The 54,000-nt window shown below is 41.4% G+C and overlaps 1 protein-coding gene across 1 annotated transcript; it reads left to right on the top strand.

The window, feature by feature from the left end:
• The first annotated feature begins 18,893 nt into the window (after window positions 1-18,893).
• Window positions 18,894-51,229, top strand: TTK (TTK protein kinase). Its single transcript, XM_054398334.1, is given in 21 exon segments — window positions 18,894-19,038; window positions 19,299-19,524; window positions 22,704-22,810; window positions 27,972-28,115; window positions 30,970-31,078; window positions 31,166-31,241; window positions 31,327-31,439; window positions 32,682-32,781; window positions 33,494-33,617; window positions 37,120-37,301; window positions 37,424-37,560; window positions 39,558-39,681; window positions 41,241-41,333; window positions 43,384-43,541; window positions 43,629-43,780; window positions 45,692-45,816; window positions 46,097-46,177; window positions 47,110-47,286; window positions 47,963-48,053; window positions 48,704-48,801; window positions 51,140-51,229. Coding segments are annotated over 21 exon segments (2,652 nt in total).
• Window positions 51,230-54,000: the final 2,771 nt, after the last annotated feature.

Below are 54,000 nucleotides of genomic sequence, written 5' to 3' on the forward strand. Positions count from 1 at the left end.
GAGTATTGGTGACCAGACTTTTGTCCTTCAGCTTCAATTTTTAACTTCGTGCTTTACAGAAACAGCATTTCAACCAATTTTCTGTCTATTCTGTAATTTCACTTTGCTTCTCTTTGGCTGGAGTTTACAATCCATTTTCTAATTCCAGCAATAGTAACAATCCCTGATCAGATGGCACCACAAGGATCCATCATGTGGGTGCCTTGCTGTAGGTGCCAAATCAGATCAGCCTCTGCTTCTAACCAAGACTGACTCTCCAGGTACTTCATAAGCTGCTCACTCTCTCCATTTTTAGCTGAAAGAGATCTAATTTCACAGAGTCACAGAATTACAGAATTGTTGAGGCTGGAAAAGACCTCTGAGATCATCCAGTCCAGCCTATGACCCAACACCACCTCATCAGCTAAACCATGCCACCAAGTGCCACATCCAAGCTTTTCTTCAAGACCTCCAGGGATGGTGACTCCACCACCTCCCTGGGCAGTTCATCCCAGTGTCCAAATCCCCTTTCCATGAAGAATTGCTTTCTAACATCCAACCTAAACCTCCCCTGGAGCAGCTTCAGGCCATGCCCTCTAGTCCTGTCACAAGTTGCCTGGGAGAAGAGCCTGAGCCCCACCTGACTACAACTTCCTTTTAAGTAATATTAGAGAGTGCTAAGGTCCCCTCTAAGTCTCCTCTTCTCCAGGCTGAACACCCCCAGCTCCCTCAGCCTCTCCTCATGCAGGGTATTTCTTACCATGCTTCACTGTTTATATGGTAAAAATAAAACCTCCTCTTCATTTCTAGTTACTGGGAGATATCCCAGAACAAAAGCCAAAGAAACATTCACAGTTTCTTTAAATGATTATTCTTTAGTTGACCAAAGTAAAGATGTTGGAAAATAAGCTTTAATTTAATATCTATCACACTTTAAAAAATGGAGGGAAAAAGAGAAAGTATTAATTTTCTCGAAACATTAAAAATGACACCATGAACTTCAAGGCAACTACTGACTGTATGGAAGAAAATAAACTGAGAGAAATAATTTAACAGCAGAGAAAATGACAGAAGACAGTTTCCACACCCTGTGTTTTTTGTGGAGAGTATTGGTGGGATTAGCGTGTCCAGCAGAGCCAGGGAGGTTCTCCTCCCCCTCTACTGTGCCCTGTGGAGGCCACACCTGGAATATTGCATCCAGTTCTGGGCTCCCCAGTTCAAGAGGGACAGGGATCTGCTGGAGAGAGTCCAATGGAGAGCTACAAGGATGCTGAAGGGACTGGAGCACTGCACTCTGAGGAGAGGCTGAGAGCCCTGGGACTGGTTAGTCTGGAGAGGAGAAGACTGAGAGGGGATTTAATAAATGTCTATAAATACCTGAGGGCTGGGAGTCAAGAGGGAGGGGACAGGCTCTGCTCACTTGCACCCTGGGATTGGACAAGGAGCAATGGATATAAACCCCAGCACAGGAGGTTCCACCTCAACGTGAGAAGGAACTTCTTCACTGTGAGGGTCACAGAGCACTGGAACAGGCTGCCCAGAGAGGTTGTGGAGTCTCCTGCTCTGGAGACTTTCAGGACTGATCTGGATGTGTTCCGGTGTGACCTGTGCTGGATTCTATGGTCCTGCTCTGGCAGGGGAGTTGGACTCAAAGAGCTTCGAAGGTCCTTTCCAACCCCTAACATCCTGTGATCCTGTTATTATTTGGCTGTATTGGTAATTAAAAAGCTATCTGTACAACTGAAGCAGTAGCCACAAACAGCTATTTCTCTGAGACTGCAACAAACAGTTTGTATCTCCTCCATCTTCCTGTCTGGCAATGTCTGATGAATCCCTGTTTCCTATATGATTAGAAATAGCAGGGTCCACTTTCTCAACAGTACTGATGAACATTAATTACAATGTACCTCCAAAGTGTGCTCAAGACATTAACATTAAGATGATGCAACACAAAGTTGACCTATCTGTTCAGTGGATAAGGAATGGGTTGGATGGTTGCATCCAGAGGGTGGTGCTCAGTGGCTCGAAGTCCAGATGGAGACCAGTGACAGTGGTGTCCCTCAGGGGTCCGTACTGGGACCTGTGCTGTTTAATATTTTTATCACTGCTATAGACAGTGAGATTGGATGCACCATCAGGAGGTGTTCAGATGACACCAAGCTGAGTGGTGCTGTTGATACCCCAGAGGGACAGGATGGCATCCACAGGGACCTGGACAAGCTGGAGAGGTGGGGCCAGGTGATCCATATGAGGTTCAACAAAAGCAAGTGCAAGGTTCTACACCTGGATTGGAACAATCCTCACTATCAATACAGACTGGGGAGGAGGTGATAGAAAGCAGCCCTGTGGAAAAGGACTTGGGGGTGCTGATGGGTGAGAAGCTGGACAGGAGCAGGCAGTGTGAGCTTGCAGCACAGAAGGCAAACCACAGCCTGCATCAAAAGCTGCATTGCCTGCAGAACCAGAGAGGTGATTCTGCTCTGGTGAGACCTCACCTGGAGTACTGAGTCTAGGTCTATAGCCCTTAATAAAGGAAGGACTTGGACCTGATGGAGAAAGTCCAGAGGAGGGCCACAAAAATGCTCAGGAGATTGGAGCACCTGTGCTACGAGGACAGGCTGAGGGAGCTGGGGGTGTTCAGCCTGGAGATGAGGAGGCTCCTGAGAGACCTAATAGCAGCCTGCCAGGACCTGAAGAGGACTACAGGAAGGATGGGGAGAGACTGTTTGCAAAGGGCTGCAGGGACAGGACTAGGAGCAATGGCTTCAAACTAGAGCAGAGCAGATTTAGATTGGATGTCAGGAACAGCTTCTTTAGCAGGAGGGTGGTGGAACACTGGAACAGGTTGCCCAGGGAGGTGATTGAGGCTCCATGCCTGGAGATATTCAATGTGAGGCTCAATGAGGCTCTGGGCAGCCTGATCTAGTTGGGGATGTCCCTGCTGACTGCAGAGGGGGTTCAACTGGATAACCTGTGGAGGTCCCTTCACATTCAGACCATTCTATCATTCTCTGATCCTACGATTCTATGATTCTATGATTCTATGCAAGGGAAAGTTTAGGCTTGATCTTAGAAAGAAGTTCTTCCCAGAAAGAGAGATTGGCCTTTAGGATGGGCTGCCCAGGGAGGTGTTGGGGTCAACATCCCTGGAGGTGTTTAAGAGCAGCCTGGAGGAGGCACTTAGTGCCATGGTCTAGTTGAGTAGTTAGGATTGGCTGATCAGTTGGACTTGATGATCTTGGAGGTCTCTTCCAATCTGGTTGATTCTGTGATTCTATCTGCATGGTACTAGAATCTGTTGCTTCTGCAGGTAACTTTAATTACTGGTCCAATTAAATATTATAGTGTGGTGCATTGTTACTCTTTGCTGGTTTCAGAAATAAATTGCATTTAATTTTGTCCTCATGTTGTTTTTTACCAGCTGCCTGAATTTTTAAATGCTTTTCCAAACTCTTTCCAATAACTCTGTGATAATATGGTAATCAGGAGCCACAGTGATGCTTTTGATGCAGTCTGTCTTCAGGCTGTTAAGAAGACAGAAAAGTCTGAGTCAGATCTCTCTACTAATTCTGGCAGCAAAGGGATCTGAATTCATGTCCCTGCCATCCTGGCTGAAATGACAGGTTTCTTTGTTAGCAGATCTGTAATTTTTGGCATAGTTGTGGTTGGTGCATGCTCACAGATCATTTAGCACATGAAAATCTCCTGTTGAAATAAGCAGATGAATGCTTTGTGTCACTGGAGCCTCACACTAATGCCAGGTGTGAGAAAAATGTGAAATGCTGAATGTTGTTAACAGTCACAGAATCACAGAAACAATCAGGTTGGAAGAGACCCTCAGGATCACCAAGTCCAACCCACAACCCTACTCTACAAGGGTCACCCCTAAACCATATCCCCAAGCATCACATCCAAACCACCTTGGAACACATCCAGGCTTGGGTACTCCACCACCTCCCAGGGCAGCACATTCCAATGCCTGACCATGATGAGTTGATTTCTCATTATTATTGGGAAAACTGAAGAGAACTTTCAAGGTGGAAATGAATGTATTGATTTCCAGGGGCAGGAGAGGATTTGACAGTAATTGGCCTGAATGTTTTGATCATACTGCTGAGAAAAGAGGTTAACCAGTTTGAGAGACTCCCTTTACCCCACTGTCTGAGGATACCTTCCCTGTAGCAGAGTACATCAAATGGAAGTTGTGTGGGATATCACAGTATCACAGTATCACCACAATATGGTTATGTGGTCTTGCTCTGGCAGGGGAGTTGGACTTGATGATCTCTGGAGGTCCCCTCCAACCTCTAATGTTCTGTGATTCTATCATGCTGTGATACTGTGGGCAGACAGGAACTGGATTCTGGAGCTCGTGGACTGGGACCGAGAGCAAAGTGGACAGAGTTCTCCTTGGTCCCTTCCAATCCCTAATATCCTGTGATCCTGTGTTTGGGCTGCAACACATTCTGCTTTCATGGGGATTAAAGAAGTACACTGCAATCTTTACCTGTGTTCTGGAAGCAGTGACTTCCAACTATTCCTTCCCAAAAGAAGGAGAAAACAGGTAAAGGTGAAAAGCAAGCTACATGAGAATTGTGGTAGAGCCCTTAATTGCTGAAATGGCAATTGCTTCTGGAGGCCATCCTTATGTCCCTGTGTAACATCAGCTATATTGACATCAGGGGAGGTTTAGATTTGATATTAGGAAATTTGGATATTAGGAAAGTTTTCTTTATGGGAAGAGTGGTTTCCGGAATAGGTTTCCCAGGGAGGTGGTGGAGTCACCATCCCTGGAAATGTTCAAGGAGCATGTGGACATGGCACTTTGGGACATGGCTTAGTGGCCATGGTGGTCTTATGTTGACAACTGGACTGAAGCCCCTATTACAGGAAGCATCTGGAGGTGATGGAACATGTCCAGAGAAGGACCACGAGGATGAGCAGAGGGCTGCAGCTTCTCTCCTATGGAGACAGACTGAGAGAGTTGGGGTTGTTCAGTCTGGAGAAGAGAAGGCTCCGAGGAGACCTTCTTGTGGCCTTCCAGTATCTGAAGGGGGCTGCGAGAAGGCTGGGAAGGGATTATTTTAGGGTGTCAGGTAGTGATAGGACAGGGGGTGAATGGAACAAAAATGGAAATGGGTAGATTCAGATTGGATGTTAGGAAGAAATTTTTTCCCAGGAGAGTGGTGAGACACTGGCACAGGTTGCCCAGGGAGGTGGTGGAAGCCTCATCCCTGGAGGTTTTTGCAGCCAGGCTGGATGTGGCTGTGAGCAACCTGCTGTGGTGTGAAGTGTCCCTGCCCATGGCAGGGTGGTTGGAACTGGATGATCCTTGAGGTCCTTTCCCAACCTAACAATTCCATGATTCTATGATTGTATGAAAGATCTTAGAGGTCATTTCCAACAGAAACAATTCTATGATTCCATACTTGCCTTGCCCACTTAGTCATCCTTTTTTAATTCTTGCAGGGTTGTTTTTTATAATTTTATTTTCTGTTCTGGTTCTATGTGGTATCCTAATGTTGTTACATGTTACTCACTTCTATTCCAACTCCTCCCATTCACTTATCAGTTTCAGTAATATTTTATTTACTTCCTTTTTAAGGTACTTAATACAGATAGGTCAGAAGTGCAATCTCTGTAGCATAATAATACATTGTCTGGTAATTCAGAGGGTGGGGTATTAATGATTGGCTTCTTAAATAAATGTGAACCCTACTTTTTCTAGTCATAATGGGACACTTCATTCCAGTAGAAATATATTATTAGTTATGCAATAATGACAATAACTGCATGTACGTACCGAGGAACTGCAATGATTACAAATCCATTATTATCATCACCACTTTTCATAGATAAGGAAGAAGGGAGGGGGAAAGAAGGCAACAAATCCCTAAGCCTTAGCTAAATGTCAGGAAAATAGTGGAAGTCTTGTGATGGAAACACAGATCTGGTAGCTTGTCATCAGCCCAGGGTTTATATAATTGTTGAAGGGGGATGCTGGGAAAAGAAGCAGCTGGAAAGTAACAGGTGTTGTAGGTATGGGGTCCTGCTTGCTCCTGAGGGGCAGAGGAAGTGTTCCCTGTTGCTTTTAGTGTCTGAAGGCTTGACCCTGTCTAGACTTGTTGGACCTTGATTTTACCTTCTTGGATGCTAACATCTTCCAAGCCTTTCTACCTCTACTCCTTTTCTCAGCAGATGATTTCTGGAAAAATCAACTCATTGATTTTATTTTTTTCTTTTCTGTTACTAAGCTTATAGAAGCTGCATATGAAAGTGTGTATATATATATATATATATATATATATATATATATATACACATATACACAAAGTAAGTTTCTTCTATTCATTTTACATGGACATGCATGGACCGGAGCTCGTCTCCTATGAGGACAGGCTGAGAGAGTTGGGATTATTCAGTCTGCAGAAGAGAAGGGTCTGAGGAGACCTTCTTGTGGCCTTCCAGTATCTGAAGGGGGCTACAGAAAAGCTGGGGAGCGACTTTTTAGGGTGTCAAGTAATGATAGGACTAGGGGGAACGGAACAAAAGTAGAGATGGGTAGATTCAGATTGGATGTTAGGAAGAAATTCTTCACCATGAGAGCGGTGAGACACTGGAACAGGTTGCCCAGGGAGGTGGTGGAAGCCTCATCCCTGGAGGTTTTGAAGGCCAGGCTGGATGTGGCTGTGAGCAACCTGCTGTAGTGTGAGGTGTCCCTGCCCGTGGCAGAGGGGTTGGAACTGGACGACCCTTGAGGTCCCCTCCAACCCTGACAATTCTATGACTCTATGCAACACAACTTACAGATCCAGCATGATCCAAAGATGTGAACCTGCACAACATGCTGTTCACATGATTTCTCAACTCTTGTTCTTTTCTAGTTATTTCCAGCCCACGTGAATCTGGAACTCAGTTTGGCCATCTATGAAGTAAGCTGCTGAACAGCACCAGCTGGATCTGATGAAATCGAAATGTACAGCAGGGTATTATCTTCCTACTGAAGGTACCACAACTCTCCTATCATCACAGATTTCCTTTGTGGACTCACACATGCATTGTACTGGCCAGATAAGAGAACAAAACACAGAGGAACTCCAGTTCAAAAGCCATCTATGGCAGATAACTGATTATCCAGTCTGCAGGTGAGCAACCACCTAAGTAGGTTGTATTCAGTGCCAATCTGTAGAGGCCGACACTGTAATAGGTCTACCATTGGACATGGCAATGTACTTTTCCTCAAAGATTAGTGCATCTATTGACTTGCCAAAGAAATCCTCAAATGAGGAAGTTCTTACTGTGCTGGAATTATCTAGACATCAACTCCAGAGATCCCAATATATTTTGGGTATCCTGTATTACTTAAGGTATGCCACTCACTTTCCCATGCCTTAGTTTTCCGGTATGGGATCTGAATAATACTTTTTAGTCTTGCATAGGTGCTGAAAACAAAACTCCCAGATACTTTCAAGGTCTTCCATGGGATGGCAATACACAGAAAAGCATCACAAAATGCGAAGGTACTGACAGGATGAAAAGGGATGTTTGGACCATGGAGCTGTCCCGGTTTGAGCCAGAACAGAACTAATTCTGTTCAGTGATTTTACCTTTCAGCTCAGACTCTAAGTGGCTGCACTTTGTGCAATTCCCAGCGTGCTTTCACAGGCAGTGTCTGCTTCTAGCAGTGATAACACTCAGTGTTTACAGTTAGTATGAAGGACTGGTGTGCAGACCAAGGTCACTGCTGAATCTTCTGTTCTGTGTTGGGACTGCAGAGTAAAAGGCTGCACATGCAGGGAGAAGTGGACAGAACAGGTGACCCTACACTGACCAGAGAGGTATTCCAGTCCATATACATCACATTCAGTATAAAGCCAAGAGATCACCAGAGTCAAGCTCTCTTCTTCAATGGACAATATGCAAGGAAGACTGTCCATTCTGCCCTCAATCCCAGTCTACGAGTTCCTGAATCCATCTTGAGAATCTAGTTCCTGTCTGCCCACAGCATCATACCATGACAGAATAACAGAACATTAGAGATAGGAGGAGACCTCCAGAGATCGAGTCCAACCGCCCTGCCAAAGCAGGAACACCAAGGGTGGTCCACACAGGAACGCATCCAGGTGGGTTTTGAACGTCTCCAGAGAAGGAGACACAAAATCTCTGGGCAGCCTGTTCCAGGGCTCTGTCACCCTCACTGGAAAGTTTCTCTTTATGTTGAGGTGAAACCTTCTATGTTCAAGCTTGTACCTGTTCTTCCTTGTCTTATTCCTGTGCACCACCCAAAAGAGCTTAGACCCCTTCATTTGACACCCACTCCTCAGATATTGATAGACATGGATCAGATATCCTCTCAGTCTTCCCAAGACTAAACAGATCCAGCGCTCTCAGTCTCTTCATAGGGGAGATGCTCAACTTTCTTCTCCTTTGACACCACCAAAATTCATGCAAATAAAATAATCACTTGTTATATCCTTATGTAGCTGTAGAGCAGGATTCATACAATTTGTGCTGCCTCTTTAAATTTTTATTAGATTTAGATTCTGCTGTAACACTGAAGGCTCCAGCGTGACAAAATATCAAACCCACCAAAAAATGTATGTATGCAAGGAGTAAGGCAACATAGAAAAAATATCATCTCACTTAATCTTGGTTGAGAGTTAGAATTGCTCTATATTTCATAGAGAATCATAGAATTGTCAGGGTTGGAAGGGACCTAAAGTATCATCTAGTTCCAAGCCCACTGACATGGGCAGGGACACCTCACACTACAGCAAGTTGCTCACAGCCACATCCAGCCTGGCTTAAAAGCCTCCAGGGATGAGGCTTGCACCACCTCCCCGGGCAACCTGTTCCAGTGTCTCACCACCCTCATGGGGAAGAATTTCTTCCTAACATCCAATCTGAATCTACCCACTTCCAATTTTGTTCCTCCCCCCCTAGTCCTATCACTACCTGACACCCTAGAAAAGTCCCTCTCCAACTTTCTTGTAGCCCCCTTCAGATGCTGGAAGGCCACAAGAAGGTCACCTTGGAGCCTTCTCTTCTCCAGACTGAACAGCCCCAACTCCCTCAGTCTGTCTCCATAGCAGAGGAGCTCCAGCACTCTGATCATCCTCATTGCCCTTCTCTGGACATGTCCCAGCACTTCCAGATCTTGTTGTAATAGGGGCTCCAGAACTGGACACAGAACTCCAGGTGGGGTCTTACCAGAGTGAAGTAGAGGGGAAGAAACACAGGCACCTCCACAGAATCATCCGTTTTAAACTGGGTGTTTGGACTGAATTTCTCTCTTGAAATGTCACTTTCCTTGACTGTAGTATGAGCTTACGTTACTAAATTAGATGAGATACTTAAATTCTAGATGAATAAAGGCAAGATGAAGGGAGACCTCATTGCTCTCAACAACTACCTGAAAGGATGTTGTAGAATTTGGTGGTGGTCTCTTCACACAGGTAATTAGTGATAGAACAAGGAATGGCCTCAACCTGCAACAGGATAGGTTGACTGGACTTTTTTTCACAGCAAGAGTGGTCAGGCCTTGGAATGGGCTGCCCTGGGAGATGGTGGAGTGACCATTCCTGGGTGTGTTTCTAAGGTCATTTGGATGTGGTGCGTGGGGATATGGTTTAGGGTTGAACTTTGCAGAGTAGGGTCAATGGTTGGAGATGATGACCAATCTTTTCCAAGCTGAATGATTCTATGAAGATAAATTTCAACGAAGGACCAACGTATGTAATATTAATAAGTCATATATGGCACCTACACAAAGCTAATAATTAGTACTTTACCAAATTAAAAAGTCATATATATATATATACACATATATACATGTTGCACTGCTTTTACCAGTGTTAGCAATCTTCAAAATATTACAAGCATCAGAACCTCACCACTGTAAAGAACACAGTAATGAATATGTACAGTCAGAATGCAGACTGAGAGGGTGCACTATTCTTAATGTATTTGTATTACTATAACCTTAACTCCTGAGACTAAAGGGACAGTTCACAGAAAGAGCTACTTTTAGCAGCCTCAGGTACAATGCAGAGATGATCAGGTGATAAAGACTCCATCTGAACAAAAGGTAGAGAAAAGACCTGATCCTAAGGAGTTGCTCACGCCACTGAGTCTCGCTGTTCTGTGACAGCTACACGAAGCTTCAAAACCTGATTATTGCTTAAAGAAGACGTATTTTCAGATACATTCGCATTATGTCTTTTCTGTGCTCCGCACTTCGCAATCAAGAAGCGAACCGCAGCAGCTCACATTTCCCTTTCCTTCCCTGACTGGAGCCATGCCGGAACACCCCAGGGCGGCGGTGAGCCACACGCTGCTCCGGATGGCTCTGACCAGCGCTCTGGTGGGAGCTCCCGCTCCCCATAAAGACCATCAGTCCCGCGGCAAGCCAGCCCGCCGGGAAACACCCGTCACCGGCGCTGAGGGAAGTTCTTCCCAAGTTTCTGTCACTCCAGCTGAACAGCGAGGCACCACTTTCGTCCTGCAGCGCAGCGCAGAGCGGCGCGGCAGCACTCTCCCGTCCCTGCCGGGCGGGAGTGCGGGAGCCCCAGAGGCTCCTCAACAGTTAGGGCGAGCAACGAGCCCTGCGATGCTCACCGCTCGCTCCCCTCCCGGACGCGCCGGCAGCACCGAAGACTCCCATCAGGCGCTGGCAGGAACGGGGCGGGGAAGAGCCCCGACTGTTATCGATGGCACTGCCGCCACAAATTCCCTCCAATAGGCTAGCAGGCTCAGCTGTTGTTCCCTCCTCCGGCTAATCAGCGCCTGCTTCCTTCCTCTCCCCGTGAGCGTTCGGACCAATGAGAGGCGGGCTCTTTGGGTGTCGGTGATATTCAAACCGAGGGCGGCGCGCGCGTTTGTTCGACCCGCAGCCGCGTCCCGGACCCTGGGGCAGCAGCAGGAGAAGGAGGTAGCGGCGGCTTGAGGCTAAACGTGAGTATGGCCGGGCCAGAAGCGAGGCGTGGGGGGGGCGGCAGCGACGCACGTCTAGCGGTGAGGCGGCGGTACCACCCCCCCTACCTGCTCCCCCCCCTCCCCCCGCCTTCCGTGCCCGGGTCCGCTTGTGGCGGAGGAGCCCGCGGGGTTCATCTTCTCCCGGCCCCGCCCTCCCCTCCCTGCTGCGGGCGGGAGGCCGGCGCTGCCTCGCGCACGCCTGAGGGTGACGGTGGTGCACGCGCGGTCTCTTCGGCTCTTCTGGGCCCTGAGGGTGGGCTGCGGCGTGGCTCTTGGTGGAGAACGAGGTCGTGCGCCCCCGAAGGGTGCTGCGGCTGTGGAAATGGGGCGGCTGTTTCTTCCTTCATGACCTGTTCTCATCGCCTTCCTCTTCTCGGGATTTATTTCTATTTTTCTAACCACATCTCTGCACCTTTGAAACATCTCCAGGTGTTGGGGGGTCAGCCACTTCCCTGGGGAGCCTCTTCCAGTGTTCGAGAACCCTTTAGTGAAGAAGTTTCTTCTAATTTCTAGTTTCCTCAACACAGGAGGTTCCACCTCAACATAAGGAGGAACTTCGCTGTGAGGCTCACAGAGCACTGGAACAGGCTGCCCAGAGAGGTTGTGGAGTCTCCTCTGGAGACTTTCAAGACCCATCTGGATGTGTTCCTGTGCTGTATTCTGTGGCCCTGCTCTGGCAGGGGGGTTGGACTCGATGGTCTTCAAAGGTCCCTTCCAACCCCTATCATCCTCTGATCCTGTGATAATATCTAACCCTGCCGTGGTGCAGTTTGAGGCCATTTCCTCTCATTCTATCACTATTTACTAAGGAGAAGCGACCGACACCCACCTGGCTCCAACCTTTTTTCAGATATTTGTAGAGAGTGAGGTCCCTGCTCAGCCTCCTTTTCTTTAGGCTTAAAACAGCTCCATTTCCCTCAGCTGCTCCTCTCGAGAAATTTGGAGTAATAGAATCATTAAGGCATATAAAGACCTCTGTGGTCTTTGAGTTTGGTGAGGGGTTTTGAGATTGGTAGTGGTAGTTTTCTTACTCAAGTTTGATATGTTATGAAATTAAACGATAAAGTCATTCTGGATAATCCAGCTGTCTGCAGACTTGGCAACATACATGAAGATAGAGCCGGGTGATGACATCAATCCATTGTGCACGTTATCCTCAATTAGGCTGAGGTATATCACTGGCTAGAAATAGACGTAAAGCAGAAACGTGCTTGATGTTAATTTATGGAAATTGTTTTGGAGATAGGAAGGTGCACGTGGACACGGAGAGGGGAAAAAACTTTGAACGTGTGCCCGTTGAGTTCTGCCTAGCGCAGGTGATACAGCAATAGATATACCTGAAACGATATTCTGAATTTAAAACGACTTTCAGTTGTGTCTTTTAGTTAGATCCTTAAGCCTTTAGAACTGTGCCTCAATGGTTTTGTGCTGCTCTGTTCTCTGTTGCCTCTTGGTAACTCTAACCTTGCCATACAGCTTCTGTTAATGCTGCAGCAGCTCACTTGCTTCTCTGCTGTAGACTCTTATTTGCAAGCCTTATTTTGTGTCTTTAAGTCTTTGTAGCTAATACTAGATTAAAAAAAATATTATTTTTAATGTTGCTGATATTTTTAAATGATCCGTTTTATTGTATGCTTTGCTTTCCCTTTAAAAAAAATTCTCATTTACTCTTTAAGACTTGTAAACGCCATGAAGGAAGGATGATGCACAGGTATACACTTTGAAAAGTTAGGATAGAGGCTTCAAAACCATCACATTTCTATGTTTTTAGGAAGTAGTGGCTGGATAAAGTGGTGACTTCTGCTAGTGGCTGCAGTAGGGAACAAGTTAGGTGTTACCAACTCTAGGTAAAAGCAATGCAACTCAGTCTTGTTATATGGCATACGAAGGGCACTGAAGCGGGAGAGGGTTTGGAGTGCTTTGTCACTCATCTGAACTTAGGTTTTGGTGACTGCTTATGTTACCCGAGTGAAACAGAGTAAATGCCTAGGTTACAGTGACAGTGTTGAAGTTAGGGTTAGCTATACTGTGTTTGTTTTCTGTCCTTAAAAGGACCATTGATGGGGGCTTTATGGTATAAAGCAGCTCACTTTCAGTATAAAATGCATGCCTTGTTAGCAACTTTGTCTTTGAAGACTTCAGACTGATGATGCCTACCTAACCTGTGCTGGAAATTCCCGTTAAACAGAAGGCCACACACTTAAAGAAACAAGAACCTATTGTTAAAAGATGAAACTTTTATCACCAAACCCTGAAGATGTAAAGTTGTTGCAATATATGTTCCTAATGAGTGAATTTCACTCATTAACAGATCGTTGTAATGCTAAAATACATACAACCTTGAGCTGAGAAGCCCCTTACCTAGGAGACCAACCCTCTCAGAGCATGGGCTATCAGTTTTGTAGGTATTGTTGCTTTGATTGAAGGCAAGAAGCTGTAAACTAACTAGCTTCTGCTTGTATCATTTTCAGAATGTTAATTGATAACTGAATGAGCAGCAGTTTCTGAAGAGAGTTTTATGTTATTGTCTCCGGTTTCTGTTCTTACTTGCCTTGAACCAAGGTGACAAGATCTGAGAGTAGGAAATTTTAAGTGCTTAAATGCCCGTGTAATAGATCCTAATGTGCAGGAAGGGTCTGGGTCTGTTCCTGTGTGACCTTCTCTAGGTGACCCAGCCTTGGCAGGTGAGGTGGACTAGATTCCCAGAGGTCTCTCTCAACTCCTACCATTTTGTGATTTTGTGAAGGGTCTTTGGTAGTACTGAAGTGTGGTAAAGCAATATTGATATAACTATATTTGAAGGTAGCTCTACTTGTATCAACAAAATAAATATTCAAATACTGTGGAAGGTGGCAGCTACAATTAGTTTCCCCAGTTTGTGTGATGCTCTTGCTCTAGGAAGGGAATGATAGCTTAAATGTGGGAGGGGTGATGAGGAGGAAAATGTGTCAGTTAACATGTGTGTAGGTAAAGTTCCTGATTTAGAGCGACCCCAAAATCACACACACGGAATGCTGGGGGCTGGAAGGGACCTCAAAAGATCATCCAGTCCAACCCCCCCTGCCAGAGCAGGATCACCTATATCAGCTGACACAGGAATGCATTGAGGCAGGTCTGAATATCTCCAGAAAGGGAGACTCCACAACGCCCCTGGGCAGCCTATTCCTATGTTCTGTCACCCTCACAGGGAAAACATTTTTCCTCATGTTTCCATGGAACTTCCTATGCCTCAACTTCCACCCATTGCCCCTTGTCCTGTGATTGGGCATCACCAAGCAGAGCCTGATTCCATCGTCTTGGCACTCACCCTTTACATATTTATAAACATGAATGAGCTCACCTCTCAGTCTCCTCCAAGCTGAAGAGCCCTGAGCTCCCTCAGTCTCTCCTTGTAATGCATAGCTGGCATAGGTAGAGACAGGGACTCTGCACAGAGTAGAGGACTTAACTCCAAGTTCTTCAGCATATCTTGGCAAGAGTAGATGCTTTATTCAAGCCACAGGAACAGAGATAAACAAATACTTAAGGTGTTGGCCACAACGGTGTGAGGGTATAAGAAAATATAGGTAATAGGATAATGCTAATTTCTTTTACTAGGCTGATCAATTCACTTGGAGAAAAAAAGCCCACCAATCTCTGAGTCTTGCTTAAATTTTGCAGCTCTCTACACTTCCTTGGATGCAAATTATCAGTAAATTCCAGGGGTCGGAAAAGCGTTTAGTTTTTTTCCCTTTTGTTCAAGGATTGAGAAGTATTTTCATACTTTCTCAAAAGTTTGCATTTGAGGGAAAAACTGCCTCTGGCTCCATTCAGAAACTGCATTAATTTTTTTTTCAGTAAATCCTGTATTTCAAGATTGGATTTTTTTATTTCTCTTTGTAAGTATTTTGAAATAGTAGACGTGAAATCCAATAGCTTCATCTACTTGTAACACTGCTCTTTTGTCACTGTCCTTTGGCTCTTATTTTGTGAGTCTGTATGAGAAAATTAAGTTACTTTAACTTGTTACATTTTTTTTTTAAGAGGTAGTTCTATATTTTCCTGATGTCTGCATATGTGTTCTCCCAGTTTCTTGGTTCCCTGTCCCTAACCTCCTTTTCTGTATGGATTTCTAGACTTGGCTGTGCTGCCGTGTAGCTGTTCAGAGGCTCAGTTCCTATTGAGTGCCTACGTAACAGCCTGTGGCTGTTTTAGGTCTTTGCTGTCTTGTCAGATTTTGAATGTGCTTTTTTTAAAAGTAATCATTCAGCAGATTAAGCCAAAAAGAGTCTATGAATATGTGCTTTTGGTTGAACTTTGGAATGAGTAGAAAGATGAGTTACAAATCATAACAATACACAGGTGGATATACCCTTAGTGTACTTTTTAAATCTGTAAATGTCATAACAAGCTGACACATTTGGAAATGCTTGCCCTCAGTCCAAAAGTAATCTGAGCTTTTTTTGTTCTGTTGTTATTAAGAACGGTTTTGTTGGTTTAGTGAAAACTGTTTCAGGGATGTCATGAAGATTAGGCAAGCTCACAGGACATGATCATACTCATTTACTTTTCAACATCTAACCATTCCATTTTTGATACACAGGAACTTTTTCAGGATGAAGAGCTACATGTCTTGCCCTTGTTGGGTTCTTGGAATCATCTGAGATCGCCTGACCCTCATCCATTCTTTTTGATAAGACATTTACATTCTGCAGGAGAGGTTTTATCCATATAGTACACTTTGAACCCTGAACAGCTAAGCTGCACACCAGAAATGTAAGTTTGATGTGTAGTGATGACAATTAAGGTCAAATTTGTGCAGAAAATGTTTTTGTGTTTTTTTTCCAGTTTGTTTTTGTTTGTGGGTTTTTTGTTATTGTTGTGTATGGGTTTTTTGTTTGTTTGGGTATTTTTCTGTGTAGGTTTCTTCGGTTTGTTGGTTTTGTTTTTTTAATTTACATTTGGCAAGCTTTCACTACAAAAAAAAAAATGAAGCTTTTATGTTGAGGAAAATATAAATGTGCTTTGAAAAAGAAAATCCACTTGGGCATTTTTAACAATTGCAGTTCTTATGGTAGGCCATCATATTATTAAACATGAAGTAATTTTCTTTTGACATTCTTGGTGCTTCAGATTCTGGAGAAGCTGACTGCATCCATACTTAGAGAGAATGAGTACCGTTCAAGTATAGATCTTAAACTATATTGTCATAAAGAGGAGATTCAATAGTGGTCATGTAGATGGTGCTTTTGCCAGACTAAATCTTGGAGTTAACACCACAAAACCCCTGCTTTGAACCTACTAAGCCAGCATTTCTCTAGAGACAAGTGTAGATTTGATATTCTTGGTGGGCCATTTCTAGTACAGAAGAAAGTGAAATATGCCTACTTCTGCTGTATAAGCAAGGTCTGTAAACATGACAATCTTTCTGGTTTATAGTCTGTGGAAAGCTGGGAGTCTGCTGCTGTTAAAGAAATGCAAACTAGGGATGATTGATGCTTGAAAAAATTAATTGGCACTTTTGAAAGTGGTGCCAGGTTTGGGTTTTTAGGTAGTGGAATGAGAAGTGGATGAATTTACTTTATCCCATTTAATTATCTCTATTAGCAATTAATCTAAACCAGATTTAATCTCTCTGGGGCTTCTAGCAAATTTGCATTGATTTGTTTATACCAGAAGAAAAAATACCAAAGATTCACTGTAAAAACAAACTTAGTCTTTGTTTGAAGCTATTTAATCTGTCCAGGGTGTGTTACATTCCCTGTTTCTGGGCCTTACTTCACAATAATCAGGAATCTGGGTTCCCTGGATATGTGCTTAATTCCCCACAGGTCGGGGGAACATTCAATGTTGGAAAAGCTGTGTGTTTCATGAAATTATAGAGTTTTTGTTGTGGGGGGAAAAAGGGCAAAAATCTGGTGATCTTCGTTTTATTTTAGCACTCTTGCTCTGCTCAGACTGCATAGATTCTTAGCTGTGTTTGTGTTGGCATTTTGAAATAATAAGGGTGTCTCCTGGAGGAAGGGGGTTATCAGGATGGGATAAGCTTGTGCTAAAGAGGATGTAGAAGTTTGGTTGCTTGTGGTGTACAGATTTGGTTATCTGAAGTAGGAAGTAACTACATCTGCAATAGATTGCCAGATGTGTGTACATAGTAAGGAACATGAAAACTTGTGTTAGTGGATTTTAGAATATTAATAGAATATTGTGATGGGAAGAGTACTTTGGATGAGAAGGTGCTGAAATGTGCAAGTTTCAAGTAAGGGGGGCAGCGAATGCCTTTTTTCTCAAGTGCTTGCCTGTGCTGCCTCTGAAATGCTGAGTATGTGTTCTTCCACTAGCTCTGCTGGCAAAAAGCTCCAAGCTTTTTGTGCATCCCCACCAGATATTTTATCACAACAGCGGTTTTCAGCATTTATTGGTTGGTGGAGCTCTTGTCTTTTAATGAAGTGTTAGGCAATTATCATTTCAGTGTAGTTCAATTTGCTGTGTCCTTGCTAGTCTGTGATCTGAAAGTCAGACACTTAGTCAACAGATCAGTCTTGTGTACCCCTATGTTATGAAATATTGAGGTTTGAGAGTGAGGTGCTTTACACTTCCTGCATTCATTTAGACATGTTAGCAGCTGCAAACCTAGATTTAAATGACCAGATTAATAAATAATTGCAAACACTTGCATGTAGCATTTAATACCTAAGCTAGGTAGAAAAGACTTAAAAATTCTTCTGCAATCTTCCCAAATACCATGTTTGGTGAACCTAACTTCTACTTTAACTTAGTTTTTACATTTTTCCTATATTCTTTCATCTTTCCACGCACTCTGACATACCTGTATGCACTCTGCCCTGATTTGTACTTGGATATGAACTTGTAAGTCCTTACCTAGCTCTTTCGAAGGAATCTTCTCTCTTCTGATAGAAATCTCTAAGAAATCATCCTTTTGGATACACAGGTGGTGAAATTTTGCAACAGCAAAAGTTAATGAGAGCTAGGACAAGGAACTGTTTCAAAATGCTTGGTTTAGAATCTGTGATGCAAGTGCACCAAATTCCAATTAAGTGCTGCTTTCGAGAATGATAATGTTAAAATTGTAGCATAATGTGAATAATATTTTTAGAGTGTGCTTCTCTGTCTGATTATACATGTATTATGTTAAATAAAAACTGTGGCCTACACAGAGAGGAGGCAATGCTAAAAGATGGGTTGTAAGTATCTTTTATGTCTTGAAACTTAGTATTCCTATTTTAAGTTGTATCTGTGATGGAGAAAAATATTAAAACTTCAAGTATATACTATCAAGTTTTCTTCCAATGTGAAAAATGTTTAAGGAAGGAGTGTAGTCTAACCCAACCTTACAGGTGTCATCAGAGGAAAGTCTCTCCTTCCTGCCTTTCCTTTCTTATGTCCATATGGTGACACAGTTGAGAGAGCAGAAAAAAAAAACCAAGGAAAAAGGTAGAAGTCTGCCTCTATTTTGTGTTGCTTTGTGTTGGGATTTATCACTGAGCCATGTCACCATGAAGTCTGACAAATGCTTGTTCCACTCCTGTTCATTCAAGTGGTTGGCAGGAGTGTATGGCTAGGGGGAGGACTGCCTCTTGACCATCCTAATGTAGGAATTTGAGATGTACTTTAATACAGTAGACTCATAACTATTGAGGCAACATATCCCACTCCCCATTTTATATAAACTCTGAATACACTTGATTGGAAAGGGCTACTGTGAACCATGGACTAGTATTTGGGCAGATGTGACTGATCCCTTTGCTCCTTTAAGTTGACTTCTGCAAGGAAGTTCACTTGTTTAACAACACTGACAAAGGTGAAGAGAATATTTTTGTTGCATAAATTGGTTGAGTTTTGAGCTGCAAAAGGAGAGGGTTTCCCAGGGTAATTCCAGTTAGGATGGTTTACAACTGGGTTCTTAAGAGCTTCACTGGATTTTAACCTTTTGTCTGCAGATGGAGGAAGAAGACCAAAGTGAAGGAGGACTGCCACAAATTGCTTCAATCATGAATAGAGTTAGAGACTTGAGAAACAAATACAGAAATGAAGACAATGTGACAGATGAGCTTAACTATACTAAAATCTCTGCTGATACAACAGGTAGTGTTTTTATTGGAGTTCTCACTTATGCAACAGATCTTAATCTAGGTTAAGTGAAAGAACTTTTAATTGAAAGAATTTAAGGTTTAGTATTTCTTCAGTATTGATGACCACAAAATACATTTCATCTCTCCTGTGTTTAATTATGTTGAAAATAAATCCCTCTCTGTCTTGCATGAAAGCTTATAAAAAGTATTTTTCTGTGTTCATGTTTGCTGCAGTTTTAATCAATTTCATTTTTGTGTTTTTTCTTCTGTCAGATAACTCAGCAACTGTTAATCAAATAATAATGACAACAAATAATCCAGAAGATTGGCTGTGTTTTTTGCTGAAGATGGAGAAAAAGGGTATTCCTCAGATGGGTGTTAGCCTACTGAACAGGCTCATTGGGCGTTACAGTCAAGCAGTGACCGTGTTACCTGCAGAGAAGCATAGCCAGGATGAGAACTATGCTCGCATCCTTGTGAGATTTGCTGAGTTGAAAGCGTAAGTACAGATTATCAGTACAAGAACTCCTCATTGAGAATTCTGCATTTGGCTGGTGATAAAAAACAGCCTGGTTTTGTTTGTGGTTTCTGCAGCAAATTATCGTTTTAAGTGTGGATGTTTTTGTATTGGCTTCTTGAAGCTCTGAGCACCTTTGGTCAGTCAGGTTTTGTATATGCTGATAAACACGATTGTTCAGAGCTGATGGACTTAGAGATGTTAACACTTTTTTTTTCTTTTTCTGGGTTCTATGTATTACATACATTGGGAAATAGCTTAAGGCCCTTTTTCCACAGCTTTATTCTTCAGCTCAAAAGAAGCTACGTGGGTGAAATCTGGTATATCTTTGGGTAACTGTAATCAGTGTGTTAAACAGTATGTTGTAAGTTAGGATTGATTTCCATGTGGACTTGTATAGCTGATTTGGCTGTGAGGTAGACAATTTGCTGTTATGTGGTCCATCTAGTCAAACCATAGAGGTCTATCCTTGTCTAGTCTGCCTTTTCCCTTAATAGGAAAGACTTATCCCAGCTACATTAAACCAGCTGCCTTCGAACAAGAAGAATCACTCAATGTTCTATACTTTTATAATTTGGAAATTAGGATGCTTTTTGGTCACAGTCTATTGTTCAGTCCAAATTCAAGCAGTGTGGTTGCTTAGATTTTTCAGACATAATTTGGAACAGATTTATAACATTTTTTTTTTAAAGGAATTCTTTTGTCACATGAAATATCATTGCAGCAAGAGTTGTAATGCAGCGTATCAATCCTTGGAGTTGAGCAGGTGGTCTTCCAGTGAACAAAGCTAGTCTTTTTCCATTTCTTGTATGTCTTCCTGTTTAGCTTTTTGGCAGGTGGCTTGATCTTGCAGTAAGATATCATCTGCTTCTTTGTCTGTACTATCGTTTGCATGGATCTTGCTGCATCTGTGTTTACTAAAAGCATACAATGGAAGTAATCTGTTGAATCTACTGTTGAGAAATAAGCAGGAGTGAATAATTACCTGCTGTGAATCCTTAGTATCTTGAAGAGGTAAGGTGTTCTTGTGAAAAAAGCCGATCTTCTAGAAAGACCTTCTGTCTTTAAAGACACTGAGTAATGGACTTCTTGTTTAAGGACTAGTTGCATTTCCTCAGAACAAACTGTAACATAAGCTTTCAGCTTGTACTTTCTGCTATTGCAATTGAAGCAACAATTTGCATAGGTGCTCTGATATCACCTTTGGGTGACAAAAGGTGCTGTTCAACAGAGTTCTGCTTGTTGTTAGGTGGAACATTTAAGAGAACAGGAAAAGCAAGCTGGGGCATCACAAGCTTCAGAAGCAGTGACAAGGGCTTGAAATTTTAGGGTCTATTGGCATCAACACTGTCTGCAGATCAGAGCTGGATTATTCTGTTCTTGGCACTGGACCTGTATTGTCCTGGTATCTTCTCTGACTATGCAAAACACTTTTAATTATCATGATAGTGAGGTTGGTTGAAGAACCCTTGAATGCACTCTGAAAAAGGCACAGGTGACCAGTCAGCTGCATCTGGGATTGATGATCCCTGTTACACATCAGCTATGCTAGGCCTTCTTTCATGTTATGATTCTGGGTGTTGGACACTGCCACCAAGTGTGTGGCACTTGGTGCCTGTTAACATTAGGTCTTGGTTTGTATATCGCTATTCAAACCATTGCTGCTTTCTACAGGAACTTAACATTTAACATGCTTGTTGAAAGTTACAGGCTACAGCTCAATTCTGTTACTGTCACCTTGCCTGCTGATGTAGTCTTCTGTGCCTGGATGATTGGAGCTGAGTTTATTCAACTTGGAGTCTAGCAACATGCCTAAGCCATGATAAAGACTTTTCTCATTTTTAATTCCATGGAATTTTACTGGAAATACTTACTTTGTCTTTTGGTGTTGTGCTTTTCTGTACTTCATTTTTTAAGCCTCTGTCATACATTTTTCACTATCCCTGCTTCTAAGTACTACCTTTTACTAACCTGTTGAACCAGGGTTGAATTTTTGGAAGCAATTCCTGTATTTCTTGATTCAGATTTTCAGTAATAAAAATGTTAACGGGGGACAGAGTCCATTGAAATGTCATGTCAATTTATTTCATAGTGGTGTAGATTTGGGCCTTTTCTATCCTGAATATTTTCTGAAGCTGTAGAATACTTGAATGTTGGTATATTGTGTGCAAGCATCTCAGCTGTTCAACTTAACAACATCTGTTTGAAAGTAAAACAAAGATTAAAATTTAGCAGAAGTGAAGAAACTAAAATGTGAATTATTTCATCTGGACTTTGTGGCACATCTGTACATTTTGGAAGTATAGAATATTACTATTGCAGAAAATGGACTTAAATCTACCTTGTGCTCCCAAATTTAACTGCCAAGACTGTTGTCTCAAAGTATGAGTAAAAGGGAATGAATTCCCTGTGTCTTGTAGAGACTCCATGTTCCTATATAACCCTTAATAGTGGTAGGTGTTGGATAGGTACTCTTGTTGTCCACTTTTCTGTATGTATGGTATTACAGATGTGCCAACAGAAACAACTCTTCAGTGACCTGTCTCCCTGTTAAGGGATTCTGACAATTTGGATACAGTTGCAGAAGCTCTTTGATGTAAAAACATCTTGAACTTAAGTGGAATTCTGGAGTTCAGTGCTGATTAAATGAATGGGAAATTTGGTGACCATATTGCTGCAGCCTGTAACTAATAATGTATGTAGTATTTCTTCTGACTTGATTAATATGATCCACTTCCAGACTTGGTGTTTCCAAAGCAATGTCCTTTTTTTCTCCTGCCTTGCAGCCTCATAGTATAGGAGTGGATGCATCTAGAAGAATGATTTTTCTCTGGATAACGCCAGCATGTAGCCTGGAAGAGCTATGTGTGTGTGTTCTGTGCAAGGTAGTGGGTGTTACGAATGAAAACAGCTACATATCTTGAGAAATAATATTAACAGTGATGAAGAATGAGTCCTTGATCTTTCTGCTTCAGATTTAAGCACACTCTGGCTTTTGGAAAGGGTCAGATATCAATCTTTCCATTGGCAGGTTAAGACTCTATAGTTAAAGATGGATTGCTTTTGGAGAATTACCTGAAGCTGTCATCCAGCATATGGAACTTCATCCTTGTTACTCAGGCTCTTCACTTTGTATAACTATTGATATGCTGTCTTTACAGCCTTCAAGATCCAGAGGAGGCACGGGACCAATTTCATCTGGCCAGACTGAACTGCAAGAACTTTGCTTTTGTGCACGTGGCTTTTGCACAGTTTGAGCTATCACAAGGTGTGTAAAAATAAAAATCCCAACCAGGCACTAAATAAAAAACAAACCCAAAACTTGTTTGGTGTTGCTGTTCTGTGTTGTTGTAGGTTTTGTTGTTTTGAACTTCTGTTACATAATTTGCAAGGAAACAAGTAGGTATTACAAGAAAAATCTGGATTTTGTTGTTTTTACTTGAAATTTCATGAGAAGATGTGGTTTTGTTTAATCCAAATGTGTTCACAGCTCTGAAGAGGCTTTTCCTTTTCAGAATAACTTTTAACCAAGATGAAAATTGGCAGTGCTTTTCTGTTGTATCTTTTTTTTTAAGCTTAGATCTTTCAGTGGGCAGCATGAGTAAGGCTCTTGCTGTGTTGAAAAAGTAATGCTCAAATTTGAATAGTAATTTCTCTATAGATGCTTCCAGCTTGCAGAAGAAATTCTGACTTCTTCCGAACGGCAGCTATAGATTCGTTGTGGTTTTTGAAATCTAAATATATCATAAATGTGCAATTTGGTTCTGTTTTTTTCTCCTGTTACTCAGGTTCTTAAGTAGGTAGCAATTGGATTTTAATTGATTCTTCTGTTTCCTGTTGAATGGTCATGTTGAGACAACAGAGATGGTTCATATCTTCTGTTTCATAAAAGTTGTGCATTGACTTCTTCGTCAGTTTCCTAGACGCCGTGTTCCAGCCAGCTGAAGTGGGGATGCAGTTTCTCAGCATTCAAAACAGAATGGTAGTTTGGCATGTGGTGCCCTATGAATAGTGTTTTAGGCAAGACACTCTGACAGGAGAGTGATGTTCACTCAAAAATTCTAGTTCCCTTTGTTAAGATGCCTCTTTTTCTATCCTGTTCATTGGTGTACTGGACCTGGCTCAGGTAGAATTAGTTTTCTTAACAGCTCATATCATCCTGTGGTTTAGATCTGTGACTTATAACAGTGTTGGTAATGCACTAGTGCTTTAAATGCTGCTGAACAGTGCTTGCACAGTGTCAAGGATTTCTCTCTTGTTTGATCTCTCTTCTGCCCAAAGGCTGGGGCTGGGTAAAAGGTTGGCAGGCAGGCAGCTAAGGCAGCTGACCAGAATTGACCAGAGGGATATTTCATGCCATATAGCGTCATGCTCAGCAATAAAAAAACTGGAGGATAGTCTTTCCACAGTAATGATGCTTAGACAGTGGTTGGGCATTTGTCTGCTAGAAGGTGATGGATGATTGCCTTTGCATCACTTGTTCTTTTTCCCCTTTTTCCTTCACTATGAAGCGTTTTGGGTGTGGTTTTTTTTCCCTCACAGAATCATAAAATTATTTCAGTTGAAAAAGACCCTTAAGATCAAGTCCAACCATTCTGTAACTCTACCAAGTCTGGTACTAAACCATGTTCCTGAACACCACATCTCCCCATCTTTTAAATACCTCCAAGGATGGGGATTCAGGCCCCTCCCTGCGAAGCCTATTCCAGTGTTGGAGAATCCTTTCCGGGAAGCAGTTTCTGCTAATGTCCTATCTAAACTTCCCTGATGCAACTTAAGGCCATTTTTCTTGTCCTATCACTTGATACTAAGGGAGAAGAGACCAATCCCCACTTTGCTATAACCTCCTTTCACATAGTTGTAGAGAGCAATGAGGTCTGTCCTCAGCCTCCTTTCCTCCAGGCTAAACAGCTGCAGTTCCCTCCACTGCTCTTCATATGACCTGTATTCCAGATCCTTACAGAATGATAGAATGGTTTAGATTGGAAGGGACCTTAAAGATCATCTAATTCTAACCCTGCTGCAATGGGTAGGAACACCTCCCACTAGACTGGATTGCTCAAGGCCTTCACCAGCTTTGTGCTCTTCTTTTGACCTGCTGCAGGACCTCAATGTCTCTTGTAGTGAGGGGTTCTGGAGTTCTCCCTCTAGACTGTCCTAGTCTTTGTTAGTTATGATCTAGAACAATGTCATGAGTACTCTGGGCCAATAGTCCACGAAGGGCTTATGTCACTTTTTTCCTGTCATGTGTAGGGAGGGTGGCTGTGGTAATTGTTAGAAAAGTTGTGCTGACTACCCACAGGCTTCTGTGTTTGAATCTCTTTTTGTGCGTGATTTGAGCAGTGATCCATGTCATTTTATGTCATTTGCTTCTCTTCCCTTTAACAGCTTGCTCTGTCCAGAAAGAAAAGCATGTTCTGTTGAAGCTTTCATCTTCTTTGAATAGAGCCATGGGAGATATATTTTCATAACTTTGTGGTTTCTTTTTCTTCATGGTTTTCATTAGTATAATGTAAGCTGTTGTGTATTATTTAATATGAGAAATTCTCACAAAATGTAAACACAAGTAATTCAAGATTAAACTGTCTATTCTATACTCTGGATTCTGAATACATCTCATTAGATATTATTCTTTACATTTACTTGGGTTGCTTGTAGATAAAACCACTACCAGTGGAAAATACTTTCAGCCAAGTACTTTTTGACTGTGTTTTGGGATACAGTTTAGATGTGCAAAGTGTGTCCCATGAAGTAGAACCTCTGTATTAAAATCAGTCAGCGAATAGTCATTTTTCTTCTACTTAAGTTGTCCAGTTGTTTTCTTAACTAATAAATTGATTTGTAATGGAGAAGGAAAGACTGAAAATCCCCCCCCTGCAGAAATACGTGCCATGTAAAATAATTGGTGGATGCTGGATATGACTCCTTCACAGGACAAGAATAAGGCAATCTGCATGTTTGTGACTTGAAATTCCAGTTTTTGTTTCAGAGGAGTGACTTGTCTGGCTGTTCTTGTTTTAATATGTACTTGTGGTGTTGAACTTTTAAATAATAGAAAGTAACTAATAATTTTAGTAAGCACTGCATGCTGGTTAAAAAGATAAAACAGTAGTACTGCAATAATAAAGATATTGTCAAATAGACGTAGTAAGCAAAACCTGTTGTGTAATTTAAAATGTAGAAATATTACTACTGGTTACCAATCACTTGTGAATTTAATTACCCTGTAACTATGGGATGTGTTCGTGCAATAGTATCTCTTTGACAGAAAACAGTCAACCTAAAGTGAGATCCTAATCCCAAAGGAATTAGCCATTTATGATTGGCTTGTTTTTTTATCTGCAGTATGCTATCTGATTTGTACCTGTTCTCCTTGGATGGCCTATTTGACATTGGGCAATGTTGTCCCTGCTTGGGTGCCTCAAAGAGCATTAATATGTGGGTTGTGTATTGTCACTTTGAATGCTGCTCCTCTTTCACTTGAGTGCCCACCTGAGTCCAGAGGGAAAGGAGGAAGGCAATGCTTTGTTACCTCCTCATCCCAATGGTGTCAACAGTGCTTTGGCCCACTTGGCAGTTTCTTCTGGATTCATCTTGATTTCCCTTTCCACTAAGAAGAAAATTAATTCTACATTCACTTCCCTGTGTCAAGCAAAATAATGAACTAAAGCTCAAGTCGAAGTCCTAAAATTATGGTTGGGAAATTGATATTGATTTCCTTTATAAATATGTATGACCTGAAAATGGAATGACACAAAGGTGCCATTCTATTTTGATTTTATTTAAATGCCAAATACAACTTCATTGAAACAGGCCAGATGAGGAGCTGTGTTTCAGTGTGGCTTGGGTGGTGTGCTTGAAGCAAGCTTTACTGCCTGTTGCTTGGAACTCATGACCATAAATCTCTGCTTTTGGCTATGTAATGTGCCTAGGTATATCATTCAAGCTTTTTGTATGTGATGAAGTGGACTGTTTTGAAACTCAGATACTTGTGGCTTTACTGTTGTGCCTTGGTTCCTCATCTCTTAAGTAAGGGGGAACAAAGTGAAGTTCCTCACCTCTTAAGGGAATGGAGAGGTTTATTTTTCCCATAGGTGGTTTTTGTCATGTTACTCAATGTGGTATATAATACTAAGGAATAATTACTCTCATTTTGAGTAGCAGGTCTTGTTGAAGTAATATGTGGTTACTATATATGGCTAAAGATAGAATGCTGCTTTAAGGATTCCTAAAGAAACACAAAGTCTATCCACTTGCTAACAATTTGGAAGAAAGTATTTGATTGTGGTTAAAACCCCAAGTCATAACAAATGGTGCAAAACTGATTTTAAATTAAATAGCCCACTTTTTGTTTGCCTTGCTTCAGTGTCCAACATTACCCATTTAATGTTCTTAAAATAAGCTACGTAAGCATAAGTTCTTTATATATACACCCCACTCTTTTTCCCCACTCCTAGTCTGAACTTGAGGTGACAGTCACATCTAACTTCAGTTATCATTGGAGATTTGAATGCTAGTGCTCTGAAACAGCATATTGTATAAGAAAGGAGTATGTGTATATATAGTACCTGTAACAACAAAGTGGTTTACATTTTGCTGCTTTGAACTGAGGACAAAGGGCATTTGAGACTTCAAGGATGTTAACAGCTCTAACATTGCTTTGTTTTGCCCTGCTGCTCTCTAAACCAAATAAATTATTCTGGTTTCAGTATACTTCTTTCTTTATTTGACTCTGAAGATTATTTCTTTTTAATAGCTCTGTGGACATGCTTATATATGTGAATCGATTGCTTGCAATGTTTTGTTAGAACACCCCCTCTTCCCCCCAGTTCTTTTCAGTCTCTATTTGTGGCACTTAGTAAAGTGTGAAACATCTTTCCTTTTCACTCCTCTTATTTTAACTGTAGTACTGTTTAATTAAAGTAGTGATGTTTGATTTAATAGCTTCTTTTAGCTTTGATTTCTATTAAGTGCATTTAAAGATATTTTATGATGCATTTGTAATAAAGTTTGTATCTGGGCAGATAGAAATGGAAGTCCATGAAGGTCTTCTTTCCTTGCTGATACTACCAAAAAAAGCCCAACCCTGGATTTTAGATTTTTGTGTTATTTCCCTACAGTTCCTGCAATACTGAGCAAACACTGAGAATGCACTTGAGTTCAGAAAGCATATTTTGTGACTTGGTGTTCAACTTCATGTGAAAAATTGACTTGCCTGATTCATTTGGCACTAGTTCCAGGCATGGTATGAAGTGGTTATCTGAGGGGGAAAGTGCCTAATGAACTTTGTCTTCAGAGAATGATGCAAAGTGGACAAAGGTTGGCATGAATGTAGTCACATATGAAAAACAAATAAACAAGGCCATGTTGCCCCATGATTATTTTTTTTATTTCCTTGAGTTCTTAAGTCTGTTTTCCTTGCTATTTAGGAAATGTGAAGAAGTGTAAGCAGCTCCTTCAGAAAGCTGTGGAGTGCTCTGCTGTTCCACTAGAAATGTTGGAAACTGCCCTGCAAAACTTCTATTTGCAAAAAAAGCAGCTGCTTTCAGATGAAGAGAAAGAGAACTTAGCAGGTAACTGCAATTGCTTACAATGTTGGTTGAGTTTACTCATGTTGTAATCCTAGGTTTAAAAAAAAAAACAAACAAACAACTATCTAATGTTTGTCTCTTGCAGGTATAAACTCAATTTGCTATTGTCTAAACCAGTAATTATCTGTAATATCCTTATTCTACACAGGCATCTTTCTGTATCAGTATCATAGTACATTAGAGGTTAGAAGGGTCCTCCAGTGATCAAGTCCAACCCTCCTGCCAGGCAGCATCACCCAGGGTATTCTGCACAGGAATGCATCCAGACAGGCTTTGAATGTGTCCAGAGAAGGAGACTCCACAAGCCCCCTGGGCAGCCTGTTCCAGGGCTCTGTCACCCTCACTCTGAAGAAGTTTCTCCTCATGTTGAGCTGAAATCTTCTATGTTCAAGCTTGAACCTGTTGTTCCTTGTCTTATTCCTGTGCACCACCGAAAAGAGCCTGGCCCCCTCCACTTGACACCCATGCTCTTAGATATTGATAGGCATTGATCAGATCCCCTCAGTCTTCTCTTCTCCAGACTAAACAGCCCCAGGGCTCTCAGTCTCTCTTCAGGGGAGATGCTCAAGTTCCCTAATCATCCATATAGCTCTTTATTGGACTCTCTCCAGCAGATCTCTGTCTCACGTGAATTGGGGAGCCTAAAACTGGACACAGGATTGCAGGTGTGATCTCAGCAGGGCACAGTAGAGGGGAAGAAAAACCTCCCTAGCCCAGCAGGCCACACTTTTCTTGCTGCACCCCAGGATCCCATTGGCTCTCTTGGCCACAAGGGCACATTGTTGTCCCATGCAGAACTTGCTGTCTTCTAGGACTCCAAGGTCTTTCTCTGTGGAGCTGCTTTGCATCAGGGCATCCCCTAACCTGTCCTGGTAACTGTTATTCCTCCTTATTCCTGCAGTACTTTGTTCTATCCTCAATGCAGTGTCTGTGGTTTTGCAGGAGCCATAGTCTTCCCTAATTCTGCAGAGGGTGATCCTCTGGTGGTTGTTAGATATTTATACTTTCTAATAGAGCTTACAGCTGAAAATGTGAAGAGCTACTGGTGGTAGAGGAGAATTGTAACTGAAACACACAGGCTAAATATACACAGCTTTGAAGTGTACCTTGTGATGGGCTGGTGAAGTTCTGGTAGTCTAATTTTAATGAACTGGTATAGAATTTAAAAGTGTTGAGAGAAACAGTTCTTAAATTGTGATTTCTTGAGAGGCTGTGGATAGCCATGGTTTATTCGTTGAGCAAATTCCCCATCCTGATGGAAAACAAGGCTTATGTGTGGGAGAAGATCATACTACATAAGGTTTTTTTTTTTTCCAAATGTTCCTTGGTCTCTGATTGTCAGAAAAAAGTTTTCTTGTGGAGGAGATTCTTGTCTGAATAATCAGATTAATTTGAATTTTAAAAAGAGATTATTGTATATCTGAAGGCTCCTAAAATTGCTTGGACTGCAGCTTTTCTGTACTGTAACCTGAACACAGTGTGTTCATGGGCAGCTACTGAAGTGTCGGTGGATTTGCATTAGAGTTCTGACTTCTGATCACTTCATTCAAAAAGGCTGGGCCAAAAACTGAGCCCTGGGGAACACCTCTTGGAACAGACCACGAACTGGATTTACCTCCATTCACCACCACTCTTTGGGCCCAGCCAGTTTTTAATCCAGCAAAATGTCCACTTGGAAATTCATCTTGTTCTGAGAGCACAGGTTTCTTCCTCACTTCTCCCAAGCTGCTATTGAGTGGTTTTGGTGCTTGTATTCATCCTCCTTCATATAGGTTAAGATCAGCAGTGAAGTTTTGTAGTTAGAAGTTAAATTGCTTGGACAGTCTTTGGACATCTTGAATCTTCCTTGTGTGTGTTTAACTGCAGTTTACAACTAATAGCATGTGGAGAACAAGTAGTAACATATTTAACAATTGTTGCAGGCCTTTTTGTGCTTATTCTGGAAAGCTCCTTCTGGTTGCAAGCCTGTCATAGTACTGTCAGGTTTGGAAGGGATCTCAAGGATCATCTAGTTCCAACCCTAGATTGGGTCCCTGGTGGACAGGGACATCTCACACTACATCAGGTTGCTCAGAGCCACATCCATGCATTCAGCTTGGCTTTAAAAACCTCCAGGGATGAGGCTTCCACCACCTTCCTGGGCAACCTGTTCCAGTGTCTCACCACCCTCATGGGGAAGAATTTCTTCCTAACATCCCATCTGAATCTATCCACTTCTAGTTTTGCTCCATTCCCTCCAGTCCTATCACTCCCTGATGCCCTAAAAAGTCCCTCCCCAGCTTTCTTGTAGCCCTCTTCAGATACTGGAAGGCCACAAGAAGGTCTCCTCAGAGCCTTCTCTTCTCCAGACTGAACAGCCCCAACTCTTTCAGTCTGTCCTCACAGGAGAGGAGCTCCAGCTCTCTGATCATCCTTGTGGCCCTTTTCTGGACACCTTCCAGCACCTACAGATCCTTCTTGTAATAGTGGCTCCAGAACTGGACACAGTACTCCAGGTGGGGGCTCACCAGAGTGGAGAGGGAGAATCACCTCGCTTGACCTGCTGGCCACACTTCTCTTGATGCAGTCCAGGCTCTGGTTGGCTTTCTGGGCTGCAAATGCACACTGGTGCTTCATGTTGAGCTTCTCATCCACCAGCACCCCCAAGTCCTTTTCTTCAGGGTTGAAATATAATTGTCTGTCTAGATCAGTAGAAAATGATGGTATCCCATTTATGCTATATTACTACAAAAGTATATCTTTTTTGAAGTGGCACTTATCATGCAAGAACTTCAGTCTTTAGAAACAAATATAATCTGCAGTAGTATCTGAATAATTTTAACTAATTTACCTACAGTGCCAACTACACAAGGGTCTGGACCTCAGAGCACGGTTGGAAATCACAGAAGCATGAAAAAGAATGATTCTGGTGAAAGTTCTTCTAATGTTACCAGACATCTGTTTGGGTAATGGCATTGTTCTTTGATTTTTCTAAAATATCTTTGAAATGAAACCATGCATGCATTACAGTGGTTTGTTTTTCTTGCCTTCAGGGAGGAGAAGTCACAGGAACTTGATGCTCTAGTGAATAACCACAATCCATTAAGACCACTAAACAAAACCAACCAGGTAGTACAGCATGCATCATTTTACTTCAGAATTATGAACTCTTCATTCTGCTTTGCACATCTGATAACTTTCAATTTGCTCTTAGGCCTGCCCCTTTGGGAGGGTTCCTGTTCAACTAGTAAGTGATGATGATGAGGAGGAGGAGGAGGAGGATGTGAAATCAACAGATTTCCCACTTACAGCTAGTGTTATGGAGAGGTATGGTTATTTGGATAGTGGAAATATTAGGAGTTAATGTTACAATTAATTGACAAATAGTCATTATACTTGCAAATGGTGTTGCAATAACCAACTTCCTATCTCAAGCTCTTTGTAAGAGAGCATGCAGGGATCAATTTCTTGTTCTGGCTAATCGGTTGACCTAAAAGAAATGGAGACTGAAGCCCCCAAAAATTTATTCAAAATAACTTTACATATTTGTGTTCCAGTTTCTAACATTAGATGTAAGATTGTCTTGTAACTTGGAACAGATTTTTATGTCCTCTTTTTTGACATAATCAGTATGATAGCAATTATATCAAGGAAGTGATTACAGAATCACGGAATGTTAGGGGCTGGAAGGGATCTCGAAAGCCCATCCAGTCCAGCCCCCCCTTGCCAGAGCAGCATCACCTAGAGCAGATCACACAGGAATGTATCCAGGTGGGTTTTGAATATCTCCAGATATGGAGACTCTACAACCCTCCTGGGCAGCCTGTTCTACTGTTTTGTCACCCTCACAGGGGAAACTTTTTTCCTCATGTTTCTGTGGCACTTTCTATGCTTCAACTTCCACCATTGCCCCTTGTGCTGTCATTGGGCATCACCAAGCAGAGCCTGACTCCATCCTCTTGGCACTCACCCTTTACATATTTATAAACATGAATGAAGTCACCTCTCAGACTCCTCCAAGCTGAAGAGCCCCAGCTCCCTCAGTCTCTCCTCATAAGGGAGATGTTTCACTCCCCTAAACATTTTTGTGTCTGTGCTGGACTCTTTGAAGCAGTTCCCTGAGGTCCTTCCTGAACGGAGGGGCCCAGACCTGGACACGATATTCCTGATGTGGCCTCACCAGGGCAGAGTGGAGGGGGATTAAGCTCATTTTGTTACGAATAACTTCAGCAGTGGAAGAATCTGTCAACTAAAATAGCGTATGTAACCTAACTGTAGCAGAGCTAGAAATAGAGGAGAAAGCTTCCCCACCAAGTCTGTTGTGCTAACTTTTTATTCCCCCCTCTAACTGCTCTGATTAAATTCATGCAGAAATGGGAACTTGGTAATCTAAAAATTAAATATGTAACCACAGAGTAAAAACTGCATAGTTAGCTTCTTGTCCTGTTTTTATGTATGTTGGAAACTTGTAGCCAAAAGTCTGCAAACTACCTTTTTTCATTTGTCTCACAAAAGGCAATGGCTACATGATAGTGTCATGTGACATAATGAATAATGTTATTTCCACAGGGAAATAGCCAGATCCAAATGTACAGCCTTCACTGCACGTTTTCCACCATCAGAACCAAAATCTTGTAGGGGTCAATCATATGACCTGCGAGGCTTACAGGTAACCTAAACCTTTTTTTAAAATAGGTACAAGGAACTCTGGCTATCTGTCCAAAAGGAAAACAATAACACCTTTTTTTTCAATGAAAGAGAAGATAGATTTTTCCTTTTTTTTTTTTGTTTTTCTTAAAGCAATTATGACTAGAGACATTACTTGTGGATTTTCAGATTTGAAAATCATTATGCATAATCAGGCATTAAGAAAGAGCTTTCCCTGACCCATACATCTGATGGGAAAATGGAGTGGGTGTTAATCTTTCCTGTGATTTATGAAGCAGGAATAAACAGCTCTCATCTTGACTGCAGGAGCCCTTTCAGTGTAGTCATGATTTTTTTATGATGGGAAATACGCTGTTCAGTGAAGTCCATTTAACTGAGCTCATTAAGTGCTTTTATGGGGGTGCCAGTTATGACTTTTTGATAGAGATTAATTTCAAGCTATGCCTTGCATGTTCATGTCATGTGTCTTCATCCCCAAAAAGAAAATTCAACACTACAATGCATTTAGGTCTTTGTTGTAGTAACTGTGTGATGGAAACTTAGTGATGGATTTAACAACAGTATCAGTAGTACTTGTCCAGGTGCCCTGCACTGTTTTCTGAAGCATATTCACTTTGTGATGCAGCAGTCCTTAATTATCATAAGAAGGTGTCTTTTGGACACTATACTTGAGATCTTTGCTATTTTTTTGAGATGCTTTTTCTTCTCTTTAGTCCTGATGAGAAAAAAATTCTTTCTGGTTGCAGATACCAGATGAGAAGAGCTCTGAAACAGCTATGAATTCAACTTTAACACTCAAAAGCACAATGGATACAAATCTTGTGATGAAAAGAGAAGGTAACTGTTAATGTGTAATGTTTCAGTCACTTAAAATGGACTAAGCATTAAAAATTTACTGGTCTGGATTTTTTTGTTTTTTTGAAAATTAATTGCTAAACAGAATATTCTTCCGAAAAATGGTAACAGTTGGTCTGTTTAGAACTGAGAAGAATTTATTCATTTGTTTTTTAAAAAGAAAAATCTTAACAGCAATCCAACTAAACCCCACAAATATCCCCACTGCAACATTGTCCAAAAGTATGTAGTGCTGGGCTTGAAGTAAAATGCCAATGCCATGGTGCTAATTCATTGTCCATCACTCTTAGAGTACATGTAGCAAATAGGCATTGAAATAGCAGCAGTGCAAGGTTTCAGGTGAAGTATTCCCAGCCTGAATGTATAAAAATGCTGCTGGAGTTTCTGGCAACAGTGCTATTTTATATCATATTGGCTGAGATAAATTCAGTCTAAGGTTTGCAGTGTTTTTGAGGGGTAGTCTCTTTAGTTTGTTTTTTTTATAGTAGTTTGCTTCTCACATGGCTTCCCTTTGTGTGTGCTCCCAGCTTACCCTATAAATGCCATAGCTCTAATTTCTTTTGTTGAGGTTTAATCCAAGGTTGTTTTGGCTGAAGTAAATAGATAAAGGTGAGACCACAACACAGTTCAAAGCTCTCACAGTTTCCTCTGAATGCAGAACATCCAATATCATCTGTTCAGCATTTTCTCTCCTGTTTACCTATTAGCACATGAAAGTCTAAGTTGCTTTTTCTCCTACTGTTAATGTATTTATCATACTAGGATTGCTCATACATCTCAATTATTTGCTTTAGTAAGGCTTCTCTTGTCTGTCTCTTGGTTTCATCTGTTGAGTAGATATCTTAGGCCAGCTTATCTGCTCCATGTACATTTACTTATAAAAGTTACAATTATGTAACTTCAGGCATTTCATAACTTGCTGTAATATAGTGCATTCTTCACCTGAGTTTTACCACAGCATATGCATGTCTCTTGGGGCACAGTATAGAACTGTGGTGGGTTGAAATTACCTCCCCAACTAATTTGAGAGAACTACCTCCCAAAATAAAGATTGCCAGACTAGTTCACTTTGAGATGGAAGCAAATGAAGCTCTATTTACAAGCAAACTAAAATCTAGAAATACAAAATGCAATGAATATGTACAAAATACACAATGTATGTACTATATATTTTTTTTTTGATTGATAAGCAACACAAAACTCTTCAGACCCCTCTGAATGAACCCAGGAGGGACTGTTCACCTCCTTCTCCACTCCCTCCCTCCTTCCTGTTACCTCACAGCAGTCAAAACAGAGATCCCCTGGCAAGGCCACAGGAGAGAAAGAGAGAGAAGTTGTAAGCAGAAGCAACAGAAGAAAAGAGAACTGTTTATGCCTCTACTCTATATCCCCATTAGCAAGCCAATGAATTCTATAGACCTTACCATTATTTTCCTTTTACATCCAATAATTTATTTTACTGTTAGTCTTTGTGCTCAGAATCTAGGCTAAAGTTCCCCTCTCAAACTGTAACAAGAATAAATTTCTTTTGTCTTATAATTACTTTTTCTCTATGAGGTTTCCCAAAGCATGAAAACACTTTGTCAAAAGGCACAAATTATTTGCCCCTTTTCTTATTTCCTGTGTCTTGCTAAAAAAAAAATCTAATTTCTTTTCACTATTGTATATCCTGAATGCAATCCAGTTCATTAACTTACACTGCAGGAATCCTTTGTTTGAATGACACTTGTGTTAAACAAGCATGTAGTCTTTAGAGCCTCGTTACATTTCAGTGTCAATCAAATACACTGTTACACTTTTGATGCTTTAAACAATGTGGTTTCATGTGCTGTAATTTTTAGAAATCTAATTTCTTTCTAGAAATAGAAGTTGTGATATCTTTTGCATGCCTGAGATACTTACTGGATTGTTAAAATGCTTTGGGGAATTACTTGAAACTTATTTTAGAAACAGCTGTCTGATGTATTCCAGAAATAACTTTAGGCTCTGCTGAAGTATTTATCTAATGCATGGTTTGACTATTATTTGAGGTCACCTCATGGTATAGAAATGGGGATGATGTGAGACCACCTTGCATTGTGGCCTTTCTGGAAGATGTTCTAAACAACTTGGATTACAGCAAGTATCTCAGGGCTGGGAGAATTTAGGAGGTTGCTCCTCCTGACTTAGCACCAACACCATGGAATATATGTGCTAATCTTTTACAGTTACTTGTCAGGTTGTACTTTCCCTGTTTGTGCTTCATTCAAGCTTCCATCAGATGCTAATTGTAGGAGCTCAGTCTTTCAGTAGCTGAGTTCACTCAACTTCTTCTTAGCATGGGATACTCCTTTCTAGGTGTAAGAAAACTAAAGGAATGCTCTTAGAATCATAGAATGATTTAGCTTGGAAGAGACCTTAGAGATCATCTACTACAAATGCCCTGTCATGGGCTGGCACACTCCTTAACTATGCTCAGTTGCTCAAGGCCTCATCCAACCTGGCCTTGAACATCCCCAGAGAGGAGGCATCCACAAGCTCACATGGCAGCCTCTTTGAGTCTCACCACCTTCATAGTGAAGAACTTCTTCCTAAGATCCAGTCTAAATTAGGCTCTATTCATGCCCTGCCCTGCAATATTCCACCAGTTCAATGGCTTTATCTCCACAAGAGGAGCCATGTTCCTTTAGCCTTTTGCTTCAGTCATTACTGAAGCATAGTCGTTACCTATAACTGGATTATAGGTTGCCTCAGCCAACAAGCTTCTAATTGGAAATATTTTGAGGAGAGACTGAGGGAGCTGGGGCTCTTTAGCTTGGAGAAGAGGAGACTTAAGGGGTGACCTCATTCATGTTTATAAATAAGGAAAGGGTGAGTGCCAAGAGGATGGAGTCAGGCTCTGTTTGGTGATGCCCAATGACAGGACAAGGGGCAATGGTGGAAGCTGAGGCATAAGAAGTTCCATGGAAGCATGAGGAAAATTTTTTTTTTTTTCTCTGTGAGGGTGACAGAACACTGGAACAGGCTGCCCAGGGGGATTGTGGAGTCTCCCTCTCTGGAGATATTCAAAACCCACTTGGATGCATTCCTGTGTGATCTGCTCTGGCAGGGGGGGTTGGACTTGAATGATCTTTCAAGGTCCTTTCCAGCCCCTAACATTCTGTGATTCTGTGAAGATTATCTTCAGTGCTTTATAAACCTGCTCAGCATCCCAGAATGTTGTAGCACAAATTATATCATTTCAGTCTGTGTATTGAAGGACACAGCTCTATCTGTTACCATTATAGTAGTATCCTAAGATTCTGAAGAAAGTTGAGATGCTATTAATACTGAATGAATTCTTAAGATTGTATTAGTGCCTTTTAATGCCTGATTCCAGTGAATCAACTCTGTTCATTTATTCTGATACAGAAAATGAGGTAAATTTCTATTAACTGCGGGATAAATCTGTTTGGAGTACTAAATACCAAGTCTTTCTTATCATGTGGTTTGTTTTTGTTTCTAGGAAATAAAGTCCTGCATCAGGAGCTGAAGGTACCAGAGTCAAGGAGTTTGGAAAATCAACAGCAAGAACTTAATTCCGGTGACAGCTGCAGAAAGCAGTTGGAACAGATGAAAATAAACTGTGTCAGTGCCAGGAAAGAATGGCCAGGTCGAGAAGTGACACAGAAAAACTGCTCTCGAGAGGTAAAATAACAGGAATATGCAGTGGTTTTCTATCTGCAGCAACCTTTCCATCTGGACAAAACTATTTCTGTGTTCTTAATTGTGGCTCCCTGTCTGAAATAATTGTGCTTTGTCCTTTGTAGATAAAACAGTCAAGCCTTGAAAAATCTGGTCATCCCATTTCAAAGGAATTATCACCACCAGATGCATTTTCTAGGACAAGTGATCCACCATATGTTTCAGGAACACCAAGCACCACATATAATGACTATATGGACTGGTAAGCCTCTTCTTTCATCTGCACACTGGTAGTCACTCTGGAAAGACTTCAGCAGTCTTTAACAGGGTCCCTTAAATGTTTCTGATCAGATAACAAACAAGATTTATGGGTGATTCCTACACTTACTATCAACTGCCTGACTTTAAGATTTAGATTGCATTTATGGAACTTCTCAACTTTAGTCAGCTTTTCAGCATTTGCAAGTACACTATCAAATCAAGGTCTAAATTACAGCATTTGCCTCCTTTCTCCGATCATAGAATTGTCAAGGTTAGAAGGAACCTCAAGGCTCATCCAGTTCCAACCCTCCTGTGTGGGCAGGGACACCTCACACTAGATCAGGTTGCCCAGAGCCACATTCAGCCTGGCCCTCAAAACCTCCAGGGATGAGGCTTCCACCACCTCCCTGGGCAACCTATTCCAGTGTCTCACCACCCTCATGGGGAACAACTTCTTCCTAACATCCTGTCTGAATCTACCCATTTCTATTTTTGTTCCTACCCCCCCCAGTCCTGTTATTAACTGACACCTTAAAAAGTCCCTCCCCAGCTTTCTTGTAGGCCCCCTTCAGATCCTGGAAGGCCAGAAGGTGGTCACCTTGGGGCTTTCTCTTCTCCAGACTTCTCCCAACTCTCTCTGTCCTCACAGGAGAGGAACTCCAGCCCTCTGCTCATCCTAGTAGCCTTTCTCTGGACACACTCTAGATCCTTCATATGATAGGGGCTGCAGAACTGGACACAGAAGTCCCTGCTACACACTGCTTTCTTTGGATGCGTTGTTGTGTTTTGTGGCTGTTTTAGTTTAACTCTTTATTGGTCCGGTTCCCATGACGCATCTGTGGCCTTTGGAATCTATAGATTTACAGAACTGAGCACTAAAGTTAGGAAATGATTGTATGGCTAAACAAATGCTGTCTTAATTTAAGCATAACCCCCTGTGCATATATTGATAGTTTTTTATAAGTCTCTAGGATGAATCATGTAGGTCAAGGTTTTATGAAGAGTAAGCACTGTTTTAGTTTGGTAGGACCTCTGTAGCTGTAGAATTTAGAATACATAGAGTGAGTTAAGCATGTTCTTTCATGATGGGACTTGAAAGAAGTAGACCTTGAATAGATACTAGTTTTGCTTTTTTAAACTTTTAATATATTCTTTGTAAGTTCTTATTGCACACAGTGTGAATGGCACATGGTAAATAAGCAGAATTCGGTGCTTTTGTGTTCAGTGAGAGCTGTGCATTTGTGCTTTTTCTTTTTTTTTTTTTTCTCCCAACTCTTATAATTCTTTACAATAAAATTGTTGGGAATAAATTAATTTCTCCAGTTCTGATTCTTAGGATGATTTTCTGTAAATGCTGCTGAAAAAAACATGGAAATATAACTAAATAAAGGGTAGATAAATCTATGGAAGCAATAAACAGGAAAAAAACAAACAGCAACCAAAAAAACAAACAAAAAGTAAACAAACAAAAACCCCAAACAAAACAACAACAAAATTTTATTCCAGTCTTAGTTTTCTTAGATATACAATCTCTCAGTTCATATACAATATAGCTAAAACTCTCAAAAAACCTCTCATGATGGCCATGGAATTATTTCAATATGCTTACTTTTTAAAAAGAGTTTCTCTATCTTAAAAAGGCTTTGAAAAGAGAACACTAAGATAAGGAAAGCTAACTGTGGGTCAGACAATCCTGCTGTCTTAAGGCCAGCTATTCTAGTTATATGGTGCTTTGATTTTCCAGCTTGTGATGAGTGCTAGTTAGTATCTGAAAATGAGAATTTCATTAACTTTGTGTTTTTTAAGAAATGTTTTTAAATATATTATAGTTTAAGTGTAGTTGAAGTTATCTCAATTACTGAAGTTAGCAGAGGCTTGAGCTTTTGCTAGTCAATAAGGGTTAACTTTCAAGTTAAGATTTCAACTTTGTTGTTTGCTGGAATAATCTTAAAAATAATATAACTAACTGCTGATATTGTTCACACTTTTTTCTTATAGTTTCAGAACACCAGTTGTAAAGAACAAATTTCTACCAGGTCAAATGTCTACTTCCTACAGCCAGCTCCCCTGTTTCCTACCACATACTCCAGCAACGGGATTTCAAAATCAAACTGGTTTGCAGGTAATGATTTTAAGCTGTTTAGTCACTGGAGACTACTTCAGTTTAAATATCTGCATGTATGTTTTAACCTAATGTTGCTCTTTATCTTACTGCATGAATAATGAGAATAAGCCATAAGGATACTTTCCAAAATACCTGTTTGTGTGAATGACTGAATTTCAATAAAATAAGTCATATCTTGAAAAATCAAGTTGGCAAATCATGAAGCCTTTGAAATCTAAGCCTTTTCAGCTTTTACTTCATGACAGAAACAAGAATTAGAGTCACTTTTTTTTCAGCTATACTTTTATACTGGTACTACCTACTACAATGGAGTACCCACAGAGAAGGGTGTGTTAAAAACTGTAAGAAGCTGAGGGAGGTAAAAGAATGAAGAATTATTCCCTCTTTTTGTTAGATGGGGGGATTCTCTCCCCCCAGCTGTGGGTTTAAGCTTCCTGACAGAGGATTCTTATTTAAAATTTGTGGCTGTTCTACAGTTTGTAGCAGGTATGGACAATGCAGGCTGGTTTAGCTTCACAGCACTGAAGTCTGTTAGCTAGTAGTTAGGTCTCAGTAGTAGAGTTGAGAACAGTTCTAAAGTTAGTTGCATGCTGTGACTTAGTCTATTAGGTAATCTGGTTTCCAACATTATTTGTGAAGAGGGGAATGTCTATAATGGTCTAAGAAGCCTTATTAAAGAGCATTTTTTTTCTTGATTTCCAGTGTGAAGAGCATTGGTATCTTTTATAAGACTTGAGTGATGTTATCTGCCAAGTGATAATCATTATACAAATACTTCTCTTTTGGGGATCTTTAGCTTTACTACTTTCTATTTTGTTCCAAAAGATGATGACAACTTAAAGCATCTTAACTTCAGTGTGGAATCATAAATTGCTTTGGGTTGGAAGGGACCTTGAAGATCATCTAGTTCTAACCTCTGACCACAGGCAGGGGCAACTTCCGGTAGCCCAGTTTACTCAAGACCTCATCCAACCTGGCATTGAACACCTCTAGGGAGGGGTCATCCATGACCCCCTGTGCAACTTGTTCCAGTGTCTCACCACCCTCACTGTAAAGAATTTTTTCTAATATCCACTCTAAATCTACCCTCTTCCAGCTTAAGGCCATTTCCCCCCCCATCCTATCACAAGCCTTTGTAAAAGTCCCTTCCCAACTTTCCTGTAGGCCCCTTTTGGGTACTGGAAGGCTGCTATAAGATCTCCCTGAAGCCTTTTCTTCCCCAGGCTAAACAATTCCAAATCTCATAGCCGATCCTCACAGGGGAGGTGCTCCAGCCCTCTGAACATCTTCATTGCTCTTCTCTGGACCTGCTCCAGCAGTTTGATGTTCTTGTGCTGGGGGCAGCAGAACTGGATGCAGTACTCCATGTAGAGGGCACAAATCACCTCTCAATTTGCTGGTCACAATTCCTCTGATGCAGCCCAGGATATGGCTTGGCCTCCTGGAATGCAAGCACACATTGCTGGCTCCTGTTGAGTTTTCATCAACTGAGTAGGGCACTACCAAGTTCTTCTGGATGTATACTAATAGTTATTTTCTTTTCTGTCTATGCCCAGGTTCCAGCTCCTATCCCTTCACATGAATGCCTTACTGTCAAAGGAAGAGTTTATACAATATTAAAACAAATAGGTAGTGGAGGTTCAAGTAAGGTAAGATGGGTATTTTATCTTTTTTTAGTCACTCATTAACACAGTGGCAGCTGTATTGTAAATTTACATGTTTAGGTCATCAGTGCCATATCCATATCCATATACAAAGTGTTTGACCCAGACACTTGCTGGTTTTAATGCTATGATTACTCTTTATCTGTCATGGATGCAGAAGAAACACAGCGTGTAGGGTAGGTTTGGTACAGTGCTGTTTTTATTGGGTCTTCAGATACCCTGCAGTAATAACTGATTCACTGATGATTATGGAAATGATGCTTCAAATATTACAGGATGTTAGGCACACTACTATTCATTTTAGAGAACAAATGAAGTAAAACTAGTGGAGTAGATAAAGGGGCTGTGTTGAAGTAAAGAATAAACAGTGAACAGAAACTGATGTAGTCAGAACACTGAAGAGAAGCTACACAACTAGGAATAAAAAAGTGATCAATCAACTCTCAACAGCATGTCAGATTTTGACTTCAGTAAACAGTGGAGGGAGGCCACTTTGGTTTTGCTTTCTGCATGATGTTCTGAAGGTAAATTGTGTATGAGGATCATTTCTATGGTGGAGTGAACTCTGAGATGTGCTGCAGTGCTACTGTAAACCTTATTTTGAGAGGCTATTGTTTAGGGTACTGTGAATATGTTGTTGGGAAATGTGTGGCTTGTAAGGTTGATTGAAAGTTCCTGGAGTGGACAGACAATCCCCTGTATCTGTAACTTTGAGAAGGGGAGTGTAAGTATGACTGAAGTGGTGAGTGAACTGCTTTTTCTAAGCAAACTTGGAATGATAGCAGCTTGGGAAATAGTTCTGGCAAAATCTCTTGTTCAGAAGATAATTATAGCAAAAAGCACAAGCTGTAACTTTTCCAGGAACTGCTGGAAAGCTAACTAGTCTCTAGTTTTCTGGGTCTTGACTCATGCTCTTGTAAATTTAAATCACACTGGCTAGCTTCCAGTCACCAGGGGTTTCCAGGAAGAAAAGATTCCTGTGTCAGCAACGTACAATCATAGAACGAGATAGGATGGAAGAAAGCTTCCCTGCATGTCTCTTGGTCCTGCTTAAGGCAAGGCCAAAATATATAGAGCAGGTTGTTTGTGGGCTATGTGTGGTCTTTTGCAGTCAAGTGTTGAGTATCACAAAGAATGGAGATTTCAACAGCCTCTCTGGACAACCTTTTCCTCTGACTGCATGATGGTGGAAAAAAAATCCTGATGTCTAATTGGAATTTTCCTTGCTATCTATGCCTGTTGCCTCTCCTACTTGAACCATTGAAGAGGAATTTCCTTTTTTTTTTTTCTCTCATAGATTCAAGGAATGGTTTGTATTGGAAGGGATCTTAAAGACCATCTAGTTCCAACCCCACCGCCATGGGCAGAGACACCCTCCACTGGACCAGGTTGCTCAAGGCCTCATCTAACTTGGTCTTCAACAGCTCCAGGGAGGGGACGTCCATGGATCTAGTATGAAGTGTTCCTGCAGAGGGGCTGGAACTAGATGATCCTTGAGGTCCCTTCCAACCCTGACAGTTCTATGATTCTGTGACTTCCCTGGGCAACCTGTTCCAGTGTTTCACCACCCTTACTGTGAAGAATTCTTTTTTTGTACCTTCTTTCAACAGCTGAAGGCAGCAATAAGATTCCCTGTAGCCTTCTCATCTTGAGACTGAACAGTCTCATTGCTCTCAGCCTCTTCTTGTATGCCATGAGGGCTAACCTCCAAATCCTCTTGGTGTTATGGTGTGGATGTACAGTGGCAGGTCAGACTCTGAGAGGTGTTATTTTGCATTCTCTGGAACACTTCAGACTTGTGATCAGATAGACTTAGTGAAACGTGGTAGCAAGATAATTTCTGATAGAAAGTTGCTGCTCTTGTAACTGGTGGCTTATTTTTTGTTGTTACATTGACTGGTATGAGCCTTTTTTTGATAAGTTGAATGTTGTTTCTTCCTTTTGAAAAGGTACAATTCTGTCCAGGGTGATTTGAAGGACCACAGTAAACCAGCCCTAGGACTGACTGAAATTACTAACTGATACAATATTGCAGGTGTTTCAGGTCCTGAATGAAAAGAAGCAGCTGTATGCTGTCAAATACGTGAACCTGGAGGAAGCCGACCAACAGACTGTTGGGAGCTACAAGAATGAAATCGCTCTTTTGAGTAAACTGCAGCAACACAGTGATAAGATCATTCGCCTTTATAGCTAGTGAGTAAACTCTGAGTTGATTAAACCAAGATCTCTTTATGTAAAAACTTAACTTTTAACAAGTTGTTTGTTTTTTTTTTTTTTAAGTGAAATTACTGATCAGCATATCTACATGGTAATGGAGTGTGGAAATATTGACCTCAATAGCTGGCTCAAAAAGAAAAAAACCATTGATCCATTGGAACGAAAGAGCTATTGGAAAAACATGCTGGAAGCTGTTCACACAATCCACGAATATGGTATTGTTAAATGATTCTAGGTATTTGTACAGGTTATGTGGCAGAGATAATATCAATGTGTTTGCATTTTGGAAGTGGTATTTCTATTAGTTCTAAGCCCTACTCATCTCCAAAGGTGGGTGGGCTTTGATTCAAAGGGATCTCCCAGTATCAGCATTGTATAATGCTTTCTAGTTCCTTGGAATTATTCTCTATTTCCTCTGCTATGCATTGTATACTCTCAATATTTCTTGTTCCCCATTGGACTCACATTTTCACAGCATCATAGAATGTTAGGGGCTGGAAGGGACCTTAGAAGATCACCTAGTCCAACCCTCTTCCAGATCAGGATCACCTAGAGCACATCACCCCGGATCTTGAGTATCTCCAGAGAGGGAGAGCCACTCATCCTCTCTAGAAAAACTTTTACATTAATTACAGCTTTTACACAGCTCTGTAGTTAAGTTTGCATAGAGTTTCAGCTTTTTTTCACAATTCTTCAGGCATTTATTTCATTTTTATGTAATTGATTCACGTGTGTCTGGCTGTATGACAAAGGAGAGAGTAGCTTTGTGTTATTTAGGTGTTCAGGAAGCATGTAGATGTAGCACTTCAGGACATTTTTTAGTGGTCATGTTAGCTGGGTTATGGTTGGACTCCAAGTCTTTTCCAACCTTCAGTGATTCTATGATTTTCCCATTTCAGAAAAAAGAGTGACCTGTACATACAGCAGAGAGCATCACCTCTTTACAGCACAAGAGTACTAGGAACATTCAGTCAAATAAACAGCAAAACCTGCTAAGACACAGGCCATATGCTATATGATATGTCCTTGAAACAAACAGTTTCACAAAATGAAGATGGATTGGTTAATTAGAATCATAGAATGGTTTGGTTTGGAAGGGGACCTCCAAAGGTCATCTAGTCCAACTCCCTGGCAGTGACAGGGACATCCTCCACTAGATCAGATGGTTCTGAGCCTTGTACGTAGGTTTTGTGAGAAATTAGTCATAGGTAATCCTCAGTTAGAGGTACCTTTGGAGATCAGGAAGCAGAAAACATCAGACTAAGAAATAATTCCCTTAAGTACCTGCTTGCCTGGTACTTTTAAGAGAACCCCAGGAATGGGCAGGCCATTGAATTGCTCCAGAACAGCAGTTTAATATGACAGTGTTCACATAGAGCTAGAGGGCCTATCCCTAACCAAGAGCAACTATGCAAGTCAAGCCTCTTGGAGATATTTGGGGTGCCTGCAGATTTGAATTAAGTAATAATTTCAAACTGAAAATTCACACAATTCTTAACTGACAAAAAATCCCATGAAATCTGTGAGGAATAATTATGGGTTTGGTCAGGTAAAGCTGATCTGCCTCTCTTCACAGAATCACGGAATCGTGCAGGGTGGAAAAACCCTCAGGATGGCCAAGTCCAACCCAGAACCCTACTCTACAAGGGTCACCCCTAAACCAGAGCCCCAAGCACCACATCCAAAAAACCTTTCAACACATGCAGGGTTGGTGACTCAACCACCTTCCTGAGCAGCATGTTCCCATGCCTTATCACTTTTTCTCCTAAAAATGTTTCCTAATGTCCAGTCTAAACCTACCCTGTTGCAGCTTGAGGCCATTCTCTCTTGTTGTGTCATGAATTATCTGTCAGAAGAGACCAGCACCAGCCTCTCTACAATGTCGGTTCAGGTAGTTGTAGAGAGCAGTGAGGTCTCCCTCAGCCTCCTCTTTTCCAAACTAACCATCCCCAGCTCCTTCAGTCACTCCTCATCAGATTTATTCTTCAGGCCCTTCCCGATCTTCCTTGCCCTTCTCTGCACTGGCTCCAGCACCCCCACAACTCTCTGAGCAAGGGTTATGGGAAGTGAGCAATTAACAAATTGGTAGTATTAACTTGGATTGACTTCAAACTCTTCTTTTACAGGCATTATTCACAGTGACCTGAAACCAGCAAACTTTCTGATAGTTGATGGAATGTTAAAGCTAATTGACTTCGGCATTGCAAACCAAATGCAACCAGATGTTACAAGCATCATTAAGGATTCTCAGGTGAAATACTTGTGGAAAATCAATATAGGCTTTACAGAAAAGTAATGAATATGTTGATTAATGTAGTAACTGAAATGACTACTGAGATGTTATCCTAAATAGGTTTTTATATATGTAAATACTGAGCTTTTATTGAATGGAATAACAATGGCCTTCAGCCTTAAGTGAAGCAAATTTTCAAGGTGCTTTTCAGTGCTTTGAGAGGAAAATGTTAATTTTTAACCAGGTGAGTTAAATTAAGGGCATGTTTCACTTAATATTTTTACTTCTTTCTGGTTAGGTTGGCACAATGAATTATATGCCACCTGAAGCAATAAAGGATATGTCTTCTTATGGAGAAAATGGGAAACCTCGCTCTAAGGTAGCAATCTTTCATTTTTCTTTTTTTTCTTCTCCTGGGAGAGAAATGTTTGGAGTCAAGCTCTCTTTCCTCACCTCTCTCCGTTCCCCTAATCCCCCCAACCTTATGTGATTTCCTTTGAAGTGCTCAGCTTCAACAGAAGTAGATAGTCCTGTAAGAAACCAGCCTAGGTGTGGTGGTTGAAATCTGGATCTGAATCCTTTAAACCCAGAGGAACTAAACTCTGACATCCTGGTTTGAGGACACAGCTGTGATCACAGAATCACAGAACGTTAGGGGTTGGAAGGGGCCTCAAAAGATCATCCAGTCCAACCCCTCTGCCTGAGCAGGGTTACCTAGAGCAGGTTGCACAGGAATGCATCCAGGTGGGTTTTGAATGTCACCAGAGAAGGAGATGTCACAACCTCTCTGGGCAGCCTGTTCCAGTGCTCCATCACCCTCACAGTGGAAAAAGTTTTTCCTTATGTTCACATGGAACCTCCACTGCTCCAGTTTGCTCTGTTCCTCCTTTTCCAATCATTGGATATCACTGAGAAGAGGCTGGCATCACTGAGGCTTCTCCTGTCTCAGGGGTTTCTGGACTGAATTAATTTAGTATGCTTTTATTTATATTTACTCATAGATATGAAATTAGAATATTGCTGCTCAACTTGTTGAGGCCTACCTTTAACCTTTTGTTCAAGGAGGTTGGTACTCAAAAATAATTCATAAAAATCTTTTTTTAAGGACTATTAGTGAATGAAGTCACAGCACTGTCTTAGTAGATAGTGGCACAGAGTCTTGGTTGAATGTCTAATATACTAAGCTCTGTTAACCAGTGTAAAATAAGTGTACTGTAATTTCATTTAACAGTACAATTAAATGACAAACTGAGTGAGTGAGGCAGTTCCTTTAAGTGAGAACTCATCTTTGGGTTTTGTTTTTTGTTTTAGATAAGTCCCAAAAGTGATGTGTGGTCGTTGGGATGCATTTTGTACTGTATGACATATAGAAGGACTCCATTTCAACATATAACAAATCCATTTAATAAACTGCATGCTATCGTTGATCCTAGCTATGAAATAGAATTTCCAGATATTGCTGAGAAAGATCTTCAAGATGTGCTAAAGGTAACTGCCAAAGATAAATTGCCATTACTTGAATTCAAATTAGTTTCTTTAAAGCATATTTTCTTAAAACTGATTGAGTTGTGCTTGAGAAGTTTTGGACAAAAATGCTTCCTGCTACTTACAGTAATTGGCTAAAAGAAGATTTAATTAAGCTAGAGCCTACTTCATATAGTTGCCATAGTAAAAGTGTCTTTTCAGCTCATTAAGTCACTGGTTTATGTCTGCCTTAAGCTCCTTTTGGATGGACAACCTGAAGTAATCAATAGTAGCTTTTCTATTTGCCATCCCTCTCCCTTTCCTGCTATTGAAACTTGGCCTGTGCTCAACTAGTTACTCAAACTCTAGTTGTGCTGCTCAGTAGCTAAGAAACTGAAGTCTGGAAGCATTTATCCTCTTAACTTTCAAATCTCAGTGTCATTGTCATGCAGAATAAAAGGATATTGTAGGTTCTAGTCTTCACCTCTTCTGACACTATTCCTTGAGTCAACCAGGATGCCAAACTTTACTCTAAAGATAATGAAAGCAATTAGCTTAATCTGTTATTTTATTGTGATTAGAGTCTTTACGTAGGTTGGCAGTAAAGAAGTTCTGACGTGTTTCTACAATCTCCTCACTGTTAATTCTTAGGAAAATTCATAATTCATGGGCAAAGCATTCTCCTTGTTTTCATTTGCAGCACTGTTTAATAAGAAATCCTAAACAAAGAATATCTGTTTCGGAGTTGCTGGTGCATCCCTATGTTCAAATTCAAACTCATTGCCAAACAGGTACATTTTTATTTAAAAATACATTTTTTTAATTAATTAGACTTTATACTTCTATTTCATTAAACGAAGTGCTTTACTCCTTTATGTACTTTCTGCTTGCTGGTGTAACAGTCTATTCTGTTTGGTGCCTATATGTGTTTCAGAGAAGACTTCAGTGTTTTCATAGAATCACAAAATTAACCAGGTTGGAAAAGGCCTTTGAGATCATCAAATCTCAACCTATTACCCAACACCATCTAATCAACTCAACCATGGCACTAAATGCCTCAACCAGGCTTTTCTTAAGCACTTCCAGGGACAGTGACTCCACCACCTCCCTAGGCAGCACATTCCAATGGCCAATCTCTTTCTGTGAGGAATTTTTCCCTGCCATACTATTTCTGTCACTGGTTGCTTGGGAGAAGAGACCAACCCCCACCTAGCTACAACCTTCTTTCAGGTAGCTGTAGAGAGCAAAAAGGTCTCCCCTGAGCCTCCTCTTCTCCAGGCTAAACACCCCCAGCTCCTCCTAGGGCTGTGCTCCAGACCCCTCCCCAGCCTTGTTGCCCTTCTCTGGACACGTTTGAGGATCTCAACATCTTTCTTACAGATTTTAATTAAACCTCTTAAGTGTTGTATACAACTTTAGCGTAATTCTGAATTAATTGCAGGTGTTCCAAATGCAAAAGGAACAACAGAGGAAGTAAAACGTATCCTTGGCCAGCTTGTTGGCTTGAATTCTCCCAACTCGATTTCTAGAGCTGCTAGGGTAAGTGCCTGTTCATGCAAACAAAGGTTGGAACATTTGGTAATGAAGCTTGGGAGGATCATAGAATTGTCAGGGTTGGAAGGGACCTCAAGGGTCATCCAGTTCCAGCTCCCCTGCCGTGGGCAGGGACACCTCACACTACAGCAGGTTGCTCAGGGACCACATCCAGACTGGCCTTAAAAATCTCTGGGGATGAGGCTTCCACCACCTCCCTGGGCAACCTATTCCAGTGACTCACCACCCTCATGGTGAAAAACTTCCTAACATCCAATCTAAATCTCCCCACTGCTAGTTTTGCTCCATTCCCCCTAGTTCTATCACTACCCTGACACCTTAAAAAGTCCCTCCCCCGCTTTCTTGTAGCTGGAAGGCCGCAACAAGGTCTCTGCAGTGCCCTCTCAGGCCTCTGATTTGGGGATACCTCAATCAAAGCTGTAACCCCAGCTAGAAAACCATTACACACTCTACTGATTCTTGTTTGGAAGCATGCAGAGTCTCTCTACATCCTTCTGAATGGAAAAAGTTGAAAGGATGATGCTAACCTTAATTTACCTTTTACTTCTTTTTAGCTACTCCTCAGTACATCTGTGTTGCTTTGTTTCCAAGTCCCCTACTGCCCCAATATCTCTTCTCTAAAGCAGTCTTTACTGAACTGCTTTCAAGCTGCCTAAAAACTGTAGTAGGTCTTTTAAGAACCATTCTCATGACAGATGAATTTGTCATCTTTTTAAGTGTGCAAGCTCTTGGACTGAAACTATCTTTGCTTCCTGCAAGCTGCTGAACTGTTAATGCGTTGCTACGTGTGAAGTACTCCCTGCATGTGAGGGTGTCAGGTAGTGATAGGACTAGGGGGAATGCAAAAAAAGTAGAAATGGGTAGATTCTGATTGGATGTTAGAAAGAAGTTATTCACCACAAGGGTGGTGAGACAATGGAACAGGTTGCTCAGGAAAATGGTAGAAGCCTCATCCCTGGAGGTTAAGGCCAGTCTGGATGTGGCACTGAGCAACCTGATGTAGTGTGAGGTGTCCCTGCCCAATGCAGGGGGGTTGGAACTGAGGTCCCTTCCAACCCTGACAATTCCATGATTCTATGTTGAGGTGTTATGATTCCAGCTTCTTGACTGACTGCCTGAAAGAGAAGTTTGGTAACTCTTCACAGGATGTTAGGGGTTGGAAGGGACCTCTGGAGATCTTCAAGTCCACCCCCCCTGCCAGAGCAGGACCATAGAATCTAGCACAGGTCACACAGGAGCACATCCAGACAGGGCTTGAAAGTCTCCAGAGAAGGAGACTCCACAACCTCTCTGGGCAGCCTGTTCCAGTGCTCCATGACCCCCACAGTGAAGTTCTTCCTCATGCTGAGGTGGAACCTCCTGTGCTGTAGTGTACATCCATTACCCCTTGTCTTATCCCAGGGCACAACTGAGCAGAGCCAGTCCCCTCCCTCTTGACCCCCAGCCCTCAGATATTTATAAACTCTTCACCAACTGGATTCTCAGAAGAGGTGATAGTGGTCAAATGTATAAGCTGAGATAGAATACAAAGGGTTTTTTTCATGGGAAGCAAATTCAGTGTGCCTCAAGTAAATCTGCAGGAGTTTATTGCACTGACTTGCACTGCTAGTCATACTTGGTTTTTGGTTTTGGGTTTGGTTTTGTTTTTTTTTTTTTTTTGAAACATGGGAGTGAACAAAAAATTACCCTTCGAATGGTTTTGTGACGCAGCTCTGTTTGTGGCCGCTTATTTTCCTGCCTTGTTGTAAAGCTTGCTTGCCCTGAGCTTGCAAATGCCTCTCTCCTTCCATGCTGGTGTTACCACATCAGAGGGAACTAATGGAATAAATCTGACTTTATTTTTGAACCTCAGTAATTACTTTCTCAGCCAACTTGCTTGTGCAGCTAAATCAGCACGTTTCCTTTTAGGTAACTACATTGCATTGGAGCTGAACTGCCTTAAGTGTCTCTTTCTCTGATTTGAGAGATAAGTTTATGGTGTTGGGAATATTTCAGTATGTGATGATTTATTGCACAGGATGTTAGGAGTTGGGACCTCCAAAGATCATTGAGTCCAACCTCCCTGCCAGAGCAGGATCTAGGACGGCTCCCACAGGAATGCATCCAGATAGGTCTTGAAAGTCTCCAGAGAATGAGACTCCTCCGCCTCCCTGGGCAGCCTGTTCCAGTGCTCTGTGACCCTCCCAGTGAAGTTCCTCCTCACGTTGAGGTGGAACCTCCTGTGCTCTAGTTTATATTCATAATGTTCTGGTAATGTTTGCCATAAAGATGTGATTTGAATCCATGTGCTCACCTGAATTCCTGTGTTTTTGTTAACTTTCAGACTTTATATGAACAGTGCAGCAGTGGTAAACGTCTAGATGTCTCAGCATTTGCAAAACATGGGAGTCAAAAGTCATGGACAACAAAATGACATTCTGCTGTTCAGGATGCAACAGAGATGCTTGGTCTGTTGGAAAAAAAAAAAGTATTTTGTGCTGCTAGCTTTTAAAAGGACACTCAGCATAGTTCACGTTTTACAATCTTTTGTCTTCTGGTAATGTTTGTAGATCATAAAAAAAAATTTAATTGAGTGCTTTTTACTGTGGGCTGGTTCACCCTTTGCATGCTACTTAGGGTGAGCAATGAAAATTGCTAGCTGGTGACTATGATCTCTAATTACAAAGCACTACAGTGTTTGGAGTACAGAATCTTATATGAGAACCTTCAAGCTTTATCATCCCCCTGAAGTTAAAACAATACAACAAAGAGGTATTTACATGTTTCTCATGTGCATCTTTTATGACCTGAATATGTTGATCTGCTGTGCCCTCCTTTACTGATAAATGCCTCTTGTGTCCAGTTTGGGTCACAGTTAAGGAAATAAAGTGTTTATTGAAGAGATCAATTTCAGTATTGGTAGATACATGTAAATGTCATTTAATTATTTTGAGCTGTTCCTGTGGTTAAGTGACATGGTGGAAGCATCAGTACTGTTCAGCAGTTATATGAATAAAAGTGGGTTTTGTTGTAGTAAAAATGCTACTGTAACTCCAATGTGCTTTTCAGATTTCAAAACAGAAACTCCATCAAGATCCATGTGCTCAGCAATGACTAATTGACACTTTGAATAGCATCAATACTATGCTACTGAGTGTATTGGGACATTTTTCCCTTACACAATTGTTAGTGAATTGATCAGGTTCTGTCTTAACTGAGTGAAAGCCTATGAATTTTAAATGTACTTACATCATGAAAATATGTTGAAATAATACCCAATAGCTTCAAATTTGGAAAAAACAAAACACACAACCTCCTTCAGTTTTATGACTGCTGCCATGATGTCCTTGGATACCTTCTGAAACATGGAACTTGCCAGCTCTATCTTGATCAAGCATTTTGATTTACTCTGTTGTGCATTTCCTTCACAACAGCCCTGCTTATAAAGAGCTTCACTTCATTTACTAAAGTGAAATTATTTTCTTGTTTATCTGCATGAATTAAGAGTATGACTTATTCCTTGATTAGTGATGGGAAAAGTTGAAAGTCGGCACCAGGGAAGCTTTCCTTGATAATTTCTGCATATTAGATTACTGACTTCATAGAATTGTTAGGGTTGGAAGGGACCTCAAGGATCATCCAGTTCCAACCCACTTGCTGTGGGTAGGGGCACTTCACACTAGGTCAGGTTGCTCAGAGCTACATCCAGCCTGGTCTTACAAACTTCCAGGGATGGGGCTTCCAACACCTCCCTGGGCTTCAGAGAAGCACTGAGATGTTTTAAATTTTCTCATTGCTTTTGTATAGTGTATTTAAGTTTGAATTGGGCAAAGAAGTCACAATGGAATATTTTACAAAGGCCTCAGTTGAGGGAAGTTTGTCTTTCATTGTAAGCATATATTTAAGTACTCACTTCTCTCCTCTTCTGTTTGGTTTTGTTTTTCTCCTTCATATTGCCTGGATTCACATGATTTCGTGTTTTTCTTTTTTGATCTTGAAACATTAAGGTCACTGATATCTTAACTACCAGTTGATTTCTGTAGCTTACAAGAGCCATGGAAATGAAAGCTCGAGGATCAGAAACATCTTGAGTGGAGCATGCTGCTACTAGTTACTTGTTAACCTTGAACCTGTCTCAGCACTGTGGTAGCTCCATAAAGTCTCTAGGAAGGTTGGCAGCCCAGTTTAGACTGCCATAGAATCCTAGAATTGTTTTGGTTGGAAAAGGCCTCTAAGACCATCCAGTCCAACCACTGACCTGACACTACCATGGCCATGACACCATGTTCCAAAGTGCCATGTCCACAGGTTTCTTTAACATCTCCAGGGATGATGATGACTCCACCTCCCTGGGGAATCCATTCCAATGCCTGACCACAGAAGTCTGACTATGCAACCAAGCACTGGAGCACAAGTCATGTGCCTGGAAGCTATTTCTCCCTCTCTGGTGGAGGTGTATGGTCATAGTCCTTCAGTCATCTGTATGCCATCTGGTAGGGTGATTAGGTCAGTTTGAGGGGGTGAAACAGCTCATTCTTGCTGCTGGACTCTTCTTTAAGCCAGCACATCTTGCTCCCTTGGGAAGATGCAGCTGGAGTCCAAAGAAGTCTCAGAAATGACTTTGAGCATCACGAAATGCTAGGTAGTTGTATTTGTTCTGAAGATGTAGGTGATATTCTTGAGAGCTTTCAGCCTGCCCCTGTAAAAGGGGAATTCCCACTGCCTTTGCCAAGTGTGTTAGTAGGGCTGAGATACCTAGACAGAGCAGATAAAGGTCAGCTTATCTGACAGGGATAGGCATCTTGCACTGCCTGCTCTGTTCTACTTCTCCTTGGTGTTTGTGGGCATCGCTCCTAACTGACACCTCCGGTTAAAGAGAAGAGGCAACCTTTTGGCCCTGGAAGACACCAGGGATCCAGATGCAGAGTGGCAGCTGCACCTTGCATGATTTTTAAGATCTCAACATACCTGTTATCCAGTAGTAATAATATTGCTGTCCTTGTCTTAATTTGGAGTCAAGAGCAAATAGAGACAAGGAGTAGTAAACAGCTATCCCACCAACAATAGTGGAGGAAAGACTTCATCTCAAGGTGTTCTTGCCATCTTTGCTGCCATTCATTTATCAGTTTCCTGATGACTTTATAGCCCTATAAGACGTAAAACCTGAAAAAAACAGCTGCATATACTTTGATCTCTACTGATACA

The sequence above is a fragment of the Indicator indicator genome, chromosome 2 (genome assembly GCF_027791375.1).
Source record: "Indicator indicator isolate 239-I01 chromosome 2, UM_Iind_1.1, whole genome shotgun sequence".
Lineage (NCBI taxonomy): Eukaryota > Metazoa > Chordata > Aves > Piciformes > Indicatoridae > Indicator > Indicator indicator.